Raw genomic sequence first — 62,150 nt, 5'->3', positions numbered from 1 at the left:
GCATATCAATTGCCAGACACATGGAAAGAAAGACTGAAAAAAGACATTCACAGATAAAGGAACTGTGTGATAGCCACTCACAGAGAATGAAGGACATACAGAAGAGAGAGGCAAAAGAGAAAATGACAGACTGACAGAAAGACAGGAGTGAGAAAGTCTTGGAAACAGATAGATTCCAACATAACAACAAGAGAAATAGTCTCAGTACCGTACAAAGAGAGACACAGAAAGAGAGAAAGATAGAGGCAGAAACAGAAAGAAAAAAACGATAGAGGCTGAAACAGTGGAAGTCAAGCATAAAGACAAAGCATGAAACACAAAGGTCCAGATTTTCTGGGGTTATGATGGCATATGCACAGCTTGACAGATCGTATGAATCTAAAGGAAATGGACATTCGCTGGCGCAGCATTGGGCTATTTGCTCAACTACTGCCTAGCGAATGCCCATGCTTGGTAAAAGCATTAGGATTTAAATAAATATTAAAATAAAATTTTTAACATTATTTAAACATTCAAAAACCTTTAAAATTAGTTAAGGTTATTTTTGGCCCCTTTAAAAATGTTGACATTTATTTTTAAAAAAATGTAATTTTATTTTAATTGTTTAATGAAATTGTATATTAATTAATTTTTAACGGGATGATTTATTTTATTTAAGTGGGGTGAAAGTGTATTTTTTATGTGATTCCTATTATGTTTATGGGGATTCGGTACATAAATGGAATCCCTATAAGCATAATGGGAATCCCCCATTGTGATTAGTTGGGTCGGCCCACATGATCCCAGGGACGTTTGCGAACCGCATGCGTCCCTGGGATACGTGGGCCTCTACGCAGGCGTATGCCTGCAGGCCCAGGACTGCAAGAATCTGGAAATACGGAGCCACCAGGTAGATGCATACTTTTCTTGCGGATCGGAGACATTCACCTGCAGGAAGCCTCCAACCACAATTTCAGGGCCATTGAATTAGAGTGTGGGAGAGAAGCACAGACACAATTTCATGAAGTAGGAGAGAAACATATGTATTACATTTTATATTTACTTTTGTCCATGAGCAATGCTGTGGGAATTCAATTAAGAGAATAAAATTCTATTAAATACTACGGTGATGTAATTTTGACCAGAGACTGGCACCACATACAAGGCTTTTATTTTCTGAATGAACAATAAATCATATTGTAATATTTTGGCATTTAATGCATGCATTTACATATATTTACATAACATTTTAGAACATCATATAATATACAAATATAAGTTAACCTAGAAGTTCACATCAGATTTTTGCCACTCTACATTTAATTTTGTTCTCTAATTATTGTATTCTATAACCTCAATCTCATTACAAATATAAAAGTAAAAACAGAAAATATGATAGCTATCAATTAAATATACAGAACAAATACAGGTACTGTGGAAAATCTTCTTCTCAAAACTGCTATTAAACTTGAAAACATAATTGTAAGCACTAATGCATATAACTGCACTTATTTCTAACAATTATTTAAAACCATGTTATCACAGGTACAGAAATGCATGCAAAAAGCATTGCTAGTTGTAAGGAACAGCCATAGTTTACATTAAAAATGGCTTGAAATATATGTGTAGATATATTGTGGGATAGGTAAGAACAGTTGTTTTGAGTTGTTTCCGTTTTAATGCTGCAGGGGCCACTTATGCCACTCTAACTGAATGTTGATTTTTATTGAGCAGATGGATGACAGTAACATGGAGATTAAAAACATTTTTCCAATGAATGGTGTGCAAGAGCTGGACTTCAGGGCTCTGACCAATATTGTTCTGACAATGGATTTTGATCCATGTCTCTATTGTAACAATGTAATTTCTTTTTGCTGCCTCTTGAAATGAGGTCTGAGCCTAAGAATTAAATTTTACACAGATTTTGAAGAGAAACCCTAATCTGGCTCTTTCTTGGTTGGATTCAGACTGAAGGGACAGACACTGCACCATCCAGTTCCATTGATCTAGAACATTCTTTGCACCTGATAGATTTTCTACTGCATACTGGAGGTAGGAACATGTTTGATTAGACAGACTGTATCTAAGTTAAAAGTAGCAGCATCATGTATTTATAATGTAGAGCTACTTTTATTCAAGATGGCAATTTAAACATTGAAATCTGCATTATTATATTCACCTATACAGTAACACTTCACAGAGTCTTTTTTGCTTGTAAAGAGGCGATTGCATCTAATCACTTGACTTCACCGTGTTTTCTATGTTAATAATTTCACGTTCAGTCACTTTCATTTGAATCTTTGTGCAGCCAGTCAGCCTCCTTCGGAAATTGCCACTGAGCAATATGTAGAGAAAGGGGTTAATGCTGCTGCTGGCATAGCTGAGGCAGATGGAGATATAATAGCCAATGTAATAAGCAGTGGTCGGTTGAGTGATTTTGAGATTTACCAGTTGCATCACATGGTATGGTGCCGAACTAACCACAAAAACGGCCACTAACACCAAGACCATTTTGGTCAGTCGTTTGAGCCGTGCTCTGGGGATAGTCGTGTTATATCTAAACAGAAATAAGAAAGCATGAGTTATTTAAGTACAGCCCATTTCACTTCATTCATCTGAGTTGCAACAAGGCTATTCTACTTTTAATATTATGGTTTTCTAGCACGTTCTAATACAGGGAATGACTTCATGTTTCAACAAAATAAAAATAAAATCTTTGGACAGAACAATTGAAACAATTATAACGAGATATGAGATTCTGGGCTTTATTCCTAGAATATATGGAAAGTGGCCTGGTTTGCGCCTCTCATTAGCGCCTGTGTGGGGCGGTAACGGGGCACTAAGGGGTTACCGACCTGCAAAATCACCGACACCCGAGAACTTCCCTGGTGGTTAGTGCTGGCACCAACACTCGATCTCTTGTGCCCTGTAGATTGTGACATCATCTGGTGCGCAGCAACCCGTTACCGCTCCAGATGTGCTATTCGCTCCCGCCCTCTGCAGCATCACCGGACGTCAACAACAGCAGCTGCAGGAGGCGATGTCACCTCAGCTGACTGGTTGGGGAGTGATATTTAAAGGCAGTGGTGGTCAGGTAGGGCACAATTTATTTGTGTCCTCATTCTGGTGCCTCCTGCTTTCTTTTGCCACCGTGATTGCTCAGCCCTACACTCTCTTACAGTGCTTGGGGCTGCTATGTGCAGGTGCCGGCACCCAACAGACACAGCTTGAAGATTCATTCAATGCAGCATTTGGCCCTTCCCTTTAATGGAGGGAAGGAGCCTGTAAAGGCTCCGCAGAACTGCCCCGAACATTGCTCAGCGCTCTGCCGATACCGCCCCTCTCACTCCCTTTAGCGCTCTAAGGGAAGTGGCAGCGCTTGATTTAATGCTCCACTACCCTCTTGATGCGCTAAAGCGGAAGTTCCCGGTAGAAGCAAATTTTTATCGCTCGCCGATACTTTTGTGCACCCAAAAAGTTATCACCCCAAACAGGCATTGCACAATTTCAAGCTCAAAATATTTACAAGTTTTGCATCTGTTGAGTGTCCAATGTGTTGCTTGAAATCGACTGAGATGTCCATAGGGCTCGAAACTGATTGGCACAAATTTCACATTAACTGAAAATGAACCAATTGAAAAACACTTAAACACTCACAAAAACACACACAGTGCACTTCACTATCTCTCAAATACTCCCATTCATTAAAAAAAGCAATCAATCACATCCCTTAAAGAAGATATTAAGGGAATCAAGGGATATGGGGATAGTGCAGGAAAGTGGATTTGAGGCAGAGGATGAGCCATGATCTTATTAAATGGCGGAGCAGGCTCGAGGGGCTGAATGGCATATTCCTGCTCCTATTTCTTATGTTCTTATGTTCTTAAGATCCATTTCCCCAACTCATAATTTGCATTCACAGCCATTTTAGGGAATCCTGGCAAGGAGAGATTGATTCCCTGAGCTGCTCCTATCCACTCCTGTAATATTTCTTCAGGGTTCCTCACTAGTCTTCCTTGACAGATTCAAGGGGCATGTATATGGTGGCAAGCCGCTCACATGGCGCTAGTTAAAGGGGAGGTGGTGTACACGTGAATAAAAAATCGTCCGACTTACTTGCCTCCTTGAATGTGGGGTCCGTGCCGCATTCTAGCAGCCCAGCACCCCACTTGAGTGCCGGGCTGCTGGTACACCACCCCGCTCCCTGGTGATCCAGGTAGGCTAGGCACTGCAGAGTCTGTAGCTTGGCCCTCCCCTTTAATGAAGGGAAGAGCCCAACCTACACGGCAGCGCTACGCCCCACTTACTTCGCTCCTGGCCCGTTAGCGCCCCAGAGAGGTAATGAAATGCATTATTTTGGCAGGGAGTCCTGCCTCACAGCTGTTATCGCCCCCAAACAGGGTGCTACGCAATTTCCCGGCCATTGACTGTTGTTTATAGTCTGAATCTTGGTCTGATAGTGTATTCAGTCCACCTGAAAATGTGGCAGCATCTGGTACATTTCAGTGAGCCAGAGTACTGCAGAGTGGTTTCTCTGTTCAGTCTTTGGGTCTTGCTATCATTTTCCTAGCTAATGGACAAGTAAAGGCACATTCTGGATAATAAGGATTGTTAGGCGCCCCTTACAGAAATCGTCAATGACACAGAACCCGAATTGAAATCTGGCGCAATCACCTAAAAAATGTAACATACATAATCCTGCTCCGTGAAGTCTAAATTTGTTTGAAAAATTTTGGCCCGGGATTTGCAGTCAGCGGCGAAGCAAAGGTGTTCGCCGCTGGCCCCGAAGAAAGCTGCCCAGGGGTTTGCCTTTTTCAACGCCTAAGTGATTTCAGTGCAGTTCAATGGGGAATTCCCTACTGCGATGTGCTGTGATGTCAACATGCTGTCTAAACAGCCAATCACTTTGCAGAATTCTCATAGACAGGGAAGCAGGAAATGAGAACTTGCTTTTATCCTGACATTTTAAAATGTTACAGAGAGCAAAACAAAGATTTGGGGTCTTACATGGGGATAAGGTAGAACCTAAAATATCACAAACAAACTTTAAAAAACATTATAAAAATTTTAGGTTTCCTAAAAATTTAAATTTTTATCATAATGGAGAAATTTGACACTCTACATAATTAAAATTAGTTTTTCAGGGCCATATCATTTGATTAGCAGTCAATACACTGTTAAAACCCAAGTTACACCTAATCCAACAAGGCTAACATTTAATGGGGTATTTAACAGCGATTTTACCATGGAAAAGCCCAAGTTTTCATCAGTTTCACTGATATCACTAATTATACTGATTGATGGCTGTGAGTGAGCGGGGAAAGAATTGAGCACAGTGCAGCCAGTGTCAGAGCAATAACTGAGTGCCTGCAACTTCAGGATTTCTGCGTTAGTATGCATATGCATTACATCCTCAAGTTGTGGTCAGTTTCAAAGGGGTAATAACAGCGAACGCTGTTAGTTCGCCATTAATACCCAACATAAATACTGGCTCAATAACATTTATAGATATTTTTCAAAATTATTATGTGAATTTGAGGTTGTTAAACATCATCAACTACATTTCAGACATTATCATACATTTTGGTTGGTACATATTAAAATATTATTGCTAAATCACTAAAAACATACACCAAGAAACAGATCTCGTATTAAAGGTTATGCAAACATAACAAATTATTATTGGTGAAAATTAGTTTAATGCATCAAATTCAATGGGATAAGAGCAGAAATTCAGATATGAATGGAAGTTATTATGATGTGAGTTGTGTACATGCACTAAAACAAACTACCAGACAGTAGAATAAACATTTTATAAACTACTGTTTATTTTTCATAAATAAAAACAGAAAATGCTGGAAATACTCAGCAGATCAGGCAGCATCTGTAGAGAGAGAAATAGAGTTAACGTTTCAGGTCGATGACCTTTCGTCAGAACTGGAAAAATTTAGAGATGTCACTGATTTTAAGCAAATGCAGGGGAAGGGAAAGGCGGAGGGGGAGGGAAGAACAAAAGGGAAGGTCTGTGATAGGATGGAAGGCAGGAGAGATTAAATGACAAAAGGTGTGATTGTACAAAGCAAAAGGAGATGGTAATGGGATAAGTAAAGAAACAAACGATGGGTTTAGAAGAGGTGTAAATGGTTATAGGAAAATCATCTACAGCTGTCATCTGAAAAAAATAGGGACAGAGTTTATGGTCTGAAATTGTTGAACTCGAAGTTGAGTCCAGAAAGCTATAAAGTGCCTCATCAAAAGATGAGGTGCTGTTCCTCGAGCTTATGTTGAGCTTTGTAGGAACTTGTAAGAGGCCGAGGACAGAGAAGTCAGAGTGGGAGTGGAGTGGAGAATTAAAGTGACATGCGATCGGAAGCCCGGGATCATGCTTGCAGACTGATTGGACGTGTCTACAAAGCGGTCACCCAATCTGTATTTAGTCTCCCCAATGTAGAGGGGACCGCATCATGAGCAGCAAATACAGTATACTAAGCTGCAAGAAGTACAAGTAAATCACTGGTTCACTTGGAAGGAGTATTTGGGGCCCTGGACGGAGGGACGGAAGGAGATAAAAGGGCAGATATTGCATCTCCGGCACTTGCACAGGAAGGTGAGAGTGACTGCCCTTGATATCAAGGCAGCATTTGACTGAGTGTGGCATCAAGGATCCCTGGTAAAATTGAAGTCAATGGGAATCAGGGGGAATACTCTCCACTGGCTGGAGTCAGACCTAGCACAAAAGAAGATGGTTCTGGTTGTTGGAGGTCAAATCATCCCAGCTCCAGAACATCACTGCAGGAGTTCCTCAGGGCAGTGTCCTAAGCCCAACCATCTTCAGCTGCTTCATCAATGACCGTCACTCCATCATAAGGTCAGAACTGGGGATGTTCGCTGATGATTGTACAGTATTCAGTTCCATTTGCAACTCCTCAGAAAATGAAGCTGTCCATGCCCGCATGCAGCAAGATCTGGACGACATTAAGGCTTGGGCTGATAAGTGGCAAGTAACATCCGCGTCACACAAGTGCCAGGCAATGACTATCTCCAACAAGCGAGAGTCAAACCACCTCCACTTGATAATCAACAACATTACCATTGCCGAATCCTCCACCAGCAACATCCTGGGGGTCACCATTAAGCTGAAATTTAACTGGACCAGCCATATAAAGACCGTGGCAACAAGAGCAGGTCAGAGGCTGAGTATTCTGTGGCGAGTGTCTCAGTTCCTGACTCCCCAAAGCCTTTCCACCATCTACAAGGTACAAGTCAGGAGTGTGATGGAATACTCTCCACTTGCCTGGATGAGTGCAGCTCCAACAATGTTCAAGAAGCTCAACATCATCCAGGACAAAGCAGGCTACTTGATTGGCACCCCATCCACCACCTTCAACATTCACTACCTCCACCAACAGTGCACCGTGACTGCAGTGTCAAGATGCTCTATAGCAAAGCACCAAGGCTTCTTCGGCAGATTCTCCCAAACCCATGACCTCTACCACCTAGAAGGATAAGGGCAGCATGGGAGCACCATCACCTGCAAGTTTTCTTCCAAGTTACACACCATCCTGATTTCGAAATATATCGCTGTTCCTTCATCGTTGCTAAGTCAAAATCCTGAAACTCCCTCCCTAACAGCACTGTGGGAGTACCTTCACTTCACGGACTGCAGCAGTTCAAGAAAGCGGCTCACCACCACCTTCTCAAGGGCAATTAGGATGGGAAATAAATGCTGGCCTTGCCAGTGATGCCCACAACCCGGAATGAATTTTTTAAAAGTGCCGTGGGAAGGGATGGGGGTTTTGGGGGTGATTGAGGAGTGGACCAGGGTTTCGCGGAGGGACCGTTCCCTTCAGAATGCTGAAAGGAGGAGAGGTGGGGGGAAGATGAGTTTGGTGGTGGAATCATGCTGGAGGTGGCAGAAATGGCGGAGGATGACCTGTTGAATGTGGACGCTGGTGGGGTGAATGGTGTGGACAACGTGAAGTCTATCATGGTTCTGGGAGGTAGGTGAAGGAGTGAAAGCAGACCATAACCTCTGTCTAGATTTCCAGCATCCGCAGTATTTTGCTTTTGTTGATTTTTCATGTTGTGGGGGTCCAATCAGTTTCAGAGCCAGCTTGCATTACAACAGTATAACTGAATAATTCAGAGTGATACGATCATGATCAGGGAAGGGTACATTACACTGATGGTAAGTCCAGTTTTATGTTACAACTGTATAGAGTGTTACTCCCTTACAGTTCTTGCTCATCAATATGTTATTGGTTTTTCTATCTCAATGATTTTGTGTTTTCCTCTAAATGTCTGGTTTAGGTGTATTTTCCCTTGTGTTCTGATTGTGATTGGCTATCCAACCCCATTCTTGGTAAGTTAGTTCATCTGTATGCCACTGACTGTTTGCCTTTTACCCGTTTGTCCATCTCCAGTACAATGGCAATGACTATGCTTCTTTCTGCCATTCCTGGATCTTAGCTAAACTGTTCTGCTTGTGGAAGGAAACAAAAATGTCAGCTATCTTAATCTGCTGATCTGGATGGGGGGCAGCTATTGGTGAAGCCAGTCGTGGATGATGAAAGGCACCCCACCTCCCATTGGTTTTTTTTTTGTAGAAATTACCACGAGGTAGAGGGGAGAATACTGCAATATGTTCCTGATCTGTGTTTCCGATGTCTCGACTGATCAGGTGGTGTCATACTCTATAGCACCAAGGAAGTGTCCAAGGGAGTTCAGAGGCTGAGAGATTGGGAGGCCACAGAGGTCGATGAGGTGAGTTGGTGAGTAGCTCTCTTTTCTCTCTTTCTTTTTATGAAAATTTAAAACTAGATAAGGCTAACGAGAGGGATGGCAGTGCAGCTCAGTCCCGTGGAGTGCACATCCTGCGGCATGTGGGAAGTCCTGGACGCTTCGTTCAGCCTAGACAACCATGTGTGCAGGAGGTGTCTCCAGCTTCAACTGCTCGAGTTCCGCTTTTTGGAGATGCATCCGCGAGGCTGAGAGCTGCATGGATAGCATGTTTCAGGAGGTGGTCACCCCACAGGTTAAAGGTGTGCAGGTAGAGGGGAAGTGGGTTACCACCAGATGTCATAAATGTGCTAGGCAGCTAGCGCAGGAGTCCCCCCGTGAGTCCATCTCGCTTTCAAACCGATATTCAATTATGAGTATCGGATTGGGCCTCTGGGCGAGTGCAGCCAGAGCCAATTGCAAGGCACCACGGGTGGCTCAGCTACACAGGGGGAGGGACGAAGAACAAGAAAGCCCGAGTGATTGGGGATTCTATAGTTAGGGAAACTGACAGGCGTTTCTGCAGCCATAGACGTGACTCCCGAGTGGTTTTGTGCCTCCCTGGTGCCAGGGTCAAGGATGTCACAGAGCAGACGTAGGGCATCCTGGGGGGAGGGGGGGGAGGGTAAAGAGCTAGAGGTCGTGGTCCATATTGGGACAAATGACATAGGTAAAATGAGGGATGACATCCTACAGGAAGAAATTAGGGTGCTAGGAAGAAAATTAAAGGGTAGGACTTCAAAGGTAGTAATCTCCGGGTTACTACCGGTGCCACGTGCTAATGAGTATAAGAATAGAAGGATAGAGAGGATGAACACGTGGCTGGAAAATTGGTGTTAAATTCTTGAGGCATTGGGACCGCTTCTGGGGGAGATGGGACCTGTACAAACTGGACGGGTTGCACCTCAACAGCGCCGGGACCAATATCCTCGCGGGGAGCTTTGCTCGTGCTGTTGGGGAGAGTTTAAACTAGCTTGGCAGGGGGATGGGAACCTGAGAACGAATTCAAAAGGGAGGGAAATAAAGCAGAAGTTGGATAGCAAGAATCTAGAAAGCGAATCTGTAAGACAGAGGAAACAGGGCTTAGTGTGTAGTAAGCAAGGAGGTCTTCCTGTGCTGAATGGTGTATACTTTAATGCAAGGAGTATAGCGAATAAGGCGGATGAGCTGAGAGCACAGGTAGACACTTGGGAGTATGACATTATAGCCATTACAGAAATATGGCTGAAAGAGGGGCAGGTTTGGCAGATCAATATTCCTGGCTACAGGATTTTTAGACAAGATAGAGAGGTGGTAAAAAAGGGGGGGTTGCGGTACTGATTAAAGAAACTATTACAGCGGTGAGGAGGGATGATATGTTAGAGGGATCATCAAATGAGGCCATATGGGTCGAATTGAAAAATAAAAAAGGGGCGATCACACTGTTGGGCGTGTATTATAGACCCCCAAACAGTGGGAGGGAGATAGAGGAGCAAATACGTAGGCAAATTGCTGTGAAGTCTAAAAACCATAGGGCAGTAATAGTAGGGAATTTTAACTATCCAAATATTGATTGGGACAAATTTTGTGTGAAAGGTATAGAGGGTGCGGAATTCTCGAGATACATTCGAGAGAATTTTTTTTAGTCAGTATGCAATATGCCCAACACGAGTGGGGGCGGTCTTGGATTTAGTTTTGGGGAATGAAGCTGGGCAGGTTGAAGGGGTATTAGTGGGAGAGCACTTGGGTGCCAGTGACCATAATTCAGTCAGATTCAAGTTGGTTATGGATAAGGACAAGCATAGGCCTGGAATAAAATTCCGAATTGGGGAAAAGCTAATTTTGCTAAGTTAAGGAATGATTTGGCCATTGTGGATTGGAAACAGCTACTTGTGGGTAAATCAGTGTCGAAACAGTGGAAGGCATTCAAAGAGGAGATCCGGAATGCTCAAGCCAAATATGTGCCCTTGAAGAAAAAGTCTGGGAAAAATAATTCTCGAGCCCCCTGGGTGTCTAGGGACTTACAGGGGAGGATTAAGGAAAAAAGGGACGTTTATGTCATATATCAACCTCTAAATACTTTAGAATCTTTAGAGGAATATAGAAAGTTAAGAGGCAAAATTAAAAAGGATATTAGGAATGCTAAGAGAGAGCACAAGAAATTCTTGGCCAGTAAAATTAAGGAAAACCCTAAGATATTCTATAAATATATTAAGATTAAGAAGATAACTAAAGAAAAGGTAGGACCTATTAGAGACCATGAGGGTAATCTTTGTGTGGAGGCGGAAGATGTTGGTAGGGTTCTTAACAAATACTTTGCATCTGTTTTCATAAAGGAAAGAGGTAATGCAGATACTGCTATAGAGGACAAGTGTGATATTTTGGATGAAATAAATATAGTGAGAGAGGAAGAATTAAGGGGTTTAGCAGCTTTGAAAGTAGCTAAGTCTCCAGGCCCGGATGAAATGCATCCCAGGCTCTTGAGCGAAGTAAAAAAGGAAATAGCAGAGGCCTTGACCATCATTTTCCAGTCCTCTTTGGATATGGGCATGGTGCCAGAGGATTGGAGGACTGCTAATGTAGTGCCCTTGTTTAAGAAGGGAGAAAGGGATAGGCTGAGTAATTACAGGCCTGTCAGTCTAACCTCAGTGGTGGGAAGCTATTGGAAAAAATCCTGAAAGACAGGATAAATCTGCATTTGGATAGGCAAGGATTAATTAGGGACAGTCAGCACGGATTTATTAAGGGAAGATCGTGTTTGACCAACCTGATTGAATTTTTTGAGGAGGTAACCAAGAGGGTTGATGAGGGTAATGCGTATGATGTCGTATACATGGACTTTAGCAAGGCTTTTGATAAGGTCCCGCATGGTAGACTGGTCATGAGGTTTAAAGTCCATGGGATCCAGGGCAAAATGGCAAGTTGGATCCAAAATTGGTTGGAGGTAGGAAGCAAAGGCTAATGATTGATCGATGTTTTTGTGATTGGAAGGATGTTTCCAATGGGGTTCTGCAGGGCTCAGTATTGGGTCCCTTGCTTTTTATGGTATATATTAACGATTTAGATTTGAATATAGGGAGTATGATTAAGAAGTTTGCAGATGACACTAAAATTGGCTGTGTGGTTGATAGTGAAGAGCAAAGTCATGGGCTGCAGGAGGATATCAATTTACTGGTCAGGTGGGCAGAGCAGTGGCAAATGGAATTTAATTCAGAGAAGTGTGAGGTGATGCACTTTGGGAGGACTAATAAGGAAAGGGTATACACATTCGCGGTAGGCCACTTAATAGTGTAAATGAACAAAGGGACCTTGGAGTGCTTGTCCACAGATCCCTGAAAGTAGTAGGCCAGATGGATAAGGTGGTTAAGAAGGCATATGGAATGCATGCCTTTGTTGGCCGAGGCATAGACTATAAGAGCAGGGAGGTTATGCTTAAATTGTATAATACTTTGGTTAGGCCACAGCTGGAGTACTGTGTGCAGTTCTGGTCACCGTATTATAGGAAGGACATGATTGCATTAGAGAGGATGCAGAGGAGATTTACTAGGATGCTGCCTGGAATGGAGAATCTTAGTTATGAGGACAGATTGGATAGGCTGGGTTTGTTCTCATTGGAACAGAGGAGGTTGAGAGGCGACCTCATTGAGGCATACAAAATATTGAGGGGCCTGGACATAGTGGATAGTAAGGGTCTATTGCCATTGGTGGAGGGGTCTATTATGAGGAGGCATAATTTTAAGGTGATTGGTAGAAGATTGAGAGGGGATTTGAGGGGGGGCTTCTTTACGCAGAAGGTTGTGGGGATCTGGAACTCACTGCCTGGAAAAGTGATGGATGCAGAAACCCTCACCACTTTTAAGAGATGTTTGGATGGGCAATTGAAGTGCCGTAACCTGAAGGGTTATGGACCTAGAGCTGGTAATTGGGATTAGGGTGGATGACCTTTTGTTGGACGGTATAGATATAATGATAAGTACTACAGGGAATAGAATACGGCCAGGGTGATCTCCTGGACTAGTTTCGATCTCTGGATGGGTCGGAGAGGAATTTTCCCAGATTTTTTTCTCCCTAAATTGGCCTGGGTTTTTATCTGGTTTTTGCCTTTCCCAGGACATCACATGGCTCTGGTTGGGTGGAGTGTAGAATGTTTCAGTCTCAGAGGTGTCGCGGTTATGTGAGGTGGACTGGTTTGGCTGGGTGCTCTTTGCCGTTACGTCATTGTTCATAGGTTTATATGTAACCTATAGGGCTGTTGATCAAGGGCCGTGCGGCTCTTTGTCGGCCGGTGCGAACACGATAGGCAGAAGTGGCCTCCTTCTGCGCTGTAAATTTCTATGTTACTATGTTTCTAAGATCATCTGCATCTTCGGTGTTCTGCACAACTTTGCCATTTTTATACAAAGGAACCCATAAAACCTAGAAGGGTTCAAGTCATGTTTGCGACTTGGCTGGAGTGGAAAAGCAAGGTTTATTCATGAATGCCAACCAACCAAGTATTATGCATTCAAGAGAATGAAAAAATGTCATGAGCACTCTCATTTAATGCTATGATCAAAGATCAAAATCATGGAATCATGCAATGATAGAGCAGGAGGTGATTCAGCCCATTGTGCCTATGCCTGCTCTTTGATAGAGCTATCCAATTAATCCCACTCCCCATTCTTTCCCCATGGCCCTGTAATTTTTTTCCGCTCCAAGTATTTATCCAATTTCCTTTTGATTGTTACTATTGAATCTGCTTCCGCCACTGTTGTGTATGAATAAAGAGTCTGACCAGATACTGTGAGCTCAAAGTAAAGTGTGACCTTAGTTTTTTATTGCAGGTCTCCAGAGTGCCTCTCCAGCCTGTGAGACCTCTTTAAATACAGGTGCTCCAAGGGATTGTGGGATCCCTTGGGACTCCAAGGGTTGAACCCTCTGGTGGTTAAACAAGATATTTACAGGTTTACATATATAACAACCACCTTTCAGGCAGTGCATTCCAAATCACAACATCTTGCAAAAAGAAAATTCCTTATGTCACCTCTAGTTCTTTTGCCAATCACCTTAAATCTGTGTCCTTTAATTACCGACCCTTCTGCCAATGGAAACAGTTTCTCCTCATTTACTCTATCAAAACCCTTGAAGATTTTGTGTAGCTCCTCTTAACTATCTCAACTCCAAGAAAAATAATTAAAATCCTGCAATCCTGGTACCATTCTAGTAAATCTTTTCTGCACCCTCTCTAAGGCCTTGACATCCTTCCTAAAGTGCGGTGTCCAGAACTGAACACAATACTCCAGCTGAGGCCTAACCAGCGTTTCATAAAGGTTTACCATAATTTTCTTGCTTTTGTACTCAATGGGCTAGATTTTACACTTTTGTGCAGATCGCCCAAAAATGGGCATTATTTCCAGCGTGGGCGGTTAAAAATGGGTTTTCAGGTCGCCAGCTTGTCGCCCATTCTCAAAGCCCCATTTCCGAAATTGAACATTACTGCAAGCGACATGAAATGGGTGTTAGCGTTAAATCTCTCTGACCTTCTGCCGTAAAGTGTCGCCGTCCTTAGCAATGGCATGGCAACGCTCGATTCCTGCGATTCAGGAAAGCAGTGACAGGATCAGTCCAAGTCAGCATGGATTTATGAAAGGGAAATCATGCTTGACAAATCTTCTGGAATTTTTTGAGGATGTAACTAGTAGAGTGGACAAGGAAGAACCAGTGGATGTGGTGTATTTGGACTTTCAAAAGGCTTTTGACAAGGTCCCACACAAGAGATTGGTGTGCAAAATCAAAGCACATGGTACTGGGGCTAATGTACTGACGTGGATAGAGAACTGGTTGACAGACAGGAAGTAGAGCGTCGGGATAAACGGGTCCTTTTCAGAATGGCAGGCAGTGACTAGTGGCGTGCCACAGGGCTCAGTGCTGGGACCCCAGCTCTTTACAATATACATCAATGATTTAGATGAAGGAATTGAGTGTAATATCTCCAAGTTTGCAGATGATATTAAACTGGGTGGCGGTGTGAGCTGTGAAGGAGATGCTAAGAGGCTGCAGGGTGACTTGGACAGGTTAAGTGCATGGCAGATGCAGTATAATGTGGATAAATGTGAGGTTATCCACTTTGGGGGCTAAAACGCGAAGACAGAACATTATCTGAATGGCGGAATATTAGGAAAAGGGGAGGTGCAACGAGACCTGGGTGTCATGGTTCATCAGTCATTGAAAGTTGGCATACAGGTACAGCAGGCGGTGAAGAAGGCAAATAGTATGTTGGCCTTCATGGCTAGGTGATTTGAATATAGGAGCAGGGAGGTCTTACTGCAGTTGTACAGGGCCTTGGTGTGGCCTCACCTGGAATATTGTGTTCAGTTTTGGTCTCCGAATCTGAGGAAGGACGTTCTCGCTATTGAGGGAGTGCAGCGAAGGTTCACCAGACTGATTCCCGGGATGGCTGGACTGACATATGAGGAGAGACCTTTATACATTGGAGTTTAGAAGGATGAGAGGGGATCTCATAGAAACATATAAGATTCTGGACAGGTTAGATGCGGGTAGAATGTTCCCGATGTTGGGGAAGTCCAGATCCAGGGGGCATAGTCTTAGGATAAGGGGTAGGGCATTTAGGACTGAGTTGAGGAGAAACTTCTTCACTCAGAGAGTTGTTAACCTGTGGAATTCCCTGCCGCAGAGTTGTTGATGCAAGTTCATTGGATATATTCAAGAGGGAGTTAGATATGGCCCTGACGTCTAAGGGGATCAAGGGGTATGGAGAGAAAGCAGGAAAGGGGTACTGAGGGAATGATCAGCCATGATCTTATTGAATGGCGGTGCAGGCTCGAAGGGCCGAATGGCCTACTCCTGCACCTATGTTCTATGTTTCTATGTTTCAAGGATCATCATGACATGCACATAAGAGGAGACAGAGAGAGAGGGATCTGAGAGAGAGTGAAGGCATGTGTGGGTGTGGTGTGGCTGCTTTTGGAGGAAGGAGGGAGAGTTTCGAGATTTATAGCAAATTGGGAAAAAAAATTAGCTGTTACCAGCCAGATATTTGCCCGAATTTGGTGCCTATAATAGAGAGGAGGATTTGACATTGCACGCTGTAGAGACTGACGCTGGCGAGAGCAGTGAGCTGGGAGAGGAACACATTGGAGGGTGCAAAAGAGCGAGGAGGTTCTTGGACAAGGCAAATGCCTCCCTCCTGCAGGAGGTCGAGTATCGCTGGGGTGATTTGACACAGGGAGGGCATGAGAAGCCCACCCCAAGGCCTACCAGAAGATATGGGCCGAGATAGCAGAGGTGTTCTCGTCGGCGACCAACGAGGTGTGTGAGGGCAACCAATGCTGCAAGCGATGGAACTACCTTGTTGGATCCGCAAAAGTATTACATTTATTTACATGTACTTATATATTTACATAATTTGATTTGTAAGAATCATGAGTGACTATAATCAGATGTGAGGTCTTTCACTTTTACCGGGTATGTTTTACTCAAAGACTGTGGTTACGGTGTACGTCTTTAGGTAAAGAATGATAATTATCATAATAATCATGATTACATCTGTCGGTTATGTGTTGTATCAGTCTCTGTGACAGTACCTATCAATGATATCACGCAATGATCGCATGCCATGTCATCCTGTTACCTTTTACAGAAGAAGCTATCGACGATTATCAGCGACATCATTGACATCGAGGAGTGGGTGCTCACACTCGTGGGGAAGCATGCCCAAGCAGCTGCAGACCCTGAAGTGATGCCACATGAATAAAGTCGACACCATTGCGCGATCTAAAGTCAATAATGCCACACCCACTCTTAGCCAAACAGAGATATATGATAGATGATTTCTAAAATTGTCCTATAAATAATGCTGGCCCAATGAAAATCATTGCAATGCAGACTGTGTTGATGGTCATGAAATGTGATGTCTGTGATGATTTTGAGAGCGATGGTGCTTTTGTCGTGCATATGCTGTGTGTAGCACTGGAATCACCTTGTGACCCTTGCACCTCGTTCTCCTCTAATAACTTTGTGTCTTGCAGCTCAGCCAACAGCACAGCCCCAGAAGGTCAGAAGGTGGGGGCGTGGGGCCGGACTCGCTGGACGATCCTACATCTGGTGCTGAGGAGCTCCGATTCTCGCCCGTCAATCCGCTGGGCCTGTTCTCTACAGATGAGGGTGCCGACTTCGAGGAACCTGCATCGCCAGGCTCCAGAAGGCATTCCACCCCAAGGCCATCTAGTGCTCCTCTGGTCATTCCCGCCTCCACTCTGGAGGTATCGGGCCCAAGCACCTCGTCACAGGGCACCCCATTTGTCCCCAGACGGCGCCGACCCTGCGAAGGTTTCGTGGACGCGCCAGGTCTGGTCCATGAGCGCCAGATGAGAGCGGAGAGATGGTACAGTTGTCCAGGAGAACTGTAGACATTGGTGACCAGATCCTCAATGCATTGGGGGACATATCCCGACAGCTGGCCACCATCTCTGGCACATTGATTGAGTAAGTTCCGCGAATGGCGGAGTCCCTGGAGGCGATAGCCAGAAACACTGTTGGCACAGGCCTCCCAGTGGTCCTCCCTAGGTTCCGCAATACCAGTGCCAACGACACACGAGAGGCAGGACCAAGATCCTGCTACTGGATCCGAGAATGTTCCCACCTTGGCACCCCCCGGCTCCCATACCCGTGCAAACACCGTCTCTGCCTTCATCCCTCCCAATGAGGCAGCGCATGAGGAGCTCTTCGGCCAGGCGCCATGGAGAAGGAGAGGAAGGGGTAGAGGTGGGAAGAAGAAGGGGATGGGGGAAGGAAAGTGAGGTGCATGTGCGCAGGTGATGGCTGTATTATATCTCCATCTGGGTGTATGCAATTTGTTGTAATGTATGGGGGGAGGGGGCCACCCTCCTGCTTTGCATTTGTAATCTGTGTTACTGGACATGTTGACCATTTGATTGATGTCAATGGTGGAAAAAGTGCGTTGTGGGCGGGGGTGGGGTGTTTTTGCCCATGATACTTATGATTTGAGACTAATGGTCATATTAAATGTAAACATAACCTTGTTGCGCATTGTCTCAGATAGCTGGACCGTTACACATTGGTGATTCCTGAAAGGGTTAAATAAAACTTAACTTGAATCAACTTAAACTTTAACTGGCACCAAGGTGATGCCTACCATTGATGTCTAAGCTGCACACACACAGCAGTGTGTCAGCTTTGTCAATTACGGCAACGTTCTTTCAGGCAAATCGCTCATTTATGAGCTCCTGACGTAAGAGTCTTGCAACTATGTAGCCACCACGGGCCTTTCTTGCAGTCTGGAGGGGGTGTGGACATGGTTGCATAGTCAGCCTGAATGTCTGGCCCTAGGTCAACGTCCAGCCCCTCATCCTCCTCTTCCTTTCTCTCCTGAGATGGACCAACAGTCCCTTCTGGCAGTTCTTGTCCCCTCCTGATAGACAGGTTGTGCAGCATGGAGCACACGACCACGAATTTAGCTACTTGCTCAGGGTCATATTGTAGCACTCCTCCTGAGTGCTCCAGGCATCTAACTCGCTGCTTAAGCACAGTTATTGTTTTCTGGACCACATTGCATGTGTCTCTGTGGCTCTGGTTGTATCGCTTCACGGCCTCGGTGTGGGTGTCACGCAGGGGGGTCATCAACCAGGTGGCTAGGCCATATCGGTTGTCACCAAGCATCCAGCATTATCCTTGTGGCTGACTCTTAAACATGTCAGAGACAGCGCTCTTACGCAGGATGTGAGCCTTATCGAAGCTGCCCAGACATTTGGCATTCACTGCCATTATGATCTGGTTGTGGTCGACAACCAGTTGGATCTTCAGGGAGTGAAATCCTTTTCTGTTACGATAAAGTCCTGGGTCCTGAGAAGGTGCCCGCATGGCGATGTGAGTGCACTGTATTGCTCCCTGCACCTTGGGGAACTTAACAATGAAGTAGAATGCCCCAACCCTGTCAATCTGAGCCTCAGTGGTCTTGGGGAAGCTGATAACGTCTATTCTATGCAAGTACAGGGCATCCGTGACTTGTCTGATGCAGCAATGTGTGGCATGGTGAGACAGAGGGGAAATGTCGACCGCGGAGGCCCGAAAGGAACCGGACGCGTAGAACGACAGTGCTGTGGTAACCTTGATCTCAACGGACAGTGATGTCCTGATGGCAGGCTGCATATCTGCCCTGATGAGCTGGCATATTTCAGTGATCACCACTTTGTGGAAGCGCAGGCTCCGAAGGCAGGTATTCTCAGACACGTCGAGGTAAGACTGCTTCTCCCTGTAAGTGCGGGGTGTCTATGGTCTGGACCTCCTCCTCATTCTGGCATGTCTTAGATTGGGCACATAGTGGTGTGCATTAGACGTTGTGCCATTTGCACTCTGCAGCATCTGCGTGTTAATCGATGCAGGCTGAGAAATGGCTGGCCCCATTCCAATGAAAGTATAATACCGATTGATCAGAAGCAATAATTTCCACACTAGAAGACACCTACAGTAAAACCCAATCATCCACAGTCTGAAAAGTTGTCTGTTCAGATGGCCATTTAAACTGAGAAGAACTCCAGAGTCAATCCAAACTCCCCCGAAGTTGAAGAAGCCTTTTCAATGAAGCGACCTGTGATTTGAAAAATGGTGCCTACACCGCTGTGATTAGTTCAGAACAGTTCAACTTTTTCAGAACGGTGGTTTGGGTGAGCGATATTATGGGCGAGATGTGTGCAAGGTGGTGAAAGTGACACTGGGCGATATACTGGGCATTAGTTTCGGCAAATGTGATCTTTACGACAATAAAAAGTGGGCGGGCGGTCAGATTATTGAATCGTGGCATTAATTACGTGCCGAAAGTAACGCTGGGCGATATTATGGCCGTTGGTTTTGCCCATTCTGATGATTCCGGCCAAAAAATGTGGGCGGGCGGTATTATTTTTTCCCGCCGTTACGTACATGGCGAAAGTAACGCTCGGCGGTAAGTGTCTGACAAAGGGGCGATATCTGGGCGTTACACCTCAGTGGGCGGTATGCATGCAAAAATAATGGAGAATCTAGCCCTATGCCTCTATTAGTAAAGATTAATAAGGATCCCAAATGCATTTTTAACAGCCTTCTCAACTTGTCCTGCTAACTTCAAAGATTTGTATACATACACCCCCAGGTCTCTCTGTTGCTGCACTCCATTTAAAATTATACCATTTAGTTCATATTGCCTCTCCTCATTCTTCCGACCAAAATGTATCACTTTACACTTCTCTCTATTAAATTTCATCTGCCATGTGTTTTCCCATTTCACCAGTCTGTGTATGTTGTCCTGAAGTCTATTACTATCCTCCACTGTGCCAAGGAGGGACAAAGGAACAAAGGCCTTTTATCATCTTTCTTCAATGACTGCAATGTCCCAATGCAGGCTGAGCCTTTGGTGAATGAGATGTCTCCAAACAGTTCTCCTTCATTGGAGTTCCGAAGCATGCAACGGAACGACTTGCTTCGGCACACGTGAGAGATCCAGTACTGTGTTCCAAAGTGAATTTGTGACAAATGGTTACAGGGTGCAGAGGACTCTGACCTGTAGTGGTCCGTGACTCATGCCTTGCGAGGGGAAAAATCAGCTCACAACGGGTGCATCTCTTTGCAAAAGCCCCTTATATAAGGATCTGGATTAAGTAGTGATCCTGATTAAGGCTGGTATTGGAACACTAGAACATTAGGATGGTAGACATATCCCAGCTGACCTGGATAGGTTTTTCCATTATGCTGAAGGCAGGTGTCCACCATCTACCTAATGAAGAAACCCTGACATTTGGGATGACAGTTGCTGGACGGTATTCCCTGGGGGCTAGCTTGAGAATATAAACTCATGTATCAGGGGTTCAATGCCTACGTTAATTGCAGGAAGGCCAACAACTGCTGCTAAAGTTCTGCACCTGATGAAACCACGTTCAATGAGGTATATTTATGTTCATGCCATGGTCAGGAGAATGATGGACGTGCAATCAGGAAGCATTCTTTCACACAAAGGGTCGTAGAAATCGGGACTCTTCTCCCCCCCCCCCACCCCCCGCAAAAAAAAAGCTGTGGATGCTAGGACAATTGGAGCTTTCAAGACTAAGATCAATAGATTTTGTCAGGGAAGGGTATCAAGGGATATGGAGCAAAGATGAGTAAATGGAGTTGAGGTCCAGATTAGCCATGATCTAATTGATTGGAGGAGCGGGCTCGAGGGGCTGAATGGTCTACTCCTGCCCCTAATGTTCCTATGTAACTCATTTATTTTATGGCTGCTCACCATACTGCTCAGGAAGAATTCCTGGTCCTGCTCTGTTTTGTAAGGCTTCAAACTCATGGTTGTCAGTTATCAGCAAAGTGGAGGCAAGCAAAGTCTCTTTGGGGTCACATTGGATAACATTCTTGGCAATGAGTGATTGAAACCAACTTGATCTTCTGTGGCAGATTTAGCAATTTGATATTTGAGCCAGGCAGGTTTATAATACTTCAGAATGCTGTTACTCATTGACCAACCAGCCTGACTTATTCAAGATACCTGGAGGAGTAGATCTGTCACTTGGCTCCAGACAACCCTGTAAGCAAAAGTCCTAACTGGACAAGCAGGGGAAGCCCATCTATTCTGTTGCTGGTAAGCTGCATAATGTTAGCTGATGAAACACTGGTAGCATCCATATGCCATTTGAGAGTCCCGAAGCAATCGCTCTTGCAAAATCGCTCCCAGGTTCTCTGTGATCTGGTAAGTGCAGTTTGTCTCTATGGGGAAAGAGTGTACATTCAATTCTGATATCCAATATATGTAGTTTTCTCAATAGTTTGACTTGGAGATTCTGAAGCCTAAAGATAGGTTTTTGTGAGCGTGTCAGGCACTTGGCTAAACAATAAAACAGAAAGAAAAAAGAAAGATTTGCATTTATATAGCGCCTTTCACAACCACCGGACGTATCAAAGTGCTTTACAGTCAATGCAGTACTTTTGGAGTGTAGCCACTGTTGTAAAAATAAATTACGCATAACATTTTTGGAAAAGGAGGACTAGCGGACAGCTAACATAATACCTATATTTAAGAAGGGAGATAGAACATATCCAGGGAACTATAGACCAGTCAGCTTAACATCGGTGGCAGAAAAAATAATGGAATCCCGACTAATGGAAAAAATAGAACATCTAGAAACGAATTATTATTTATGGAGAAAGAGTCAGACTGAACATTGTGAGCTCAAAGTAACGTGTGACCTTAGTCTTTTATTTGCAGGTCTCCAGAATGCCTCTCCAACCTGTGAGGGTTCCTTAAATACCTGTGCTCCCAAGGGATTATGGGATCCCTTGGGACTCCAGGGAATGAGCCCTCTGGTGGCTGTACAGAGCAAATACAAGTTTACATAGAAAACAACACTCCCCCCCCCCGCACAAAGTCAATAGTGTAACTATTTACAATGTGAGTCGATCTGGGATCGTTCTTGCCCTGGTTGATCATCTCGGTGTGAAAGCTGGTGTTGTTGAATCATTTGTTGGGCCCTCAGTGGGCTGCTGTGCAGCTGGCCTTGCTGGGCTAGCTGGTGTGTTGGGTGCTGCTGGACTGCTGTGGATGATGGGTTCTGCTTCGTGGTCAACCGTGGTGCCGGCGGCCACTGGTGTGTATGTTGGAGGATCAAAAAAGGTAGGGTCCAAGGTGGGTTGCTCAGGATAGTCTGTGAATCTGAGTTTGATTTGGTCCAAGTGTTTCCGGTGAATGAGTCCTTTTGGAAGTTTGACCCGAAACACCCTGCTCCCCTCTTTGGCCACGACAGTGCTGGGAAGCCACTTGGGATCTTGTCCATAATTCAATACAAATACAGGATCATTGATTTTAATCTCACGTGACACATTTGCGCTATCATGGCATGTACTTATGTACTTTGGTGAAGCCGCCTGCTCTCCATCTGTTCATGTAGATGAGGGTGAACTAATGAGAACCTTGTCTTAAGTGCTCTGTTCAGCAGGTGGGATCCCAGTGAGCGAGTGGCGTTTCGTATGGTAGCTAAGCAGGACTCGGGATAGGCGATTCTGCAGTGAGCCTTCAGTTACCCTCTTTAAGCCTTGCTTGATGGTTTGCACTGCTCTCTCTGCCTGACCATTGGACGCTGGTTTAAACGGGGCAGATGTGACATGTTTGATCCCGTTACGGGTCATGAATTCTTTGAACTCAGCACTGGTAAAACATGGCCCGTTGTCACTCACCAGGACATCGGGTAGGCCGTGTGTGGCAAACATGGCCCGCAGACTTTCAATAGTGGCAACGGACGTACGAGCCGACATTATTTCACATTCAAACCACTTGGAGTACATGTCTACAACCATAAGGAACATTTTACCCAGTAACAGTCCTGCATAGTTGACGTGTACCCTGGACCACGGTTTGGAGGGCCAAGACCATAAACTTAGCGGCGCCTCCCTGGGTACATTGCTTAACTGTGATCTGGCTATGGCTATGGCCTTCATGAGAATGATCCCCGGGTGCTCACGGTGGAGCTCCTGGACAAGGCCTCTCTGCCTTGCAAGGGCATAACTACTCAGCTGCCCCACATCAGGCAGTCTGCCTGTAGTGATAGCTCATGCATGCGCCTATGGAAAGGTTTGATCTCCTCGGGGCAGGCATCGCGAGCCTCTGCCCAGTCACCGGTTAAGACACATCTTTTGACTAAGGATAACGTGGGGTCGCTGGTCGTCCAGGCTTTGATTTGGCGAGCCGTCATGGGCGAACCTGTGGACTCAAAGGCATTGATTGCCATGACTATCTCACAGTCCTGTTCGTCAGACTCTTCCGTGGTCGCCATAGCCGTAGCCTGTTAAGCGCGTCGGCACAGTTGTCTGTGCCTGGTCTGTGCCTCATTGTGTAATCGTAAGATGCTAGCATAAGTGCCCACCGTTGAATGCGCACTAAGGTGTTGGCGTTTATTGCCTTGCTCTTGGATAGCAGGGACATGAGGGACTTGTGGTCGGTTTCTAATGCGAACTTGGCCCCGAAAAGGTATTGGTGCATCTTTTTGACACCGTACATGCACGCGAGCGCCTCCTTCTCCACCATACCATACCCGCGCTCCGCCCGCGAAAGTGACCTGGAGGCATAAGCAATGGGTTGTAATTTACCCTCACCATTGACATGCTGTGAAACGCACCCGATCCCGTACGTTGACGCATCACATGTAAGAACTAGCTTTTTACCTGGATCAAAAAAAGCCAAGACACTGTTGAAACATAGAAGGTTGCGTGCCTTATTGAAGGCGCGTTCCTGGGTGTCCCCCCAAAACCAATCGCACCCCTTTCTGAGGAGCACATGGAGAGGCTCCAGAAGCGTGCTCAAGTTCTGCATAAAGTTCCCAAAGTAATTGAGTAGCCCAAGAAAGGCGCGCAGTTCCGAGACATTCCGGGGCCTGGGTGCTAGACGAATTGCTTCAGTTTTGGATTTTGTTGGGTGGATTCCATCAGCGGCAATCCTTCTGCCCAAAAATTCAACCTCGGGCGTGAGAAACAGACACTTGGATTTCTTAAATCTTAGACCTACCCGATCCAACCGATTTAGTACTTCCTCCAAATTGCGGAGGAGGAAGTCGGTGTCCCTGCCCGTGATGAGCATGTCGTCTTGAAACACAACCGTCCCTGGGATGGACTTGAGAAGACTCTCCATTTTGCGCTGGAATATAGCAACTGCCGACCTGATGCCGAAAGGGCATCGATTGTACATGAAAAGGCCTCGATGTGTGTTGATGGTGGTGAGTAGCTTAGACTCTTCAGTCAGTTCTTGCGTCATATACGCAGATGTGAGATCTAGTTTTGAGAAAAGTTTTCTTCCAGCCAATGTGGCAAATAAGTCCTCCGCTCTGGGCAGCAGGTATTGGTCCAGTAGGGAGACTCTGTTTATGGTAGATTTGTAATCCCCACAGATTCGTACGGATCCATCAGGCTTCATGACTGGGACGATGGGACTTGCCCAGTCGCTAAATTCCACGGGTGAGATAATGCCTTCCCGCAGAAGCCTATCCAGTTCATGTTCAATCTTTTCCCTCATCACATAGAGCACAGCTCTAGCCTTGTGATGGACCATTCTAGCATCCTGTGTGATGTAGGTTTTAACTTTAGCCCCTTTGAAGGTGCCCACACCTGGCTGAAAGAGATGTTCATATCGACTTAGAACTGTTGAGCAGGAGGTCCGTTCCTCTGGCGACATAGCGTGAACATCATCCCATTTCCAATTTAGTTTTGCCAGCCAGCTTCTCCCCAACAGTGCTGGGAGATCTCCGGGGACAATCCACAGGGGAAGTTGGTTCACCGTCCCTTTGTGTGTGACTGAGAGCATGGTGCTGCCAAGGACTGGGATGATTTCTTTGGCATAGGTCCTTAGTTTGGTGTCGACCCTTGTAAGTTTTGGTCTGTTGCTTTTGTGCGGCCACAGCTGTTCAAATTGTTGAACATTCATGAGAGATTGACTTGCTCCCGTATCCAGTTCCATGTTGATGGGTATCCCGTTGTGTAGGACCCTCATCATTATTGGAGGCGTCTTGTTGTAAGAACAGTGGACATTGATCGTGTTGACCCGCTGTACCTCGGTGTCCCAGGCACTGTCCACACCGTCTTCTGGTCTGCTTTCCGACCCTTCCGATTTGTATACCAGCCGAGCTGCTGTTTTTCTGCACATGCAGGCCAGATGCCCTGTATAGTTGAAATTTCTGCAAACAGCATGCTGAAATCGACACCCCCTTGATGAGTGACTTCCCCCACATCTCCAGCACAGACCGCTTCCATTGTTTCTGAAGGATGAGCTGCGTCTAGCTGATCTCTCTTGAGCTTCTCTCAGTTTGTAGTTGATTGCTCGCATTGTGGGTTGATGAGGTGTGAACGGCCGTTCCTGTGGCCCTTGATGGCTTCTGGCACCACTGCCTGCTGTTGAGGGCCTGCTCTCCTGCCTTTGTCTGTGTGTGGGGGTAGTGGCTTGTTTCACGCTGTGAACCCCTTGTTCCGATGTTTCGTTAGTTGTCGTACCCGCAGTATAGATCAACCTCGTTTCTTCTTCTCCTCCCAAGAATGTCTGTGCGACCAGTGCTGCTGCCTCTAGGGTCAAGTTCTTGGTCTCCATGAACTTTCGGAATATGCCTGCGTGGCCTATTCCTTCAATAAAAAAGTCTCTCAGTACTTCTCTCCTTAGTTCATCGGAGAACTCACATAAACTAGCCAGCCTCCGAAGTTCCGCGACAAAGTCGGGTATGCTCTGGCCCACACAGCGTCTGTAGTTGTAGAACCTGTGTCTGGCCATGTGTAGGCTGCTCGCTGGCTTCAGGTGGTCTCTTACCAGTGTGCTCAACTCTTTAAACGACTTGCTTGCTGGTTTCTCGGGTGCCAGCAGGTCCTTCATTAAGGCGTATGTTTTCGAGCCACAGCTGGTCAAGAGATGGGCTCTTCTCTTGTCTGCCTTATCGTCGCCCAACCACTTTGGTTACAAAGCTTTGCTGGAGCCTTTCTATAAAGTCCTCCCAATTATCTCCAGCGTTATATTTTTCATCTGAGCCGTTGGTTGCCATTCTGTGGATTCTGTGATCCCGTAACTTGTCGCCACTGTAAAGTCCTGTCCCTGCAGTACAGATTCACACGAGACACATGTTGAAGTCAAGGTCACTCAGGACCTGCACCTTTATTTCACAGCTCTCGAATGCCACACTTGCCTGAGATCTGCCTTTACATACCTCTGTGGAACAGATATGCAATGTCTCCTGCAAGTGCACCGCTGGTGGTAAGTTATGCTTGTGGTTACAAGTCATATCTAGTTACAGTCATGTATAGCATGGTAAGATACAGTTGTGTACAGTAGTGTGAGATACATGTCAGATACTGGGCCACCACACGTGGGTTCTGCCTATCACTTTCATTATTGCGATGCCTGGGTGGGTACTGTGGAGGTCATTGATGAAGGTATCTCTGCTCTTCTTGGGAACCACTACACGATTGCCCCACAAAAGGCAGTCTGCCTGTATAGACATTTCATCTTTGCGCCGCTAGAACGGCTTTTTCTCTTCCTGCATTTCCACTGGGACACTGGACCAGCTCCCGTGAAGCACACAGCTTTTGACTCGGGATAATAACGGGTCCTGGCTCGTCCAGTTTTGATCTGCTGGGCAGTGACGGGTGATTGCTCACTCTCAAATGCTTCCATTACCATGGCTAAATCTGCGGGCTGCGCCATTTCCAACCCGTGGTGGGCAATGGCAGCCTACTGAGAGCATCGGCGTAGTTTTCTGTGCCTGGCCTGTGGCGGATGGCATAGTTGTATGCGGACAATGTGAGCGCCCATCTCTGGATGCGTGCCGATGCGTTGGTATTTATCGCTTTACTCTCGGAAAACAGGGATATTAGTGGCTTGTGGTCAGTTTCCACTTCGAATTTTAGCCCAAATAGGTGTTGATGCATTTTCTTTACCCCACAGACACACGCTAACGCTTCTTTCTCAATCATCCTGTAGGCTCTCTCTGCCTTAGACAGACTCCTGGATGCATAAGCAACCGGTTGCAGTTTCCCGAAATCATTAGCTTGTTGCAATGCATGCCCGATGCCATATGACGACGCATCACATGCTGGTACCAAATGCTTACACGGATCATACAACACAAGCAATTTCTTTGAGCATAACAATTTTCTCACTTTTACAAAGGCATTTTCTTGGCTTTTGTCCCAAGCCCATTCATCCTCTTTTCATAGTAAGACATGCAGTGGTTCTAACAGTGTGCTGAGACCCGGTAAGAAGTTCCCAAAGTAGTTCAGGAGTCCCAGAAACAACTGCAGCTCCGACACGTTCTGTGGCCTCGGTGCTTTCTCTATTACCTCCGTCTTCGCGTTCTGTAATAAACAAAATTACCTTTGTGCGTGTTGATGCTGGTGAGGCCCCTCGATGATTCCTTCGGCTCCTGCGTCATGTCGGCTGAAGTCAGATCCAGCTTCGTAAACGTCTTTCCTCCTGCCAGCGTTGCAAAGAGGTCGTCGACCTTTGGTAGTGGGTATTGGTCCTGCAGGGAGAAACGATTGATAGTTACTTTGTCATCACCACAGATTCTGATGGTGCCGTCTCCCTTGAGGTCAGGAACGATCAGACTGGCCCACTCGTTGAACTCGATCGGTGAAATGATGCCATCTCTTTGCAGCCAGTCTAGCTCGATCTCTACCCTTTCTTTCATCATGTATGGTACTGTTCTCACCTTCTGATGGATGGGTCGCACCCCCGGAATTAGGTGGATCTGCACTTTTGCTCCTTGCAATTTCCCAATGCCTGGTTCGAACAGTGAAGGAAATTTGTTTAAGACCTGGGCACACGAAGTGTCATCAGTGTGCGATAGCACTCGGACATCATCCCAGTTCCAGCATATCTTTCCCAGCCAGCTCCTGCCGACCAGCGTGGGACTATTGCCCGTTACCACCCAGAGTGGTAGCTTGTGCACTGTTCCATTGTAGAAGACCTTTACAGTAGCACTGTCGATTATGGGGATCAGTTCTTTTGTGTAAGTTCTTAGTTTTGTGCGAACTGGAGTTAAGACTGGCCTTGAGGCCTTGTTGCACCACAATCTTTTGAAAGTCTTTTTGCCCAGGATGGACTGGCTCGCGCCCGTGTCCAGATCCATTGACACCGGGAGTCCATTTAGTTCAACATTTAGCATTATCGGGGAACAATTCGTGGTGAATGTGTGCACCCTCTGCCTCCTCGGTCTGAGGCTCTGGTTCGTCATGATCCTCCGTGGATCTGTCCTCCTCTGCAACATGGTGGTTTTCAGGTTTATCAAGGTTTGCAGCTCGCCTACGCATACATTGGAGGTGCCCCATTGTTCCAGAGCCCTTGCAAATGTATCCTTTGAATCGGCATGAATGGAAACAATGATCATCCCAGCAGTGCCAACAAGGTGTTAATGGCCTTGCATTCATCACCCTTGATGGTGGACTCTGAGACATCTGCGGACATGCAGCTGCAAGCATGTGTGACCTGCCCTGTAGGTTATGATTCAAAAACAACATCACTTTGTTCACAGTATTTGTAGCATCACTTGTGTGCTGAGAGATTTGCTTTGTATTGTCACTGGTGGCAATGAACGCCTGGGCTATCGCTATGGCCTTACTCAACGTTGGGGCCTCTGCAGACAAACGTTTGCGAAGTATGGTTTCATGGCCAATGCCAAGTCTGAAAAAGTCTCTGAGCATGTACTCCAAATGTCCTTCAAATTCGCAATGTCCTGCAAGGCATCTCGGCTCAGCGACATAACTCTCCACTTCCTGACCTTCAGACCTTTTGTAGGTGTAGAACTGGTACCTCACCATCAGGATGCTTTCCTTTGGGTTCAAATGCTCTCGGACCAGTGTGCATAATTCATCATATGATTTCTCTGTGGGTTTCGCTGGAGTGAGCAGATTCTTCATGAGGTCATACGTTGGTGCCCCACAGACAGTGAGGAGGATCGCCCTTCATTTGGCAGCATTCTCTTCCCCATCTAGCTCATTGGCCACAAAGTATTGGTCGAGTTGCTCCACAAAAGTTTCCCAATCATCTCCCTCCGAGAATTTCTCCAGAATGCCTACTGTTTTCTGCATCTTTGGGTTCACTATCTGTATCTTGTCACCAGTTGTTATGTATGGAGAAAGAGTCAAACTGAACACTGTGAGCTCAAAGTAACGTGTGACCTTAGTCTTTTATTTGCAGGTCTCCAGAGTGCCTCGCCAACCTGTGAGGCCTCCTTAAATACCTGTGCTCCCAAGGGATTATAGGATCCCTTGGGACTCCACGGGATGAGCCCTCTAGTGGCTGTACAGAGTAAATACAAGTTTACATATATAGCATGGACTTCAAAAGGAAAAGTCTTGCTTGACCAACTTCATTGAATTCGTTGAAGAGGTAACAGAGAGAGTAGACAATGATAATGCAGTAGATGTAATTTATCTACATTTCCAAAGGGCCTTTGATAAGGTACCATATAATAGACTAATGAATAATGTTAGAGAATGTGGAATCAGGGGATAAGTAACAGAATGGACAGATAGCTGGTTTCAAGACAGAATGCAGAGAGTGGGGGTAAAGGGTAGCTATTCATAGTGGCAGAAGGTAGAAAGTGGGGTCCCACAAGGATCGTTGCTGGGACCAATGTTGTTCACAATTTATATTAATGATTTAGACTATCGAATCAAAAGCACAATTTTTTAATTTGCAGATGGCACCGAATTGAGTGGGGTGGGGGGGGAGGCAGGGGGATGGGCGAGGGGGAGGGGTGGGGGCGGCAGTGGGAGGGAGATAGTCAATACTGAGGAAGACTGCAACAAATTACAAGAAGATATGAATACATTTGCAGAATGGGCATATAATTGGCAAATGAATTTCAGCACAGATAAATCTGAGGCATTACATTTTGGTAAGAAAAATAAGGAGGTCACATGTTACTTGGAAAATAAGAATCTAAATGGGGTAGAGGAACAAAGGGATCTTGGAGTACAAATACTCAAATCACTAAAAGTAGCAATGACGGTTAATAATGCCATAAAAAAGCAAACCAGGCTCTAGGATCTATTTCTAGAGAGATAGAACTGAAAAGTAGAGAAGTTATGCTAAACTTGTATGAACATTGATTAGATTGCACTTGGAGTACTGTGCACAGTGTTAGTCGCCATATTATAAAAAGGATATAGAGGCACTGGAGAGGGTGCAAAAATTATTTACAAGGATGATACCAGAACTGTGAGGTTATACTTATCAGGAAAAGATGAACAGGCTGGGTCTCTTTTCTCTTGAAAAGAGAAGGCTGAGGGGTAACCTAATGGAGGTCTTTAAAATTATGACATTTTGATAAAGTAGATACAGAGAAAGTGTTTCCACTTGAGGGGAAGAGCAAAACTCGGGCCATTAATATAAGATCAAAGAAATCAAATAGTGAATTCAGAAAAAACTTCTTTACCTAAAGAGCAGTGAGAATGTGGAACTTGCTACCACAGAGAGTGGTTGAAGCAAATAGTATAGATTCATTTAAGGGGGGAAATGGGGCTTGATAAGCATATGAGGGAGAAGGGAATAGAGGATTATGCTGACAGAGTTCGATGAGGAAAGATGGGAGGAGGCTCAAGTGGAGCATTAACGCCGGCATGGACTGGTTGGGCCAAATGGTCTGTTTCTGTGCTGTATAACCTACGTAGTTCTATATAATCCCATGTAAAAAATCAGCTCACCTTTGTTCATTTACTTATTCTGAGTATAACATATATGATTATAACTGATTTACCTTCCAGTTCTCTTGTTTTCCTGATAGATATTCCATGTGTAACATAGAATCAATATGTAGCAAATCAGTATCAGTGGTAAAGGAAAGAAGAAAGAAGTTAAGGTGTGATACAGTGTATACCTGTGGAAGGATCAGAGAGAATATATGTTAATTTTGGCTCATCATTGATCAGCGCTTGAACACTAATCTGGATTTTCTAATGATTGATAAAAATATTGCCTTATTATCCAATTGTTTTGCTTATTGGTAATTGTGGCCATCAAATAAAACCATTCATTAAACAATGCCCAAAATGGCAGCACTGATTTGCTGTGTGGATGAAATGCAGTAATCAATGATAAATTAACAAAACTACTGAACTGTGTTTGGTTTTCACCTTTTTTTTGAGTCAACAGCACATAAAGACAAATTGAAACAACCTTTGACAGAAAAAACAATTCACAAAGTATGACTGTCCTTAAGAATGTGGCTACAGTTATATAATCAGCAGTGAACCACGTTAGCTATATGCTTACATAGAATGGGGCAGGGGGTTTAAAAATGCTTGTAATATTTTTCCCTAACTTGCACTTTCTTTGGGACGTGTTATATTGCACAAGATGAACTGAGAGTGATTCACTCTTTGAGTTATATGGAAACCAATTTGCACGTTAAGGTTGCACACGGTCCATGATGATGTCACAGTGATGCATATTTAAGGACATTTCAGTAGGGGAACTTGATCTCTGTTCAGACTCTTCACTTAACTTTAGCATTGCAGTGAAATGGAAACTGTTCTGCTGCAATGCTAATGTTGGAGTCTACTTGCACTTTACTGAGAAAGGCTAGCAATTGCTACTAAAATTCTCCACCTTCAACGAAGAGAACAATTATATTTTGGGTCCAGTGTGTATCCATGCTACGGTCAGAAGTTTGCTGACAATTCATTCATAGATTTCATAGATGATTTATCACATCATTTAGGAAGAGTTCCTGGTATTTGTTGTCTGCCATGCAAGTGCTTACATCCATGTTTGTCAGTTTTCTATTAACCAACTCATAAGTATCTTGAAGAGGAGACAAATGAGGTCTCTTTAGGGTTGGTTTGGCTCCAAAGCAGATCTCTCGCCATCTCTTCACCTTATTTTTCTGTTGTTCAAATGCCACAATGTTTACATGTTTAAAATGTGGACCTTAATTTCATTATATGTCTATTGTTCCATCCAAATAATAATGTCACACTCTCGGAGCTTAAATGAGATGAATTCTATAGAGCATTATTTAAAAATATAAATCAATGTCATGCTGAAAGTATGATCTTTGAAAATTGTTAAAATCATCAGTGAAAAATGACATACTTAGTTTAGTGAAAGTTTAATGCTGTGTTTAAACATATGGCCCACAGTTCACATTTCAGAAGCAAGAAAGATAAAATCTGTGGGTATTTGAAAAGTTGTGACAGGTTTGTTTCCTCACATAGTATTTGATGTACTCTTATTAAAATGCTATCTAATTCCTTACTGAATAAATTGAGCTTCTACATTAACTTCTTTGCCTAGAGAGTGGTTAGAATGTGGAATCTGCTATCACAGGGAGTAGTTGTGGCGAATAGTTTAGATACATTTAAAGGGAGGCTAAATAAAAACACACAAGGGAGAAAGAAAAAGAAAGATATGTTGATAGGGTTAGATGAAGTAAGGTGGGAGGAGGCTCGTTTGGAGCACAAACACTGGTGTAGACCAGTTGGTCTGAATGGTTTGTTTCTGTGCTGTAAGTTCTATGTAATTTTCAATTCAAAAATAAATAATAAATACTTCTGGATAGTAATGATTACACATTCTGAAAGTTAAGATAATGTAAACCCAATAGTGATTGAAAGAAAAATGTGCATTAACCACTTTCGTTCTAAAGCACTTAGGAGTTTTATTTTAAAATACACTTACCAAAGTATATCCTGGGGTGAAGTCAGATCGAAAGCACAGCTTTCCAAGCCATCCTTAAATGTAATGACTTTCACATGCATCCAGACAGGAAGAACCAATACAAGTGAAATAGCCCAAAGGCACAGATTGATTTTAATGGTTTTTGACCTGGTTCTGAAGCTTGTCAGACGAAATGGATGAACAAGAGCCATGTACCTATGGACCAAATTTCGAGCAGAGTTTCAAAAACTGTTAGACTTTTTTTACAGAGCAATCACTTTTTATATCAGCTTATAGGAGCTTTGTTTATAAATTATATAAAAGGTATACAAATATGTGTGGTTTTACACTCCTACCACTACTATTGAGACTATGTTGTCGGTAAATGCTGCACCAAGAGTTAACTAGGGTAAAGTTAAATTTGGAGAAGTCAGGGTCTGTAAAATTTAATAAGACTGAAAGAATGAGACTTAGAATCACACAGCACAGAAGGAGGCCATTTGGCCCATTGTGCTGGGGCCAGCTCTTTGAAAGAGCTATCCAATTAGTCCCACTCCCTGTGTTCTTTCCCATAGCCCTGCAAATTTTTCCCCTTGGATATGTATCCGATTCCCTTTTGAAAGTTACTTATGAATCTGCTTTCACTACCCTTTCAGGTAGTGCATTTCAGATCATAACAACTCGCTGCATAAAAAAATGTTTCTTCATCTCCGCTCTAGTTTATTACTACACTCACAAATTTGATGAATTCACTTCAGCTTAGCTGCCAGAATCCACGATTATCCCTTTCCATCCCTGGTCTCTTACATTCATTCGAGCCTGATCACCTAAACGACTGGTGTGGTGACCCAGCACTGGTGTAAATTGGAGATGATTGTCAGGAGCTTTGTTATAGATCCTAACCTGTTATATTATGAACTCATCACAGGAATCATAGATTTATATAGCACTCTTCAAAACCTCAGGATGTTCCAAAAAGCTTTAAAGCCAATCAAGTACTTTTGAAGTGTAGTCACTGTTATAATTCGGGGAAAAGTGGCAACCAATCCATACACAGGAAGCTCCGGCAGACAACAATAAAATAATAACCAGACAATCTGCAATTTAGTGAGGTTGATTGATGGATAAATATTGGTCAGAATGTCAGGAGAACTCCCCAGCTCTTCTTTGAATTGTGCTATGGGATCTTTTACATTCATCTGAGAGGGCGGCCTCAGTTTAATTACCCAGAATTTGTGGTTGTAATAAGAACATAAGAACATAAGAAATAGGAGCAGAAGTAGGCCAGTTGGCCCCTAAAGCCTGCTCCGCCATTTAATAAGATCATGGCTGATCTGACCTTAGGCTGCGAAATGGTCAGCTTTCGCCGTCTTTACAACTGTGAATCTGACAGCAACTTCTGGAGCATGCACATGTGCAGTTAAATGCGGAAATTTAGAAGTTGCTGTCAGTCATTTCCTGGAGCCGGGGAAATCACTGAACTTACAAAAACATTCCTTTTTCACTGGAATATCGCTCTTAAACCCCCCACCAACTCCACCCCCCCCCCCCCCCCCCACCGACCCCCGAAAAAGTTAAGCCTTGTTGAATTAGCTGGGTTTTTACTGGCGTAATGAATCATAATTACTGCTGATCAACTGTTCTGGCCCAGAAAAACTGATTTCATATTTGTGGAATGTCAAATTTTTCTATTATGATTAAAAAATGCCCTGGTTTTTAATATAATTGTTTTTGAAAAAAAAGTTTGTTTATGATATTTCAGCTTCCACCTTAATCCCATGTGTATGTCCCAATCTTCATATTGCTCACTATAAAATGATTAAAAAGTGAAAGAAAATCAGTGCATTTTACTTCCTGATTTGCTGTCTGTGAGAATTCTTCAATGTGATTGGTTGCTTAGCCAGCTTGATGATCAAACTGTTGCTAACATTTGGCGTCAGATTCAAATTAATGTTGGGCGAGTTGAAATCGATGCCACAGAGACTGCTAGATCTTTATGGGCAGCTTTCTTCAAGGTCAGTGCCAGGTTCCATCATTTCGCTGCTGACTGCAAAATCCCGGCCAATGTCTCATACAAAAGATGGCATGATTGAGTAGGATTATTGAGTTATGCTTGGACTGGAAAATGACTAAGGTTCCAGAGTAATGATGGGACTCGGCAAGATTGAGAAAAGGAGTCAGTTGCAGAAGGGAAGTTGGTTTGTCAAGTGGGGAGTAATATTTGATTTGATGGGGAATGATTTAAGGATCAATAGCAGAGTAAGAATATGTCAGTTAAGTCGGTTGGAATAGTTTTCCCTGAGAGAAATAGAAGATGGTCATGATCAGGAGCTGAAAGCTTGTGCGGGCATGTTGAGGGCAATTTTTGAGTTGATGGAAAACTGAATAAAATCCTGTGAGGAGAATGTGACATTCCAAAGAATGATAGGGATTTAAATCAAATTGTTCAAACTCACTCTGAGAAAGATGTAGATTACAATACGCTATTGCTACTTGTAACACCTTACATTTACCTCATAATATTCAGCATTAACAATGTGGAGAAAAATAATTTTTTTCAGTTGATGTACAAGTATTTAGTGTGAATGTTCAGTGCTGAAAGTGTTAAAAGAGCGGGCTGTTTTATTTTGATACACAAATTGCACAGGGAAAAGTGATATTAAGCACACAAATGTTCATAGTTTCACATAAATTATTAGAAACACATAGCAGCTAGATCCGGGCCCAGCAGGTACGACATTGGAGCCCAGCGGGGGGCAAAAATCGAGGCAAGCGATGGACGGCATTCGAGCTCAATAGGGGGAAATATTCGAGCCGAGCGGGGGGCAGAGGTCGAGCCCAGCGATGGGTGGCATTTGCGTCCAGCGAGGTACGGCGTTCGAGCCCAGCGGGGGTCGGAGGTCGCGCCCAGCGGGGGGCGGAGGTCGAGACCAGCGATGGGCAGCGCGGCATTTAATATCGGCGTGGTCGTGGCCCAGGGGAGGTGCAACAGAGCTTGGTCTCTAGTCGTCTTAGTCATCCTCGCCACTGGACCAAGACCTAGCTCTGTCAAGCCCGTGTGGTGGCTGGTGTGCAACAGTCACCACACGCTAAAAAAATCCATGCACAGGCATCTTCCACCCCTTTAAGATGCAACTCATTGTAACACCTGTGAGCCCATCTTTTTTGGTGTGAAGAGCGTCATCCTCGTCATGAGTGACTGCCTAGCAGTAGTAGATTAAAAGAGAAAAATAGGTTAAAGTTTCGAGTAACCATCTGACTCTGCACTCGACTGGGAGCCTCACCCACTGGAAGCGCATGTTGAAAATTCTGGCAAGTGCTGTGCATGACTTTCCAAACCACCTTGCTTGAATTTCTGATATATCCTTTCCAATGGCACGGCTCTCTATAGGAATTGCAAAGTCTGGAGATTACCCCTCTGATGCAAAAGTATACTTGAAACATATCTTTGTCCTTCAGATGTTGATCAACCTGCTTCTCACTGTAGCATTTCTGCTTTTACATCAGATTTTCAAAATTAGAGATTTTGTTTTTACCCCGTAAATATTGAGTTCAACTTACTTGAGTTTTTCCTCTATATATCAAATAGTCTTTTGAGTAAGAGGGCAGTCCTTTTTATACACGACTCTTGATGTGGAAATACTTAATAAAAAACATATATGTAAAGAGGAAAAAACAGTCTGATCCCTTAATAATTACCTTCATTGAACCACTCATCTTCGATCAATACCATTAAGCTGTATTCTCAAGAAACTGACATCTAATTTTAATCAATTGAAAAGCAAATCAATAGCTCATGAACTAAATATATAATTGAAACAGACTAACAGACTATGAATAAACTGTCTCTTTGTGTGTGTGGAACAGTGGAGTCTGCAGTGACATCTGCGGTCTTCAATATAATTTGTTTTCAGAACAATGCTAATTACTATGTTTTATAATTCCTTTGGGTTCAAATTTCCCCATGAGTTGCACCGTTTTTTTTGGTGTAACTTGATTTTTCTCGTCTATCTTTTTAGTTGCAAATATGGCCATTTAATTTGTGCCAGTGTAAGTGAGTTAGTTAGGTTTTTTGTTAGGTCAGTTTTTTTTTCAAAAAGGGACATTCCCAGCCACTTACACCATTTATGCCAATTTGGCCAGAAAAAGTTGTACTAAACTAACTGAGGACAGTGTATGTGTCCACTTTTGTTTGGATAGAAAGACCTTAATTACAGTTAAGGAATCGGCGCAAGTAACTACATTTAAAGCACCACCAAGCACCAAACAAAGCACAAAAAGTAATAAGCAATTAATTAACAAATAGGATAGAAGGAACTCTGCACCTAAAGCACCAAGACCAAAGTAATAAGCAATCAATAAATAACACATACAAAAATAGAAGGAACCTTGCCCCTATAGCACCAAGACCAAAGTAATAAGTAATCAATAATATCACATAAAAAAATAGAAGGAACCCTGTACCTAAAGCACCAAAATCAATCAGTAAATAACAAATAAAAAATAGAAGTCCTACCTTAGGGAACACAGCGGGCCGCTGATGAGGGAGCCCATTCGGCCAGGGCTAGGGACATCGTACTTCGGCCCCTCCCACAGCCTGCAGCGCGCGTTTGCAGAAACGGCCTGCCAGGAGCTACTGCACATATGCACAGACTTTAGTGCACATGTGCAGAGGTCCTGGCACTGTTTTCAACACCGGGACCTGGCTCCGCCCCCAATCCATTGGACCACGCTGCGCCACGATGGAGGAGAGGCTGGGGAGTGGCCAAAATCCGGAGGTCTTTTTTCGGCGTGCTTGGAGGCGGACAAAAGCGGCGCAGCTCGTGAAGGCGCCAGAAAAAGAGGTTCGGGAAATTTGGGCCCAATGTATATAAGTTTCTGTTATTATGTAAATTCTCTCTTGTCTCTTGTCTGCATGTGTAGTACGTCTGCTGTCAATAGTGGGGGTGGTGAGTCTGCTCCCAGCTGCCAGGAGCCATCAGTTACGGCTCTTCCCCTTGATTTTTCGTTTCTACATCCTGCAAACCTCTGCGGCAGTCTCCCTACACAGACTTAAAATTGTAGTCAGATACCATCATCAGGACCTGACATGCATATCTAAAGAAGGATCCTGCCAGCTTTGAGTGGGAGTTCTTGCCGTCTGCTCAGGAGACCAGGTTAAAATCTCGGATGGCGGGATCCTGGCAGCTTTCCGGTGGTGATTTTAACTGTCCACCTGCACAGATTGTGCCTGGTGGGCAGGATTAAAATCACTCCCTAGATTTTATCAATCATTATTTCCAGTGCAGAGATTTGTGTCCTGAGAGAACACATCAGGAATTCTGGCATGGAGATCAGCAGGCCCTGCATGATTTTCTGTCTATTAATTTTATTTTAATGCATGGAATATCCTGTGGGACATAGTGTCCTCCACTGCCTGACATATACACAAAACAGTGTCAGGCGAGCAAATTTGGAAAATGTATCATTATTAGTACTTTTTTCAGGAGAGGAAGAGGATAAGCAAAAAAAAACAAATCCTGTGTACACTTATGAGCATTTAGATAATCATCAATAATTCCTCAGAATGGTTCAAGTTCTGTACGTGTCATGATGCATAAAGCATTATTGACAGGAATCTTCACAGTAAATGGATATTAAAATGAAACTATTCACAAGGAAATAGAAATGTAAACCAGCAACACCTAAAAATTCCTAATATTGCATCCTTTATATCCCCATTATAAAATCCTAGCTTATTCTTTCTCACTAAGCACCATAAGCCAACAACAAGTTGCACTTATATAGCACCGATAATGCAGAAAATGTCTCAAAGCTTGAAGCAGAAGCACAATGACGAAATAATTGCCAGTGCAAACTGTGACATTAGTTCACATTGAATGACTCAACAATTTTATATTAAAACTGTAAATGGCACTAAAGTGGTGTAATAACAACATATGAAAGTACATTTTGCACGGTCCTGTGCTGCCAGAAAATATCAAGTAGTTAAGGGCTCACCGCACATGAATTTTCAACTACTGGATTAGATAATATGTGCTAACTGTAGGCAAAGCCCCACTGGTGGTGCACGGCCTCACATAATGTACCAGCATGATCGGCTAATGTCCATGGTGAGAGCCATAGCTATTGTCCTCTTCGAGACCCAAGAAGTTAGCTTTCAAAAGAGAGTGCTAATAGTGATGTGAATCTGCTGTGAATATTTTAACCAGCATGATCTTGGAAAATTGGCTAGGATCAGAGTGGGGGGTGGGTGGGGGGAGGGGGGGCGGTCACACCAGAGGGCACGAGTAACACCCTGACACACTTCCAAGAAAATTCAAGTTAACATATTATCAGAGGCGGTGAAGTTACGGACCTGGAAGAGGGCCTGGGGTCAGAAGGTCAGCTACAGGTTGAATAGGGCCCTGAGATTGTGAACAGTCTGATTCAGCTTGGGACAATGGCTGGAGCGGGAGATTAAATTCGTGTGAGGGTATAGAATTTGCTGCATTGGCCGAAGATGATGGCTTTAATCTTCCCAATGTTTAACTAGAGGAAATTACGGCTTGTCCCTGACTAAATGTCAGACAAGTTGTCTGACAGCACAGAGGCTGTGGAGGGGTCAAGAGTGGTACAGGAGAGGTAGCATCATCATAGGCAATTCCTCAAAATTGAGGAAGACTTGCTTCCACTCTAAAAGTGAGTTCTTAGGTGACTGAACAGTCCAATATGGGAATTACAGTCTCTGTCACAGTTGGGACAGACAGTCGTTGAAGGAAAGGGTGGGTGGGCAGTCTGGTTTGCCGCATGCTCCTTCTGCTGCCTGCGCTTGTTTTCTGCATGCTCTGGATGACGAGACTCGAGGTGCTCAGCGCCCTCCCGGATGCTCTTCCTCCACTTAGGGCGGTCTTTGGCCCAGGATTCCCAGGTATCAGTGGGGATGTTGCATTTTATCAAGGAAGCTTTAAGGATGTACTTGAAACGTTTCCTCTGCCCACCTGGGGCTCGCTTACCGTGTAGGAGTTCCGAATAGAGCGCTTGCTTTGGGAGTCTTGTGTCAGGCATGCAAACAGTGTGTCATCAGCGTTTATGTGGAAGCTGACCCTCATGTCAGTGGATGATATCACCAAAATGCAGCATGCAGATGAGGTAGAGAAGGTTGGCAAGGATAGATCCTTGCAGAGCCCGGAGGTAACAGTGCAGGGATGGGAAAGAAGCATTTTCTGGTTACAACTGGATAGATAAGAATGGAACCAAGTGGACAATGGAGGAAAGGCACTGAAGGAGAATGGTGTGCTTGAGCATGTCAAATCCTGCAGTGAAGTTGAGAAGGATGAAAACAGATAATGCAGAAAGATCATAGGGATATTATTAAGGAAGTGGTAGCAGGACATTTAGAAAATCATAATGCAGTCAAGCAGAGTCAGCATGGTTTTATGAAAGGGAAATCATGTTTGACAAATTTGTTGGAGTTCTTTGAGGATGTATCGAGCAGGGTGGATAAAGGGGAACTAGCAGATGTCGTATATTTGGATTTCCAGAAGGCATTCGATAAGGTGCCACATAAAAGGTTACTGTGCAAAATAAGAGCTCACAGGTTTGGGGTAATATATTAGCATGGACAGAATTTTGGCTAACTAACAGAAAACCGAGAGTTGGGATAAATGGGTCATTTTAAGGTTGGCAAACTGTAACTAGTGTGGTGCCACAGGGATCAGTGCTGGAGCCTCAACTATTAACAATCTATATTAATGACTTGGATGAAGGGACTGAGTGTATTGTAGCCAAATTTGCTGATGATACAAAGATAGGTGGGAAAGTAAATTGTGTTGAGGATACAAAATAATCTGAAAAGGGATATAGTTAGGCTAAGTGTGGCAAAAATCTGGTGCCATTTCTTATTATGGCAAAAATTTGGCAGACGGAGTATAATAATGGGAAAATGTGAGGTTATCCACTTTGGTAGGAAAAACAAAAAAGCAAATTATTATTGAAATGGGGAGAGATTACAAAATGCTGAGGTACAGAGGGATCTGGGTGTCCTTGTACATGAAACACAAAAAGTTAGCATGCAGGTACAGCAAGTAATTAGGAAGGCAAATGGAATGTTGGCCTTTATTACAAGGGGGATGCAGTATTAAAAGTAGGGAAGTCCTGCTACAACTGTACAGAGCATTGATGAGACCACACCTGGAATACTGCGTACAGTTTTGGTCTCTTATTTAAGGAAGGATATACTTGCATTGGAGGCAGTTCAGAGAAGGTTCACGAGGTTGATTCCTGGGATGAAGGGGTTGTCTTATGAAGAAAGGTTGAGCAGGTTGGGCCTCTACTCATTGGAGTTTAGAAGAATGATAGGTGATCTTATTGAAACGTATAAGATTCTGAGGGGCCTCGACAGGCTAGATGCAGAGATGATGTTTTCCCTCGTAGAGGAATCTAGAACTAGGTGACATAATTTCAGAATAAGGGAGGATCACCATTTAAAATGGAAATAAGGAGGAATTTCTTCTCTGAGAGTCGTGAATCTTTGGAATTCTCTTCCCCACGGAGCTGTGGAGGCTGGGTCATTAAATATATTTAAGGTGGAGATAGACAGATTTTTGAGTGATAAGGGAGTCAAAGGTTATGGGGAGTGGGCAGGAAAGTGGAGTTGAGGCCAAGATCAGATTAGTCATGATATTATTGAATGGTGCAGCAGGCTTAAGGGGCCAAATGGCCTACTTCTGCTCCTATTTCTTATGTTCTTATGTTCTTGGAATGTGCGCCTTTGGTTAGTGCTGTCTCAGTATTAATATCTGTATATAACATTTTGTTGCCGGTTTTCCCAAGCTCTGGGAAACCCAGCCGGCAGAGTTAAATTTAGATCAAGCTCCCAAGTGCACTGTGGGAGCTTGTTTTAAAAATGTTAATGAAGTGCCTCACCTCTCCAAGATGGGATACTTGCATGCCTGCCTAACATTTGCCGTAAAAACGGGAATAGGTGCAAATTCGACAGGATGGGGATGTGTTCCCCATTTTTTAGGGTTTAAGTCCTCCCCTGAGTTTTTCCTGCCCAGTATGGGAGGTTTAATACTGAGGCCATATCGAGGCCACGGGTTCTGTCAGGGCAAGGAGTTGCCTGGAGAAAGGTTTGGCTTGGTGGCAATCAGACGTGTAGAAGCAGAGCAGAGGCAGTCGAATGGGATCAATCTTAGTGACAAAAATGTCCACAAGCTCCTCGTCCTTGTTGTTGGAGATGGCGGTTGAAGGGACAGGGATGGGGGTGTTAAAAGGGATGGTTGGTAGGGCAGAAAAGAAGCCAGGGTCATCCTTGCTCTCCAGGATGATTCTGGAGCAGTGAGCAGTTTTGGCAGAGGCGAGTGAGGCCCGATAGTGCTTGATGTGCTCCAGCCAGATCTGATGATGGTTGGCTAAACCAGTTGTACGTAATTGAGGGAGTAAAGATGGAAGCCATTCCAGTGGGATTGACCATGATAGGAGAGAGTACGGGAGAGAAATTAAGCTGCTTAGCATCTCCCGTTAGCGTCTGGGTGCAGTAACAGGGCACTAATAGGACACAAATTAGCACAAAGGGGTTAGCGACTGGGCATGGCGAATTCAGCGACACCCACGAACTTCAGTGCCGGTTTAGAAATATAGAAACATAGAAAATAGGTGCAGGAATAGGCCATTCGGCCCTTTGAGCCTGCACCACCATTCATTAAGAGCATGGCTGATTATTCACCTTAGTACCCTTTTCCTGCTTTCTCTCCATACCTCTTGATCCTTTTAGCCGTAAGGGCCACATCTAACTCCCTCTTGAATATATCCAATGAACTGGCATCAACAACTCTCTGTGGTAGGGAATTCAGGTTAACAACTCTCTGAGTAAAGAAGTTTCTCCTCATCTCAGTCCTAAATGGCTTACCCCTTATCCTTAGACTGTGTCCCCTGGTTCTGGACTTCCCCAACATCAGCAACATTCTTCCTGTATCTAACCTGTCCAGTCCCGTCAGAATTTTACATGTTTCTATGAGATCCCCTCTCATCCTTCTAAACTCCAGTGAATAAAGGCCCAGTTGATCCAGTCTCTCCTCATATGTCAGTCCAGCCACCCCGGGAATCAGTCTGGTGAACCTTCGCTGCACTCCCTCAATAGCAAGAACATCCTTCCTCAGATTAGGAGACCAAAACTGAACACAATATTCCAGGTGAGGCCTCACCAAGGCCCTGTACAACTGCAATGAGACCTCCCTGCTCCTATACTCAAAACCCCTAGCTATGAAGGCCAACATACCATTTGCCTTCTTCACCGCCTGCTTTAACTGCATGCCAACTTTCAATGACTAATGTACCATGACACCCAGGTCTCTTTGCACCTCCCCTTTTCCTAATCTGCCGCCATTCAGATAATATTCTGCCTTCATGTTTTTGCCACCAAAGTGGATAACCTCACATTTATCCACATTATACTGCATCTGCCATGCATTTGCCCACTCACCTAACCTGTCCAAGTCACCTTGCAGCCTCTTAGCATCCTCTTCACAGCTCACACTGCCGTCCAGTTTAGTGTCATCTGCAAACTTGAAGATATTACACTCAATTCCTTCATCAAAATCATTAATGTATATTGTAAATAGTTGGAGTCCCAACACTGAGCCCTGCGGCACCTCACTAGTCACTGCCTGCCATTCTGAAAACGACCCGTTTATCCTGACTCTCTGGTTCCTGTCTGCCAACTAGTTGTCTATCCATGTCAATACATTACCCCCGATACCATGTGCTTAAATTTTGCACACCAATCTCTTGTGTGGGACGTTGTCAAAAGCCTTTTCAAAGTCCAAATATACCACATCCACTAGTTCTCCCTTGTCTACTCTACTAGTTACATCCTCAAAAAATTTCAGAAGATTTGTCAATCATGATTTCCCTTTCATAAATCCAGGCTGACTTGGACCAATCCTGTTACTGCTTTCCAAATGCGCTGTTATTTCATCTTTAATAACTGATTCCAACATTTTCCGCACTACTGATGTCAGCCTAACCAATCTATAATTACCCATTTTCTCTCTCCCTCCTTTTTTAAAATTGGTGTTATGTTAGCTACCCTCCAGTCCATAGGAACTGATCCATAGTCAATAGACTATTGGAAAATGATCACCAATGCATCCACTATTTCTAGGGCCACTTCCTTAAGTACTCTGGGATGCAGACTATCAGGCCCCGGGGATTTATCGGCCTTCAATCCCATCAATTTCCTGAACGCAATTTTCCACCTAATAAGGATATCCTTCAGTTCCTCCTTCTCACTAGACCCTCGGACCGCTAGGATTAACCAAGACGACTGGAGACCAAGCTCTGTTGTGCCTCCCCTGAGCCCCGACCCCATTGCTGTTAAATGAAGCGCCGCTCCTGAGCCACAACCTCTCTGATGTTAAATATGCTCTACCGCTCCTGGGCCATGGCCTCGCCGCTGTTAAATGCTGCGCCGCCCCTCGTTGGGCTCGACATCTGCCCCCCATTGGGCTCAAACGCCACCTCTCACTAGGCTCGAACGATGCCTTTCGCTGGGCTTGAACACCTCACCTCGCTGGGCTCAACCGCCCCTCGCTGGGCTCAACCGTCCCTCACTGGGCTCAACCGTCCCTCACTGGGCTCAAATGTCGCCCCTCGCTGGGCTCATCCGTCCCTCGCTGGGTTGAACGCCGCCCCTCACTGGGCTCAAATGTCGCCCCTCACTGAGCTCAACCGTCCCTCGCTGGGCTCAACCGTCTCTCGCTGGGCTCAACCGTCCCTCGCTGGGTTGAACGCCGCCCCTCACTGGGCTCAAATGTCGCCCCTCGCTGGGCTCAACCGTCCCTCGCTGGGTTGAATGCCGCCCCTCACTGGGCTCAAATGTCGCCCCTCACTGAGCTCACCCGCCCCTCGCTGGGCTCAAGCATCGCCCCTCACTGGGCTCGAACACCCCTCGCTGGGCTTGAATGTCACCCCTCACTGAGCTCAAATGCCACCCCTCGCTGGGTTCAAACGCTTCCCCTCGCTGGGTATCTAACGCCGTCCCCTGCTGGGCTCGGACGCCACACCTGCTGCGCATGACTCTAAGCCCCCCACTGGGCTCGATCTCCGCACCTGCTGAGCCCTACTCTCAGTGCCCTGCTGGGCCCGACCCTCAGGCTCCCGCTTGGCTCGGATACCGCTCCAATGAGCCCGACTCTCAGCACCCCGCTGGCCCGACCCTCCGGTTCCCGCTGGGCTCGGACGTTGCTCCAATGGGCCCGACTCTCTGGACCACGTGGGGCTCAGACGCCACTCCAATGGGCCCGACTCTCAGCCCTCTGCTGGGCTCGAACGCTGCTCCAATGGGCTGCCTGGACTCCAGTGACGTCAGTCCAGTCGCCCTTCTAGAAGTGGCCGCACTTCCCGGTCAGCTCGCACCGCTCCCTGCAGTGGCTAGGCTCTCCTACTTAAAGCCCCGCCTGCCGATGCTGTTCTCTCGCAGGTCGGGGGGGACACCACACTGGATCCTGGGGCTGCTCTCTTACTTATATCCCCGCATGCCAATGCTGTTCTCTCGCAGGTCGGATCAAATACTATAGTGTCAGAGGTGGCTCAGTGAGCAGTACACGCGTCTCTGAGTCGGAAATTTGTGGGTTCAAATCTCACTCCAGGGACTTGAGCACATAAAATCCAGGCTGACACACCAGGGCAGTGCAGAGGGAGTGCTGCACTGTCAGAGGTGCTGTCTTTCGGATGAGATGTTAACTGAGGCCCTATTTGCTCTCTCCGGTGGATGTAAAGGATCCCATGACACTATTTCGAAGAAAAGCAGGGGAGTTATCCCAGTGTCTTAGCCAATATTTATCCCTCAATCAACATAACAAAAACAAATTATCTGGTCATTATCACATTGCTGTTTGTGGGAGCTTGCTGTGTGAAAATTAACTGCCGCGTTTCCCACATTACAAAAGTGACTATATTCCAAAAGTACTTAATTGGCTGTAAAACGCTTTAAGACTTCTGGTGATCATGAAAGGCACTATATAAATGTAAGTCTTTCTTTTACAGGCTAAAAATAAATGTTAGTTTCTTCCTTTTTATTTTCTCCCTGGTGCTATATTAACAAGTAATCGTATTTTGAATCAGGAACTCCTTATTGATCAATTCTTCTTACACCCTGCGTTATGCTTCTTGCAGAGGCATGATAAAAGCACATCTGAAGGAAATAGGCCACGAACCTGGTGGAAGCTAAATTCCGCCAAGTGCCGCCCAAAGGACCGCTGAGATCCTGACGGTACTTTGGGTGGAAGTTTCTTGGAAAGACCGCCTGGCGGCAAAAAAAAGCAACTTATGCCCTGAATCTGGGTGGCAGCGGACGGGAGCTCCCAATCTCGGCGGCAAATCCTCGTCAAAGTACCGCCGAGGACTGAGTCGGGCCCAGGGTGAGGGGAACAGATAAAAATTAAAACTTCCAATAAATAAAAAAAAACTGGAAAACCTTCAGGGACCCTATCCACCTAAATCGCTGGAAAAAAAATAAAGAAAAGAAGTATATTAACCTTTTTTTGCAGGTCTTCTTACTTACCGTTGAGGTTAGACCTGCCTCCACGTGATGGTCCTTTCCCCTGTTGCAGCGGACTCCCGCCCAGACCAAACTGGCGGCTCGACAGGCGGGAGGACACTTACGCACGTTGTGTGCCAGCGGACATCAGCGGGCGGTCCCCAGTGGTCTTCCCTTCCCGCCAGCGTGGGGAAAACTCAGTGGCAGCGGGCAGCAGCGGGTGGTGAGTCCCCAAGTTTGGTCCCATAGTCTTGTTCTTGTATTTGTATCCTGAGGGATACTGTTATATTTGATTAGCTGACAGAAATATCTGGAATATTGCAGTTGATTTTATGTGAGAGTTAGAGATGGTGGGGGAATTTTGTGATGTGGGTTTTTCAGTCATTTGAGTGATGCACGTCCGACCCTGCCAAATCTCCAGGAGTGAGACCAAATCGGGTTGCCTCTATTCAATTGCATGTGACTGTCTTTTACCGCCCACATTATGTAAGCATACTATGAAGATCAGTTGTTCTTTTAGATTATTTTAAAGATTTGTTAAAATAACAACGTTGCGCTCTTGCTTACCTGTCCAGGCTCATAGCTGTCATAATTGCACAACAGGCAAACTGGTTGCAACTGTCCAGCGATGTGATAATGGTGCAGAGAGTACTGCCAAACACCCACTCTCCTCCTCGTGCCCACTGATGAATCAGGAATGGCATTCCAATAATATGAACCAAATCTGCGACTGCCAGATTACAAATATAAATATCTGGGATGGTCTTCCCCACTGATCTGAAACAAACCCAAATTTAATGTAATCAGCATTGTTTTATTGCCTAGTACATTGTTTGTCATTACCAGAGGCACTTAATTTTGTTCAGTGTTGGACTTATTCAAATAATGGGGCTGTAATATCACAGATAATATTTTTACTACCGTGAATAATATGTATTGCTCAATAATAACTAATCACCCTGTTAATTTACAAAGGGATATTTACTCAGGTCTTGATTCATTCCTGATACAAGGGGTAAATGAAATCTGCATTAGAGCCAGTACACTTGCTAAGTATACACTAATGGGTAGTAATTTATGGGGTAATTTTCTGATTTACATTCCTGATCGGTCGACTCACCTACCAAAAGTGTACATTGGAAATTTGGGTGTACACGGTGCATGAATTTCCAACCATTTAAGGTAATTGTCAGAAAACTGGGCACTCTGCATTCCTGAGTTTCTGGCACATGCTCCCGACAGGTATGACTCCATACCAGAGGGTCTATTTTGACTTTTGGGCGACCGACTGGCAGAGCGCACTAAAAGGGGAGGAAAATCAGGCAGGATGCAGTTTGCCATTTTCCTGCCATTCACCACCACTAACAGGATTTCCTGCTGTTCATTCAATGGCTCTGAAATCATACTGTCATACCGTCTTTGAAATTGATTGCAAGTTGGTGATCTCGCGCATGTGCTAAATCCCCAACTTGCGATCTGTCAAGTTCAGACTAAACGTAGACTTCGCTGCACGTTTCACCTCCTCATGCAAATCAATGTGCTGGTGTTAAGTTGGGCTAATTGCCCACCTACTTTAATTACCCTGAAAATGTTTATGTCTGGCGAAAGCAGGTGCAGGAAGCCTGTTGCACAGCGTAAGGGGAGGGGGGGATGAAAAAATTGTACTAATGTTGAGCTAGGTTTATACTACAGCCCATAACAATGAGGCATGTTTCGTGTCTGAACGGATACAAACTTTGAAAGAAACTTTCATTTGTTCGAGTTTGAAAACGGGTCCTTTTTGTGTCACCGGCTTTGCTGCCCAAAAGCCTTTTGTAGTTTCGGTTTAATTATTTCCCTACTTCTATTTAGATAGGATTTAATTCACTTTCACGATTTCCTCATGTTATCAGACATTTAAACTCTCGATTTTAGATTATTTAAATTCATCAAAAGTTAGTTTGTCTAATAGAGGAGGGTTGTTGAACTGGAGGAGGTTACAGAGATAGGGAGGGGCAAGGCCATGAATGGGTTTGAACCATGATGAGAATCAGTCGACCTGGAGACAATGCCTGTTAATGAACATGGGGGTGATGGTTGAGCACAATGGCGTGGATTAGGATACGGCTGGTAGAGTTTTGGATTAGATGAAGTTTATAGAGGGTGAGGAAGGGAGGTCGACCAGGAAAGCATTGGAATAGGCAAATCTGGAGGTGACAATAGCATGTATGAGGGGTTCAGCAGTGAATAGGCTGAGGCAGAGGTGGAGTCAGGTGATGTTTCAGAGGTAGAAATAGTCTTCTTGGTGGTGGAGAGGATATGGAGTCAAAGCTCAGCTCAGGATCAAATAGAACCCCGAAATTGTGAACAATCTGGTTTCGCCTGAGATAGTGGCTGGGGAAGATTTGGAATCGGTTGGAAGGGAACAGAGTTTGTGCTGGGGGCCATAGATAATGGCTTTGGTCTTTCCGATGTTTAACTGAAGGAAATTGCAGCCCTCCCAGGACTAGATGTCGGCCAAGCAGGCTGACAATATAGAGGCAGTGTAGAGGTCGAGAGGGATGGTGGAGCATTAGAGCTTGGTGTCGATAGCGTACAGGTGCAACCTGATGCCATGCCTGTAGATGATGTTGCCGGGGGCAGAACATAGGTGAGGAATAGGAGGGGGCCAAGGATATGTAGCATCAGATTGCATATGTACACTCTAGACATCAAACTCTAATGCTTCTCCATCTCTCTCTCTCTCTCTCTCTCTATCCACTGCCTCTATATTGCCTCCTGGGGTACTCTAGAAGTAACAGTGCAGGGGCAGGGAGAGAAGCCATTGTTGGACATTCTCTGGTTATGATTGTATGGTTAAGAGTGGAACCAAGCAAGGTCAGTCCTACTGTGCTGGATGACAGAGGAGAGGCATTGGAGGAGGATGGTATGGTAGAACAGGTCAAAGATTGCGAGAGATTAAGAAGATGAGAAAGGATCATGCACCACAGTCACAAGAATGTCACATGTGACTTTGATGAGGGCATGTCAGTGCTGTGGTGGACGCAGAAACCTGATTGGAGAGTTTTAAGCATGGAGTTGGGGGAAAGGTGGGCACAGATTTAGGAGGCGACATGATTAAGGACTTTGCAGAGGAAAGTGTGTTTGGAGATGGTGTGGGGTGGGGCGGAGATTGTTTGCAAGGAGAGAGGGGTCGAGGGTGTTTTTTTTTGAGAAGGTGGAGGAGAGTAAACTTCTTACAATGTCTTCTCCTGAAAGGTCAATTTAAAACCCACCTCTTTGACCAAAAATTGGTCTCCCTTTTTAATAACGCCTTTAGTTTGACATCAGTTTTCCTTATGCCTCTGTGAAGCACCTTGGGCCATTTTCAATGTTAGAGGCAGGATATAAATGCACAATTTTTGCTGTTGCTGTAAAGTTAGTAATGTTGGTAGTAAAGCTATTTAAACATAGAATGCAGATGCAAGTCAGATTATCAGATTGCTTAAGAATATTTTTCTTATAATTCAAAGAATTTACTACTTTATGAAATTTAGAGGCTTTTTTCACTGCGCAAATAGGCAGAATATATTGGCAAATTTTGATATATACATTTGTTCATTGTACTAAAAAGATTACATGTGGAACCTGATGCAATGTCTGTGGATGATATCACAGAGGGGCAGCATATAGATGAGGAATAGGTAGCGCCAAGAATTATATACTTGAGGTACTCCACAAGTAACGGTGCAGGGGCAGGGAGAGAGGTCATTGCTGGACATTTCACTTCTTTATGAAATTTGGAGGCTCTTTTCGCAATACTAATAGGCAGAATATATTAGCAACGTTTGACATAGATGTTTGCTCATTGTACTAGAAAGGGTAACATAATTAAATACGGCAATTTAATCAATGTTACACAGGGAATTAATAACCTATAATAGGCTTTTCTGACACAAGACATATCAGTGTAATTGCTCAAATTGCATGTGCATAAAAATGTAGGCTACAAAACTGACAATCCTCCCCAACAGATATGATAAATGTCTCATGCACTGCCATACATTATGCTGTCTAAAACTCAGAGGGACACTTGCTCATTTAATAACCTGAATGAAGGTGCCAACACAGACATGTTCAATATGTTTAAAGCCATCTTATTTAATTTCCTTGGAAAGCCTGAACATAAATCTTGTTCTGACCTTTGTACTCCTTGACAGCAGAACAATGTGAATATCAGTATACAGCCCCAAACAGCAACAATAGAATTCTGTTATTGTGGCATATCTCTAAAGGCTCACGAGTGAAGACAAAGCATTGTCATGGTTAAAATAAAATCTAAACACTAACATTCATTAATTCCATATATTTCTTTAACAACTGTGCATACCAGCAGCTCAATTAATCTTTCAGATCCTTTCATTTTTGTTTTTCTGTACCTGATGATGATAAATAGGATGAGAATATTTCCCACCAATCCTGTTGAACAGATAATGCCAATAAAAGAAGGAACAAGGATAGTTTCTATTACATCAATCATTTGATAATGATGTGCAGTAGTACAGGTCTCGTTTATCCAATCAGATCTATTTTTCCAGGCCCAGCATGGTATCTGAGATCCATTCATTGTTTATATGGTTTAGGTTCTTCTTCCTGCAATTAGAGTAATACATAGCAATGGTATTTGAGCCAATGAACAATAGGCATACCAATTAGACACCATAGAAAGGATCAGAGGGCTTATACAGGTTGAACCTCCCTTATCCAGAACTCTTATCTGGAACCACCCCTTGTCCTGAACCACTCCCGGCCACCAGGTTGCGCATGCACAGAATTCCATCAATAAATTGAACAAAGTGAAGTTCTTCCTCGCTGCCAACTCCCGCAATCGTTGGCCTGACACCGCAATCCACCGCCCTCCCACCCACCCTCATGATCTCTCTGCAGCCCCAAGCCAGCCAGCCCCAATATCCCATTGCTCAGTACCTGTACCATCCAATTTAACATGACCACCCCTTGTCCGGAAAAATCCCTTATCCAGAACAGGCCAGATCCCGAGGGTTCTGGATAAGGGAGGTTCAACCTGCTTATAAAGATCAAGCCAATACTGAGGCTGCCATGAGACATTATTTGTAACAACTACTGCTCGCCCATCAGCTTATTCTCATTGATTTACATTCTTATCTTTGTGTTTATATCAGTCCATGGCCTCCCCTCCCAATCTCGGGAAATCACGGAAATCCTGAAGTTGCAGTCAATATTTCCCTGCTCTGCCACAGGCTGTGCTGTGGAACTCCTCATAGCTGACAATCAGTGAAATCAATTGAACTGATGAAAATTTCCCCTTTCCCATTCTAATATTACTGTTAAATACCTCATAAAAAGTTAAGCCTTGTTGAAAGAGGTATAAAAGTGGGGTTTTAATGGAATATTGACTGCTGAATAACTGGTCCGGCACTGAAAAACTAATTTTATATTTTTGGAATATCAAATTTCTCCCTTATGATAAAAATTACTAGATTTTTAAAATAATAAAAAAATATTTTTTTTAAGTTTGTCATATTTTAGCTTCAACCTTAACCTTATGCGTATGCCCCAATCTTTATTTTGCTCTCTGTATATTTTTAAAAAATAAATGATAAAAGCTGCTTTTAATTTCCTGGTTTGCTGTCTGTGAGAATTCTTCAGTATGATTGGCTGCTTAGACAGCTTGATGACATCACTGCAGTTGTACACTAAGAATCACTTTTTGACAGCACAACAATCAAATTAAGGTTAAGAAAGCTAATATTTTCGCCACAGAGCTCGCTGCGACAGCAAATTCAGGGACATTGGAGTTTTAAATGTAAATTATTTTAATTGATTTTGTTTTACATAAATAAACAAAGTGAAAGTATAACGAGTGCATACCTTGCATAAAATAATGGACCAGATTTTGGGGTAGTTAATAATGGCGAACTGTCAGCATCTGCCATCATTACCTCTTTAAAACTAACTGCAACTTCAGGATTTAGCGCATGCAGATAAACATAAAAATCCTGAAGTTTCGGTCAGTCATTCACTGCTCCGACACATGTTACGGTGTGGATCCCCCCTTTGCCAGCGATCAGCGAAATCACTGGAACTGATGAAAATGTAGGCTTTTCCATGCTAATCTCACTGTTAAACACCCCATTAAATGCTAAGCCTTCTTGGAATAGGTGTAACTCGGGTTTTAACAGCATATTGAATGCTAAACAATCGTTCTGGCCCTGGCTCTAACTTTTATATTTGTGGAGTGTTATATTTCTCTATTATGATGAAAACTGAAATTTTTTTCATACCTTTAATTTTTTTAAAGTTTGTTAATGATATTCCAGCTTCTACCTTATCCCCCCATGTGAAAGTTTTATTTCGCTCTCTGTAACATTTTTAAAAGGTGAGGATAAATGCTGCTTTTCAGTTCCAAGTTTGGTGTCTGTGAGAATTCTTCAATGTGATTGGTTGCTTAGACAGCTGAGACTGGGACTTCTCATTACAGAGCAGTGCAATCAATTGCACATCAAGAAAGCCAACTTTTCACTATAGAGATTGCAAGAAAAAATGGGTGGGTGAGAGGCGGAAGCGGAGAAGTGAAAGTTGTAAAAATCTAAAACTTGACCCCAATCCACCCATTTTCATCTTTCACTCATGCGGGACGGGTGGCGGGAGGCAGATTGGCAATTTAAATATGATAATGAGGCCTGGAGCCTCTACTTTAATCTGCTTGGCAGGTTTAACTGCAGGCAGCTGGGGGATCCTGGGGTCCGGGATTTCCGGTAGCTGCAACGACATGGCTAGAGCCTCGGGGAGCAATCCTTGTGGGCTGGGTGCAGTAGGGGTGCTTTCCACCCAGATTCCGAAGTTCCCCCACCAGCAACCTGCACCCCCTGGGATTAGGAATCAGACCCCCTTCCAGGGAAAGGGATCGGACCCCCAACCCCCGGGAATTGCGACTCCACATCGGGGCATGGATCGGACCGTCCCCCCAGGATTTGCGACTCAGCTCTGGAGACAGAGATTGGACCCTCCCCCCACACCACCACCCTGTGGATTGCGACTCAGTACCGGGGTCGAGGATCGGACTGCTCCATGGGATTGGGCCAGGGATCAGAACCCTCCCGAGGTTTGGACCCCCCCCACCCCCGGGCTTGCTGCCCCCATGGATTTGGACTCCCCGTGGGCTTGGAACTCCCTCATCCCCTGGACACAGAACCTTCTGTTGCTGCCTGCAATTCCCGCCTGACTGGAAGCCAACCTGTCAATCAAAATACATTTTCCTTGTATTTTTAGAAAATAACAATCAAGTTGGAGTGGGTTACAAAGTTGCAACAGTCTTTGATATGAAAGGATGCAAAATTCACGAGAACCCCCCCCCCCAGTGTTTGGGCTCATTCGAAAGGAAATTTAATTTGGGACTATCTACCGCAAAGTTTGAAATCCTAAAGTGCTAATGGAAGAAACTATGAACTTTAATCAAATTTTGGACTTTTAAAAGGCAAATTCAAGGCTGTGGGTGGGCCTAAAGAACTAACAGGAGACAACTTAATTATTGAGGCTGTCTGGGTGTTGGAACTAACGTGACTTGTCTGGAGAAATGGGTATTCAAGAATCCTTCTCCACTAGAGACATTAACATTACAACAAATAACCCAGAGATAGCCAACCATCAACCTGAATCTGGAAAACTGTTTCAGCATATACATCACAAAGAGGCCCAATCCAGCCTGTATGCGAAAAACTAAGCACAAAAGGACATTGCGATTACCAAGCTAATATTTCCATCAGGAAACAGTTTTCGAACATCAACCCACCCAAAACATATTCATTTTTAATGAGCCCGCCAAAATATTACAAAAAAGAAGCAAGCCCGCCAAATTTAAACAAAGAATTCTGAACTGATTTGGTGTCAAGATTAGAACAACTCAAACTGTATAACTGGTCCCTGTTTTAACAGAGGGGATGCCACACTACGCCTAGTACCATACTACGCTTGTGTCATCAAGATAAGGAGAGAAACCAACGCGACAGTTGTAAACTAACTTCTCCAGCCTCGAAGTCGTGAAGTCCTGAAGGAAGAACATCAGCATTGTGGCAGCAACCAACTACAACCAATGTGGTACTAACGAAAAACCACCACGATCGACCAAACTCGAAACAAAACTCCAACAGGAAAAAACCGAAGAATCGAAAAGTTTCCACTCTACAATCTAAGGCCTGACTACCAACAGGTGGAAATATTACCTAAAGAGACTTTTAACCTACTTCTAACAAAGAAAACTGGGTATTTACCCCATAGATCCAAAATGCACCTTAACGCCTCAGTGGACTCAACCCAACTGAAGATTGCGCAGTAAGTCTTCTCCGACATTTGGGGTATGGCAAGTAGAACCTACAGAATTCTACAAACCCTGAAATCGCGAACTAGCGCTAACTGACCAGAAAGGATTGGTAAGCATAGTCCCTACCTGTCCTGGAGTCTAACCTAGCTAGAATTAGGTATTGTGAGGTGGGAGGTGTAATTGTTACTGTAACCCCCTTTGAATGTGTAATGTATTGTTCTTTATTAGAGTGATTATAAGTTTGACATTGTATTTTCTTGACTGTAATAAAATCAAAGTTCTTTTGCACCAAAACAGTTGTCCTTTGCACTTTATCACATCCTCCAAATAAATCCAGAGTCTAGAACCCAACGGAGTGGGAGCGATTCAAACTGCTCAAGTTGGTCAGAGGTGAACCTGATCCCGGTACGACCAACCCCTTAAAAAATGGTGACTGCGGCAGGACTCTGGTACAAGGGCTGTGATGCGGAGAGCGTTGGTTTGGGGCAAAGAACCAAGATGGAAGAGAGGATTTCCTCCTATGTGTATAAGGTCAATGTCACCAAAGAATGGATGGTTAGTCTATTGTGCGCTGAGCGTCCAGCTGATGCTGCAGCCCAGTGGACAGCAAGCAAAGATCACAAAGAAGCAGTAGAGAAGGAAATTTGGTTGGTCTGTCGACAGTGACAGGTCCAACTCCTAGACAAAACCAATAAGACACTACAGGCAGAGTTATGGGAATGCACAGAAAACTATCAGGAAAGGGTTATGTCAGAAGAAAGATTATGGGGAGAACTCTGTAAGCTAAAACAGGAAAGGACCCAGATAATGGAAAGATTTAAAAACATTCAGGATTATTTCATGAAGGGGAAATCATGTTTAACTAATTTACTGGAATTCTTTGAGGATATAAAGAGCATGGTGGATAGAGGTATACAGATGGGTGTGGTGTATTTAGATTTCCAAAAGGCATTCGATAAGGTGCCACACAAAAGGTTACTGCAGAAGATAGAGGTACGCGGAGTCAGAGGAAATGTATTAGCATGGACAGAGAATTGGCTGGCGAACAGAAAGCAGAGAGTCGGGATAAATGGGTCCTTTTCGGGTTGGAAATTGGTGGTTAGTGGTGTGCCACAGGGATTGGTGCTGGGACCACAACTGTTTACAATATACATAGATGACCTGGAAGAGGGGACAGAGTGCAGTGTAACAAAATTTGCAGATGAGACAAAGATTAGTGGGAAAGCGGGTTGTGTAGAGGACACAGAGAGGCTGCAAAGAGATTTGGATAGGTTAAGCGAATGGGCTAAGGTTTGGCAGATGGAATACAATGTCGGAAAATGTAAGGTCATCCACCTTGGGGAAAAAAACAGTAAAAGGGAATATTATTTGAATGGGGAGAAATTACAACATGCTGAAGTGCAGAGGGACCTGGGCGTCCTTGTGCATGAATCCCAAAAAGTTAGTTTGCAGGTGCAGCAGGTAATCAGGAAGGCGAATGGAATGTTGGCCTTCATTGCGAGAGGGATGGAGTACAAAAGCAGGGAGGTCCTACTGCAACTGTATAGGGTATTGGTGAGGCCACACCTGGAGTACTGCGTGCAGTTTTGGCCACCTTACTTAAGGAAGGATATACTGGCTTTGGAGTGGGTACAGAGACGATTCACTCGGCTGATTCCGGAGATGAGGGGGTTACCTTATGATGATAGATTGAGTAGACTGGGTCTTTACTCGTTGGAGTTCAGAAGGATGAGGGGTGATCTTATAGAAACATTTAAAATCATGAAAGGGATAGACAATATAGAGGCAGAGAGGTTGTTTCCACTGGTCGGGGAGACTAGAACTAGGGGGCACAACCTTAAAATACGGGGGAGCCAATTTAAAACCGAGTTGAGAAGGAATTTCTTCTCCCAGAGGGTTGTGAATCTGTGGAATTCTCTGCTCAAGGAAGCAGTTGAGGCTAGCTCATTGAATGTATTCAAGTCACAGATAGATAGATTTTTAACCAATAAGGGAATTAAGGGTTATGGGGAGTGGGCGGGTAAGTGGAGCTGAGTCCACGGCCAGATCAGCCATGACCTTATTGAATGGCGGAGCAGGCTCGAGGGGCTAGATGGCCTCCTCCTGTTCCTAATTCTTATGTTCTTATGTTCTTATTATTTTCAATATCAAGTTACCGAGGCCAAAAATAATGAAAAGTCACTGAGGGAGGAAAGCACTCGTCTCACCCTACAAGTAAAAGAGCTCCAGGAAAGATTAAAAGATGTGCAGGCAGCGTATAAGGTAGCTAGCACTAATGGGTTTGAATCGGGAGACCACGGTCCCTGCCAGCAAAAAATTATGGGCTAGACTTTCCACTTTCAGGCTAAGGCCGAAAAAAATGAGCCTTGTTCCAGCGATGCGGGTCCTATCGCCCGTGCTGATCGCCGGCTCAAGACCCATTTTCTTTTTGCGATTTTCCACTCGGCCTTAGCCCAGCGATGTCAAATGGGCGATGTCATTTCTTGGTGATCTCCTGATCGCCCAAAGAAAATGGAAGTGAATGAAAAAAAAAGCTTCCCTCACAACGCATTACTGCGCATGTGCAGGTTGATTTGTTTTTCAGTTTGATGCTTCTTCCCGCGTTTTGAGAGGTCAAGGGTCTTCACACATGCTCAGAAGCTCTGGGTAGGTCTGGGAATGAGAGAGAGAGAGAGAGAGAGAGGAGAAAGGAAGCAGGTCAGAAATACTTATCCAAATTACAGATACATTTAAAGAATGGAGGGAGGTGCAGGAAAGAGAAGGGCCAAGCCCTTCAGCGAAGAGGCAAATGAGGCCCTCGTAAATGCTGTCAGCTCTAGGTGGGAGGATCTGACACGGGGTGGGCAGGGGAAACCTCCACCCCGTGCATATCGCAGGAATTGGTCCAAAATGGCCGACGTAGTCACATCGGCCTCCAATGAAACGCGCACACCGGACCAGTGCCGCAAACGGTGGAACAGTCTACTGGCAGCTGCAAGAGTAGTTGAAATTTATATTTATGTATTATTTAATGATCTAAATAGTAACTAGAATCTGCAATGTTATTGGGTTACATTTAAACATAACTAAATTTTACGCAACCCAGCATAAAGTTAAATGTTCACTTGTTCACTTGTGATCTTCACTGAAATGGTCACTTGTTGGCATGACTGAAATGGTCACTTGTTATCAGCACTGTAATGGTCACTTGTTATGACTGAAATGGTCACTTGTTGTCATCACTGAAATGGTCACTTGTTGGCATGACTGAAATGGTCACTTGTTATCGTGACTGAAATGGTCACTTGTTATCATTACTTAAATGGCCACTTGTTCTGTAAAATGTTCATTTCTTCTTCTTGTAACGTTTTGGGGATTTTGAGGGAAGGGTGGGTTTGTGCGAGGGGTGGGGGGTTGGAGGGAGGGTGTTGTTCATTAGTTCTTTGTTTGTTAATAAAAAAAAAATTTCTACAACTTTTGAACTTCTCACTTACTTACCTAAGTTTTACAACGTACAGTTCTTCATGCAGATTTGTTTGTTTATTCTGTTTCCCCACGGAATATCATTAAATAATTTCACTATGTAAAAGCTATTTAATAAATAATTCCAATATATGCATAAATAAGGTGATAATACCTATTTATATTCCCTGTCCCAAATTTCTGAGTACAATTTGCATCAATTTTACTCTCTAAATAACTCAGAACAATTCTCCACCCTTCCCTTCCTCAGAGGCTAAAAATGGCGTCCGTAGTGCCCATTTTCCTCTCTAAGGCCCTGAAAAAGCAACTATTTTTGAGCACTCTTTTGGGCCTTGCATCAGCCCAGCGAAGTGTATGCTAAGTGCTGGAACTTGGGATGGGCCTTGTGTGGGTGATCATTTGGGCGATCATCTCAGCGATCAAAGTGGAAACTTGGGGGTCTATTTTTCCGGCAATATTTTGGGCCTAGTTTCCACTTTTTGCTGAAAATGGGCGATAGACGTCCATTTTGGGCCATAGATGGGCCTTAGATGGCGATGTGAAGTGGAAAGTCTAGCCCTAAAAGTTTGAACCTTGCTCTGTCCAAGACAAAAGGCATGGTATGCCTAATAAGCCCGGGTACACCCCAGGTAAACCTGGAAGAGACGGAGGAAACTGCCCGGCTACCACCTGTGGCACCGGTGACTACACCGGTTCAGCAGCTGGAGGGGCAAATCAGTTGCGGGGCGGACAGGGATAGTGAACCACCACCATCTATCGCACCGAGTTTCAGCTCGGCTTGGCCGCAGGGAGGAGAGGGAGGTGAGCCAGAACAGGGAGAGCCAGAAACAGGGCCAATGTGCCCGGTCCGGTAACAGAAGTTTGGCCCGCCCACCCTTAACGGGGGTCCAGGGCCCCTGGAAAGTCAGTTTGTGGTCCCCCACACTCCCCACCAGCTTAGGGCTATGAGAAGCCACCTGGGAAAGCTAACTCCAAAGGCATACCCCTCGGTTCACTTTGTGGAAGTGGAACAGGCAGGGGATATTAATGGGTGCGATGATGCAGAAATGGCAAAGATGCTTCTCCTATCCCTGGACAGCAAGCTGTACCAGTCCCTCTCTACTGAGGGCAAAAGGGGACGGAGAACACTTGCTGCTGTCCAGAAAGACATTTTAGAAGCCATGGGCTGCAATGACAGAAGTCCCTTCTCCAGAGTGGAGAAAACGGTGCAGCTCACAGGGGAAACCCCACAGACTTTCGCAGACCGACTGTGGCCTGTGTACCAAAGCTCCTGTAGTGGGGACATAGAAAGAGATCACTTAAGCCCGGACGAGTTAGCACACTGGCTCCGAAGCCTAGTAGCTAACAGTTTACCCAGAATAAGAACCAAGGTTGAGGCTGGTTCGACCCAAGAGATCCCCAAGCCACCGAACAGGGAATGCTTAGGCAACTGACACTAGCTTCCAGAAACGGCAGAGGGATGGAAGAGTTCCCAAAAAAGGGAACGGTTCACAAAATCCGACCTAGCCAAGATAAGAGGGAATGGTGCCACAAGGGGGGCAACCCCTCCGATACAAAACGTAGCTGCTTCGGGTGTGGAAAAAGTGGGCACTGGAGAAAGGATTGTAGAAATCCCTGGAAGAGTAGCTCAGGAAAGAGTTCTCCAGCCCCATCCAAAAGAGCCGAGACGGATAAGCCAGTCCCTCCCCACTCATTCGATACTTTCCTAACCGCACTCCGAACCATGTTAGATGGCCCTGGGAAGGTAGCCACCGCCACCGGTACCAAAATCCCATCTGCCCCCTCCAAATCAAAACCGTGACTAGGACAGGCACAGCCTGTCCACCTGTGTTCCCTTGAGTATGATGCGTGGGGGAGACCGACTGTCCAGATGGAAGTGGAAAAAGTGAAAGGGACTTACCTGCTGGACACCAGTGCCTCAAGCACCCTTGTCTATGCAGCTAACCCCGCCACCTCACCTCTGTCTAACAGGGTCCCCTACAGCTTGGTGGGTTTCACAGGCACTGAACAGGCTGGCTCATTCTCCGTTCCGCTCTCCATTCATTTAGGTACACTCCACACTAAGTGGACTTGTGTCCTGATGAAGTGGGAGCAGGAAGGGAGAGGGATCCTGGGGGCTGACTTCATCCTAGGCCACGGGATCCTAGTGGATTTAAGAAATCACTGTCTTTGGGGGTCAGTCTGTACGGGACAGGAGAGTGAGGTAATGGTTATCCCGGGAAAACAGGGAAAAGGGACGGTGTGCAGCATGAAACCAAAGGAGGGTTACAACCTTGAATCACTGGTCAGTAACACTCCGATAGAATACCAAGAATATGCGAGGAAAAACCTTGCAGCTTTTGCCACTCACAAACACAACTGTGGGAGAATAAACGGGGTCGAGGTTAGCATAGACGGGGACCCCATGACCTGACCACAGAAACAGTATAACTTCCCCAGGGAGGCGGAGGCAGACATGGAAACAGCCTTGGGTTCGCTGGTTAAACAGCGGGTATTGAGACCAATAGCTACCCATGTGAACTCTCCATTGTGGCCGGTTAAGAAACCGGACAACTCCTGGAGAGCCACGGTGGGCTATCAAGTACTCAACCGTAACATCCCCGCCTGTGCACTCACTGTTGTTGCTGTCGCTGAACTCATTGGAAGTATCCCAGCCTCCGCGACCACTTTCACGGTGCTGGATATTTCCAACGGGTTCTGGTCCATACCTTTAAGAAGGGAAGATCAGTACAAGTTTGCTTTTACCTTTAAAGGACAGCAATACACTTAGAACTGTCTCCCTCAACAGTTCCACAACAGCCCCAGTATTTTCCATCAGTGTATGGCCAACTGTTTAAAGAGTTTCAGCAGACGCCAGCAATTAGTACAGGATGTGGACGACCTGCTCCTGTTCACTGATGAGGGGGAGGAGCATGGCCCACTGCTGCCTGAACTGCTGGAACTGCTGAAAGAAGAGGGATTTAAAGTAAACCCCAAGAAGGCACAGATCGGCCTGAAAGAAGTAAAATTCCTGGGACTGGCTGTGCGTGCTGGGGAAAGAGCCATTGACAAAGCTAGAAGGGAAGCAATGCAGAAGTTACCCGCCCCCAATACAGTAACAGGAGTAAGATCTTTTCTAGGGCTAACCGGGTCCTGCAGAGATTTCGTTGAGGATTATGCAGCTACCGCATCCCCTCTGCTCCGACTCCTACAGAAGGGAGTGGAGTGGGAATGGGACATAGGTTGCGAGGCAGCATTTATCCAACTCAAGAAAGACATGCAGACCGCGCCAGCTCTAGGGGCTATCGATGGAGTTTTTCCTGGAGGTAGCAGCTAGTGGGGACAGCCTGAGTGCAGTACTGCTCCAAGAGTGGCACGGCCGGCTGAGACCAGTGGTCTACTCCTCCAGGATACTCACGGATGTGGAGAAGGGATATTTCAACTGTGAGCGGCACCTCCTAGCCACTCACTGGGCAGTGAAAAGATCACAGGGGGAGTCCCCTAGCACACTCCTTACCCACCATACGCCCACCCAAATGCTCCTGGACGGGAGAATCAAGGACGGGACAGTGAGCAGTGCCCGCATTGCTCGCTGGACCCTTCTCCTCTCTCAAATGGACCTACGGGTAAAGGGTCTCTGTGAGCCAAGACTCGCAGCCAACATGATTTATCCAGGGACAGCCCAGCGGTGTTCCGTAAAAGGGGAATGGGAACTCAACATAGGCTTTCGGGCTGTGTTACACCCCACAGGCCAAGAGATCTATGTGGACGGTTCAAGCACTGTATCTGCAGGTGAACCACTCACAGGCTGCGGAGTTTATGACCCCGAGGCAGGCATTGCCCTGGCGATTAAACTCCCCAGTACTATGAGCGCCCAGCACGCTGAACTGTCTGCGGTGGTGTACGCAGTCACACACCCCGAAGAATTCCCTACCCCATACACGATTTGCTCGGACAGTATGTTCACATGCAAT

General features: G+C 44.9%; 1 protein-coding gene across 1 annotated transcript; it reads right to left on the bottom strand.

The window, feature by feature from the left end:
* Nucleotides 1-2,211: 2,211 nt before the first annotated feature.
* Nucleotides 2,212-51,003, bottom strand: mchr2a (melanin concentrating hormone receptor 2a). Its single transcript, XM_070884490.1, has 5 exons — nt 50,816-51,003; nt 46,986-47,195; nt 32,918-33,112; nt 30,996-31,115; nt 2,212-2,536 (listed from the first exon to the last, which is right to left on the bottom strand). Exons 1-5 carry the CDS (start codon nt 51,001-51,003, stop codon nt 2,212-2,214), a joined length of 1,038 nt encoding a protein of 345 aa, XP_070740591.1.
* Nucleotides 51,004-62,150: the final 11,147 nt, after the last annotated feature.

This window comes from Pristiophorus japonicus, chromosome 7, assembly GCF_044704955.1.
Source record: "Pristiophorus japonicus isolate sPriJap1 chromosome 7, sPriJap1.hap1, whole genome shotgun sequence".
NCBI classification, from domain to species: Eukaryota; Metazoa; Chordata; class Chondrichthyes; family Pristiophoridae; genus Pristiophorus; species Pristiophorus japonicus.
The sequence above is the reverse complement of the archived record's forward strand: the minus strand, read 5'-3'. Positions and strand labels throughout refer to the sequence as shown.

Bases quoted from the DNA above. Each gene is read 5' to 3' on its own strand.
- mchr2a (XM_070884490.1), bottom strand. From the start codon at position 51,003: ATGAATGGATCTCAGATACCATGCTGGGCCTGGAAAAATAGATCTGAT. The intron at 47,196-50,815 runs GTACAGAAAAAC...GGTTTGTTTCAG, and splicing joins ATCCTATTTATCATCATCAG to ATCAGTGGGGAAGACCATCC. The intron at 33,113-46,985 runs GTAAGCAAGAGC...TTTGGTCCATAG, and splicing joins ACAGCTATGAGCCTGGACAG to GTACATGGCTCTTGTTCATC.